The sequence below is a fragment of the Somniosus microcephalus genome, unplaced genomic scaffold, assembly GCF_052327205.1.
Source record: "Somniosus microcephalus isolate GS21.2 unplaced genomic scaffold, FLI_Smic_1.0 scaffold58, whole genome shotgun sequence".
Taxonomy (NCBI): Eukaryota; Metazoa; Chordata; class Chondrichthyes; order Squaliformes; family Somniosidae; genus Somniosus; species Somniosus microcephalus.
In genome coordinates this window covers 671,139-742,443 of record NW_028225245.1, presented here as the reverse complement: position 1 = coordinate 742,443, position 71,305 = coordinate 671,139, and the positions used below count along the sequence as shown (strand labels likewise).

The window sequence follows — 71,305 nt, the reverse complement described above, 5'->3', positions numbered from 1 at the left end:
GAAGCCTATTGCATAGGTATGAGGGGCGAGTTGGCTAAGGGAGATTGGAAAAATAGATTAAAAGGTATAGCGGTAGATAAGCAGTGGCTAGCGTTAAAAGAAATATTTCATAATTCTCAACAAAAATACATTCCATTGAGAAACAAAAACTCCACGGGAAAAGGGATCCAACCGTGGCTAACTAAAGAAGTTAAGGATAGCATTAGATTGAAAGAAGAAGTTTATAATGTTGCAAAGAATAATATTAAGCCTGAGGATTGGGAGAGTTTCAGAAACCAGTAAAGGTTGACCAAAAAATTGATTAAAAGGGAAAAAATAGAATGAGAGAAAAATAGCAAGAAATATAAAAGCAGATTGTAAGAGTTTCTACAAGTATGTAAAAAGGAAAAGAGTAGCAAAAGTAAACGTTGGTCCCGTAGAGGCTGAGGCAGGAGAAATTATTATGGGGAATAAGAAAATAGCAGAAAAGTTAAAAAAAAATGTCTTCACAGTAGAAGACACAAAAAGCACAGCAACAATGGTGGGGAACCAAGGGTGTAATGAGGGTGAGGAACTTAACGTCATTAATAGAAGTAGAGAAAAGGTACGAGGAAAACTAATGGGACTAAAAGCCGACAAATCCCCTGGAGCTGACGGCCAACATCCTAGGGTTGTAAAAGAGGTGGCTGAAGAGATAGTGGATGCATTGGTTTTGATCTTCCAAAATTCCCTAGATTGTAGAACGGTCCCAACGGATTGGAAGGTCGCAAATGTAACACCGTTATTCAAGGAAGGCGGGAGAGGAAAAGCAGGGAACTACAGGCCAGTTAGCGTGACATCAGTGTAGGGTAGGGTGTACCTGTAGGATTTAGTCAACATTATTAAGATTCGATAACCATTCTAATATAACTATAATATGTGAAATTGTATGTTAAGATCCTAAAAGCCTGTATAAAATGGAGAATGGCTGAGAGCAAAGCAGGATGGGATTATGCCAACCTGACCAAAAACCTCTGTTTAAAATTACTGAAGTAATGGAATGTTGTGCTAAGTTTATGGAGACGAGGAATTCAGCAATATTATGCTTAAAGAGATAAAAACTAGAGAGATAGATAAGAGTTGGAGACGTCCTTCATTGGTCCAGCTATCGGATGGACAGACTGTTTCGTCAACATGCTCTGTGTTCTGTGTTCTGTGAACACAACGTGTTCTGTGAAAAGTGAAGATCTGTGATAAGGGTACTTTGTTATGCATGGAGAAAAAGTCAGAAGGATCAAACAAGGTCATAAGATGGGTAACGAGGGAGCAAGACTTTTTACCAGGTGTTAGAGGGTTAATTACTGCCACGTAGGCAAAACGAGAGGGAAAAGGGTATAAAGGTACAGGTTTTGAACATCGAAAGCGCGCACCGTGTAACCAGAGATTGATAGGAGCTTCAGTCAACAGAACACAGCAAGATCCCAAGGAAGCGCGCATGGGTCAACAGAACACAGCAAGATACATCAGGAGACTTGCGCCGCGCTCACTCGGAAGGAACGCCGGGGTTTGAACGAACAGACTGTGACTATCTTCTTGTTAAGTACTACTTCTTTGTACCGGATGTTTAATGCTTAATAAACCTGTTTTACTGATACACAATATGCCTGTACCCAGAGTGGTTTGTGTAGTCACGGACTGTTTTACTGATACACAATATACCTGTACCCAGAGTGGTTTGTGTAGTCACGGACTGTTTTACTGATACACAATATACCTGGACCCAGAGTGGTTTGTGTAGTCATGGACTGTTTTACTGACACACAATGTACCTGGACCCAGAGTGGTTTGTGTAGTCACGGACTGTTTTACTGATACACATTATACCTGTACCCAGAGTGGTTTGTGTAGTCATGGACTGTTTTACTGATACACAATGTACCTGTACCCAGAGTGGTTTGTGTAGTCACGGACTGTTTTACTGATACACAATATACCTGTACCCAGAGTGGTTTGTGTAGTCACGGACTGTTTTACTGATACACAATATACCTGGACCCAGAGTGGTTTGTGTAGTCACGGACTGTTTTACTGATACACAATATACCTGTACCCAGAGTGGTTTGTGTAGTCACGGACTGTTTTACTGATACACAATATACCTGGACCCAGAGTGGTTTGTGTAGTCACGGACTGTTTTACTGATACACAATATACGTGGCCCCAGAGTGGTTTGTGTAGTCACGGACACATTATTATAAGAGCTTTTGAAAGCTACATCAGTCATCGGGAAAATGCTGGAATCCATTGTTAAGGAAGTGGTATTAAGTCACTTAGAAAATCATAACATGATTAGGCAGAGTCAACATGGTTTTATGAAAAGGAAATCGTGTTTGACAAATTTATTGGAGTGTTTTGAGGATGTAACTAGCAGGGTAGATAGAGGGGAACCAGTGGATGTAGTATATTTGGATTTCCAAAAGGCATTCGATAAGGTGCCACATAAAAGGTTATTACACAAGATTAGGGCTCATGGGGTTGGGGGTAATATAGTAGCATGGATAGAGGATTGGTTAACGGACTGAAAACAGAGAGTAGGGATAAACAGATCTTTTTCAGGTTGGCAGGCTATATCTAGTGGGGTGCCGCATGGATCTGGTGGGACCGCAGCTATTTACAATCTATCTTAATGACCTAGATGAAGCGACCGAGTGTAATGTATCCAAGTTTGCTGATGATACAAAGTTAGGTGGGACAGTAAGCTGTGAGGAGCCTTTGGACCTTCTGACAATCACCTTAATTCTGTGTCCTCTGGTTCTCGAGCCTTTCGCCAATGGGAACAGTTTCTCTCTATCTACTCTGTCCAGACCCCCTCATGATTTTGAACACCTCCATCAAATCTCCTCTCAACCTTCTCTGCTCTGGAGAACAACCCCAGCTTCTCCAGTCTCTCCACATAACTGAAGTCCCTCATCCCTGGTACCATTCTGGTCAATCTCCCCTTAACCTTCTCTGCTCTAATGAGAACAATCCCAGCTTCTCCAGTCTCTGCACATAACTGAAGTCCCTCATCCCTGGTACCATTCTGGTAAATCTTTTCTGCAGCCTCTCTAAGGCCTTCACATCCTTCCTAAAGTGTGGAGCGCAGAATTGGACACAATAAGAAAGAAACATAGACGTGTATTTATAAGAACACTAGCTGGAGTGCCCGGCGGTGCCGAGGCTTTTTTGAGGGCATGTTGTTTTTGGAAGAGAGAGAGCGAGCGACTGGGGGGAAGAGAGCGAGCGACTGGGGGGAAAGAGAGCGAGCGACTGGGGGGAAGAGAGCGAGCGACTGGGGGGAAGAGAGCGAGCGACTGGGGGGAAGAGAGCGAGCGACTGGGGGGAAGAGAGCGAGCGACTGGGGGGAAGAGAGCGAGTGACTTGGGGGAAGAGAGCGAGCGACTGGGGGGAAGAGAGCGAGCGACTGGGGGAAAGAGAGGGAGCGACTGGGGGGAAGAGAGCGAGCGACTGGGGGGAAGAGAGCGAGCGACTGGGCGGAAGAGAGAGAGCGACTGGGCGGAAGAGAGAGAGCGACTGGGCGGAAGAGAGAGAGCGACTGGGCAGAAGAGAGAGAGCGACTGGGCGGAAGAGAGAGAGCGACAGAGGGGAAGAGAGAGCGACTGGGCGAAAGAGAGAGAGCGACTGGGGGAAAGAGAGAGCGACTGGGGGGAAGAGAGAGCAACTGGGGGGAAGAGAGATAGCGACGGGGGGAAGAGAGAGAGCGACTGGGGGGGAAGAGAGAGAGCGACTGGGGGAAGAGAGAGAGCGACTGGGGGAAGAGAGAGAGCGACTGGGGGGAAGAAAGGGAGCGACTGGGGGGAAGAGAGGGAGCGACTTGGGGGAAGAGAGGGAGCGACTTGGGGGAAGAGAGCGAGCGACTGGGGGGAAGAGAGCGAGCGACTGGGGGGAAGAGAGGGAGCGACTGGGGGGAAGAGAGCGAGCGACTGGGGGAAGAGAGGGAGCGACTGGGGGGAAGAGAGCGAGCGACTGGGGGGAAGAGAGAGCGACTGGGCGGAAGAGAGAGAGCGACTGAGGGGAAGAGAGAGAGCGACTGGCGGGAAGAGAGAGCGACTGGCGGGAAGAGAGAGAGCGACTGGGGGGAAGAGAGAGAGCGATGGGGGAAGAGAGAGAGCGATGGGGGAAGAGAGAGAGCGATGGGGGGAAGAGAGATAGCGATGGGGGGAAGAGAGAGCGACTAGGGGGGAAGAGAGCGACTGGGGGAAGAAAGCGACTGGGGGGAAGAGAGAGAGCGACGGGGGGGAAGAGAGAGAGAGCGACTGGGGGGAAGAGAGAGCGACTGGGGGGAAGAGAGAGAGCGACTGGGGGGAAGAGAGAGAGCGACTGGGGGGAAGAGAGAGAGCGACTGGGGGGAAGAGAGAGAGCGACTGGGGTGAAGAGAGAGAGCGACTGGGGTGAAGAGAGAGAGCGACTGGGGGGAAGAGAGAGAGCGACGGGGGAAGAGACAGAGCGACTGGGGGGAAGAGACAGAGCGACTGGGGGGGAAGAGAGTGAGCGACTGGGGGGAAGAGAGAGCGACTGGGGGAAGAGAGAGCGACTGGGGGAAGAGAGAGAGTGACTGGGGGGAAGAGAGAGCGACGGGGGAAGAGAGAGAGCGACTGGGGGGAAGAGAGAGAGCGACTGGGGGGGAAGAGAGAGAGCGACTGGGGGGGAAGAGAGAGAGCGACTGGGGGGGAAGAGAGAGAGCAACTGGGGGGGAAGAGAGAGAGCGACTGGGGGGAAGAGAGCGACTGGGGGGAAGAGAGAGCGACGGGGGGAAGAGAGAGCGACTGGGGGGGAGAGAGCGACTGGGGGTAAGAGAGAGCGACGGGGGGAGGAGAGAGAGCGACTGGGGGAAGAGAGAGAGCGACTGGGGGAAGAGAGAGAGCGACTGGGGGGAAGAGAGAGAGCGACTGGGGGGAAGAGAGAGCGACTGGGGGGAAGAGAGCGACTGGGGGGAAGAGAGAGAGCAACTGGGGGGAAGAGAGAGTGTGACTGGGGGGAAGAGAGAGCGACTGGGGGGCAGAGAGCAACTAGGGGGAAGAGAGAGCGACTGGGGGAAGAGAGAGCGACGGGGGAAGAGAGAGCGACTGGGGGGAAGAGAGAGAGAGAGAGAGAGAGGGACAGAGAGAGAGGGAGAGACAGAGAGGGAGAGAGAGAGACAGAGACAGAGGGAAGGAGAGAGACGGAAGGAGAGAAAGGGGGTGAGGTGAAGGGGTGGGGGGAAAGGGGGTGGGGGGAGGGGTGAGAGGGAGGGGGGAGGGGAGGGGGGATGGAAGGGGGTGTGTGGGAGGGGGTGTGGGGGGGTAAGGATGGGGGAAGGAGGTGGAGGGGATGGGGGGAAGGGGAGGGAGAAAGGGAGGGGGAAGCCAGCAGACCCTCTCCACTCTGCCAGTGTTGAGAGTTGCGCTGCTGGCGGCGGTTGGAGAAGGCTAGGCCCCAGAGCCTCGGGCACCTGCACTGACATGGCCCAGCCGAGCGCAGCGCCCCGGTCAGCCCGAGCTCTGCAGCCGCCGTTTGGCCGCAGGCCACAAAGCACCCGAGCCCAGCGCTGGCGATGGCTCCGCGGAGCTCCGTGCCGCCCCACCAGCCGAGCGCAGCGCCCCGGGCAGCCCGAGCTCCGCAGCCAGCATTCGGACGCAGGCCACAAAGCACCCGAGCCCAGTGCCGGCGATGGCTCCGTGGAGCTCCGTGCCGCCCCACCAGCCTTTAGAAAGATGGCGGCGGTGGCTATGCTCGGCTCAGACCCGCCCGGCCAGCCTTTAGAAAGATGGCGGCGATCGCGGGCCACTTGTTGAGCGGGACGGGAGGTGCCTAGCTCGGGCGTGGCTGGGCAACAGAGGCCGAGGCTTTGAGGCCTGGAAAAACGGTGAAAGGTAGGAAAATTATAGAGGTTAGAGAAAAGATTTACAAATTATTTAACTTATTTGAAAAAAAATTTGTGTTTTAAAAGCAACTTCTTTTTTGCTGGAAATCTAGATTTGAAAAGAAACACGCAGAAAGTGGGAAAAAGAAATGAAGAGTTTGGAATCAGGATGGCGGCCGCTCACCTCAGCTGAGAAGGATTAGGCCCGCCCACACATGCACCGATTGGTCAACCATCAGGTCACTGAAGTGTAGGATTGGTCAATCGTCACGTCACTCGAATCTAGGATGGCCCGCCCGCACACGCAATGAACCCGCCCCCGTGATGCAGCGATTGGTCGACCGTCGCATTGGTCGACTGTATGATTGGTCAACCTTCACGTCACTCGATGATAATGAGCGGATAATGAGCGGAATTTTGAACGTTTTTTTGTATACCGTCTGAAAAGTTTTTGTCTGACCAAAAAGTAAATACGCTTATGACCATTTCGGAATACATAAGAACATAAGAAATAGGAGCAGGAGTAGGCCAATCGGCCCCTCGAGCCTGCTCCACCATTCAATAAGATCATGGCTGATCTGATCCTAACCTCAAATCTTCTATCACTTTCTAAGCACCCGAGCCCATGTGATCTCCCGGGAGAGGCGAAAAGCCAGATAAAAGACCCAATGGCCAATTTGGGAGGAAAAAATCTGGGAAATTCCTTTCCGACCCATCTAGGTGATCAAAACTCGTCCAGGAGATCACTCTGTCCCTATATTTTCTACAGTACTTACCTTCTGTAAAGGCGATCTCCACCCCAGCCAGGAACAGGAATAAAACCATCTCCTGAAATCTAACACAGAATTAGAACACAGTAGGAGCAGAACCAGGCTACACGGCCCCTGGGCCCACTCCACTACCCACAGGGCCATGACCATTCCGAACCTAGACTCGTCCAATTTCCTGCCCGCTCCCCGTAACCCTTAATTCCCTTTACTTCTAGGAAACTATCTATTTCTGTTTTAAATTTATTTAATGATGTAGCTTCCACAGCTTTCTGGGGCAGCAAATTCCACAAACCTACCACCCTCTGAGTGAAGAAGTTTCTCCTCATCTCAGTTTTGAAAGAGCAGCCCCTTATTCTAAGATTATGCCCCCTAGTTCTAGTTTCACCCATCATTGGGAACATCCTCACCGCATCCACCCGATCAAGCCCCTTCACAATTTTATATGTTTCAATAAGATCGCCTCTCATTCTTCTGAACTCCAATGAGTAGAGTCCCAATCTACTCAACCTCTCCTCATATGACCACCCCCTCATCCCCGGGATTAACCGAGTGAACCTTCTTTGCACTGACTCGAGAGCAAGTATGTCTTTTCTTAAGTATGGACACCAAAACTGTGTGCAGTATTCCAGGTGCGGTCTCACCAATACCTTGTACAACTGCAGCAATACCTCCCTGTTTTTATATTCTATCCCCCTAGCAATAAAAGCCAACATTCCATTGGCCTTCTTGATCACTTGCTGCACCTGCATACTAACTTTTTGAGTTTCGTGCACCAGGACCCCCAGATCCCTTTGTAATACAGTACTTTCCAGTTTCTTGCCATTAAGATAATAACTTGCTCTATGATTTTTCCTGCCAAAGTGCATAACCTCACACTTTCCAGTATTGTATTCCATCTGCCAAATCTCTGCCCACTTACTTAGCCTGTCTATGTCCCTTTGCAGGTTTTTTATGTCCTCCTCACTCACTACTTTCCGTCCCATCTTTGTATCATCTGCAAACTTTGATATGTTACACTCGGTCCCCTCCTCCAAATCGTTAATATAGATTGTAAAGAGTTGGGGACCCAGCACTGACCCCTGCGGAACACCACTAGTTACTGGTTGCCAGTCTGAGAACGAACCATTTATCCCAACTCTCTGCTTTCTGTTAGAGAGCCAATCCTCCACCCACGCCAGAATATTACCCCCAATCCCGTGATTTTTTATCTTGAGCAATAATCTTTTGTATGGCACCTTGTCAAATGCCTTTTGGAAGTCTAAATACACTACGTTCACTGGTTCCCCTTTATCCACCCTGTATGTTACTTCCTCAAAAAACTCAAGCAAATTTGTCAAACATGACTTCCCGTTCATGAAACCATGCTGAGTTTGTCCTATTAAATTATGTTTATCCAAATGTCCCGTTAATGTCTCCTTAATAATGGACTCTAACATTTTACCAACCACAGATGTTAGGCTAACAGGTCTATAGTTTCCAGCCTTCTGCCTACTACCCTTTTTAAATAAGGGTGTTACATTAGCAGTTTTCCAATCTGCAGGGACCTTTGCTGAGTCCAGGGAGTTTTGGAAAATTATTACCAATGCATCCACAATCCCTACCGCCACTTCCCTCAAGACCCTAGGATGCAAGCCATCAGGTCCAGGGCGTTTATCTGCCTTGAGTCCCATTATTATACCAAGTACCACTTCCTTAGTGATTTTGATCGTATTTAGCTCCTCCCCCCCTAGGGCCCCCTGTTTGTCCAGTGTTGGGATATTCTTAGTGTCCTCTACCGTAAAGACTGATACAAAATAATTGTTCAACGTTTTTGCCAGCTCCATGTTTCCCACCATTAATTTCCCGGTGTCATCCTCTAAGGGACCAACATTTACTTTAGCCACCCTTTTTCTTTTTATATAACTATAGAAACTTTTACTGTCTGTTTTTATATTTTTTGCTAATTTACTTTCATAATCTATCTTCCCTTTCTTAATCAATCTTTTAGTTATTTTTTGCTGTCTTTTAAAGACTTCCCAATCTTGTATCCTCCCACTAGATTTGGCTACCTTATATGCCCTTGTTTTTAGTCAGATACTATCCTTAATTACTTTGCTTAGCCACGGATGGCTATCTTTTCTTTTACACCCTTTTTTCCTCAGTGGAATATATATTTTTTGGAAGTTGTAAAATAACTCCTTAAATGTACACCACTTATCATGTACCGTCTTACCCTTTAATCTATTTTCCCAGTCCACTCTAATCTAAAGGGGGCAAGCACTTTGCTGGGAGTGTACTATGGCCTCCAAACAGTCAGGGAGAGATAGAGGAACAGATATGTAGGCAAATCTCAGAGAAATGTGCAAATAATAGGGTAATAATAATGGGGGATTTCAACTTCCCCAATATTAACTGGGATAGTCAGAGTGTGAAAGGCACAGAGGGTGTAGAATTCGTAAAGTGCATCCAGGAGAGCTTTTTGAGCCAGCATGTAGAAGGTCCTACAAGAGAGGGGGCGGTACTGGACCTAATTCTAGGGAATGTGGCCGGCCAAGTGGAAGAAGTGCTAGTAGGTGAGCACTTTGGTGCCAGTGACCATAATATGGTGAGATTTAAGGTGGCCATGGAAAAGGACAGGGATGGGCCGGAAATAAAGGTTCTAAATTGGGGGAAGGCCGATTTTAATAGGATAAGGCAGGATCTGGCCAAAATGGACTGGGATCAGCTACTGGAGGAAAATCTGCATCGGAGCAATGGGAGGCTTTCAGAAGGGAGATTGAGATCATACAATGGCAACATGTTCCCGTAAAGGTCAAGGGTGGTTCCAAAAACCACAGGGAACCGTGGATGTCAGGGGATATACGAGAATGGATTAGAAAAAAAAGGAGGGCTTTTGGCAGATACAAAAGGCTAAAGATGGAGGAAGCCCTAGAGGAGTACAAAAAGTGCAGGGGGATACTTAAAAAAGAAATTAGGAGATCAAGGAGGGTCCATGAAATAACACTGGCGAGCAAAATAAAGGAAAATCCTAAGATGTTTTATAAGTATATTAAGGGTAAGAGGATAACTAGGGAAAAAATAGGGCCCATTAGGGACAAAAGTGGCAATCTGTGTGTGGAGCCGGAAGATGTAGGAGGGGTTCTAAATGAATTTTTTGCATCTGTTTTCACTATGGAGAGGGACGGTGTAGACATAGAAATAGGGCGGGGGGACTGTGATATGCTCGAACACATTAACATCGAGAGGGAGGAGGTATTGGTGGTTTTAGCAGGCCTAAAAATGGATAAATCCCCAGGCCAGGACGAAATGTATCCCAGGCTGCTGTGTGAGGCAAAGGAAGAGATTGCGGGGGCTCTAACACACATATTCAGAACCTCTCTGGCCACAGGGGATGTGCCAGAGGACTGGAGAACCGCTAATGTAGTTCCATTATTCAAGAAGGGGAGTAGGGAAAAACCGGGGAACTACAGGCCAGTGAGCCTAACATCAGTGGTGGGAAAATTATTGGAAAAAATTCTGAGGGACAAAATCAGTCTCCACTTGGAGAGGCAAGGATTAATCAGGAATAGTCAACATGGCTTTGTCAAGGGAAGATCATGTCTGACTAATTTGATTGAATTTTTTGAGGGGGTGACCAGGTGTGTGGATGAGGGTAACACAGTGGATGTGGTATACATGGATTTCAGTAAGGCCTTAGATAAAGTCCCGCACAGGAGACTGGTCAAGAAGGTAAGAGCCCATGGAATCCAGGGTGCCTTGGCACGTTGGATACAAAACTGGCTTAGTGACAGAAGGCAGAGGGTGATGGTCGAAGGTTGTTTTTGTGACTGGAAGCCTGTGGCCAGTGGGGTACCACAGGGATCGGTGCTGGGTCCCTTGCTGTTTGTGGTCTATATTAATGACTTGGATATGAATGTAAAAGGTATGATCAGTAAGTTCGCGGATGATACAAAAATTGGTAGGGTGGTAAATAGCGAGGAGGGTAGTCTCAGTCTGCAGGACGATATCGATGGGTTGGTCAGATGGGCGGAACAGTGGCAAATGGAATTTAACCCGGAAAAGTGCGAGGTGATGCACTTTGGGGGGACTAACAAGGCAAGGGAATACACAATGAATGGTAAGACCCTAGGCAAGACGGAGGGTCAGAGGGATCTGGGTGTGCAAGTACACAGATCCCTGAAGGCGGCGGAACAGGTGGATAAGGTGGTAAAAAAGGCATATGGGATACTTGCCTTCATTAGCCGAGGCATAGAATATAAGAGCAAGGAGGTTATGATGGAGCTGTATAAAGCACTGGTAAGGCCACAGCTGGAATACTGTGTGCAGTTCTGGTCACCACACTACAGGAAGGATGTGATAGCTTTGGAGAGGGTGCAGAGGAGATTCACCAGGATGCTACCAGGGCTGGAACGCTTCAGCTATGAAGAGAGACTGGGCAGATTGGGTTTGTTTTCCTTGGAGCAGAGGAGGCTGAGGGGGGACATGATTGAGGTGTACAAAATTATGAGGGGCATAGATAGGATGGATACTAAGGAGCTTTTTCCCTTAGTAGAAGGGTCAATAACTAGGGGGCACAGAGTCAAGGTAAAGGGCGGGAGGTTTAGAGGGGATTTGAGAAAGAACTTTTTCACCCAGAGGGTGGTTGGAGTCTGGAACTCACTGCCCGGAAGGGTTGTGGAGGCTGGAACCCTCACAACATTCAAGACGCATTTGGCTGAGCACTTGAAATGCCATAGCATACAAGACTACGGACCAAATGCTGGAATATGGGATTAGATTAGACAGGGCGTGATGGCCGGCGCGGACACAATGGGCCGAAGGGCCTCTATCCGTGCTGTATAACTCTATGACTCTATGACTCTAATCAATTCCGCTCTCATACCTTCATAGTCTCCTTTATTCAAGCTCAGCACGCTTGTTTGAGATCCAACCTTCTCACCCTCCAATTGAATATGAAATTCAACCATGTTATGGTCACTCATTCCAAGGGGATCCTTCACTAGGACATTTTTAATTCATCCTGTCTCATTACACAGGACCAAATCTAAGGTTGCTTGCCCCCTGGTCGGTTCAGTTACATACTGCTCAAGAAACCCATCCCTAATACACTCAATGAACTCATCCTCAAGGCTGTTCTGCCCAATTTGGTTTGTCCAGTTAATATGATAATTAAAATCCCCCATAATTATAGCTGTTCCCTTATTACAAGCCTCAACTATTTCCTGATTAATACTCCATCCAACAGAGTTGCAAATGTTCGGAGGCCTATAGACTACACCCACTAGTGTTTTTTCCCCTTATTATTCCTTATCTCCACTCAAACTGTTTCACTATCCTGCTCCTTTGACCCAATATCATTTCTCTGTGTTATAGTGATTCCTTCCTTTATTAACATAGCCACCCCACCTCCCCTCCCTTCCTGCCTGTCCTTCCTGATTGTTAAATAACCTGGTATGTTTAATTCCCAGTCATGGTCACCCTGCAGCCATGTTTCTGTAATGGCCACAAGATCATACCCACATGTCGTTATTTGTGCCGTTAAACCATTCATTTTGTTACGAATGCTACGTGCATTCAGATAAAGAACTTTCAAATATGTTTTGTAACACTTAGTTCCTGTTTTTTCCCCTTTTAGTACTTTACTTTTTACTCCATACCTTCTGTCCCTTCCTGACACGTTCTGTTTTTTAATTCCCCCACTGCTACCTAAGTCTATGACCTTCTCCGTTGTCATTTCTATTATTTGCTCTCTAGAAACCTCCCCCCCACTAATTAGTTTAAAGCCCTCTCTACAGCCCTAGTTATATGATTCGCCAGGACTCTAGTCCCAGCACTGGCCAAGTGGAGTCCGTCCCAACGGAACAGCTCCCTCCTGTCCCAGTACTGGTGCCAGTGTCCCAACAAGCAAAACCCATTTCTCCCACACCAGTCTTTGAGCCACGCATTTAACTCTTTAATTTTTTTTATCCTAGCCAAATTCGCTCGTGGCCCAGGTAATAACCCAGAGATTATTACCCTTGAGGCTCTGCTTTTTAATTTGACCCCTAGCTGCTCATACTCCTTTAACAGAACCGTCTTCCTTGTCCTATCTATGTCGTTTGTACCAACATGGACCACGACAACTGGATCCTCCCCCTCCCACTCCAAATTTCTTTCCAGCCCAGAGGAGATGTCCTTAACGCTGGCACCGGGCAGGCAACACAGCCTTCGGGACTCCCGCTCTTGACTGCAGAGAACCCTATCTATCCCCCTAATGATACTATCCCCTACCACAACAACATTTCTTTTTACTCCCTCCACTTGAATGACCCCCTGTACCACGGTGCTGTGGCCAGGTTGCTCATCCTCCCTGCAGTCCCCACTCCCGCCCTCACAGGGAGTAAGAACCTCGATCCTACTTGACAATAGCAAGGGCTGCGTCTCCTTCAACACTACATCCTGGATCCCTGTACCTTCTTCACTCGTAGTCACACATCCTGTCCCTGACCACGGACTACATCTGCAGTAATTAATTTAATAGGTGTGACCACCTCCTGCAACATAGAGTCCAGGAACTTCTCCCCCTCCCTGATGTGTCGCAGTGACTGAAGCTCAGTCTCAAGCTCTTTAACATGGAGGTTGAGTTCCTCTAGCAGCAAACACTTATCGCAAAAGTAATCACCGTGAGCCTCAATAGGGTCCACCAGCTCCCACATTTCGCAACAGTGGCGCATCACCTGTTCACCCATATCTATGTAATTAATTACATTTATTATTATTAGCCATTCGGCCCTTCAAGCCTGCTCCGCCATTCAATGAGATCATGGCTGATCATCCAAATTCAGTACCCGGTCCCTGCCTTCTCCCCATAGCCCTTGATCCCTTTAACCTTAAGAAATATATCCAACTCTTTCTTGAATATACTTAATGAACTGGCCTCCACCGCCCTCTGTGGCAGAGAATTCCACAGGTTCACCACTCTCTGGGTGAAGAAATTCCTCCTCATTTCAGTGCTAAATGGCTTACCCCTTACCCTTAGACTATGACCCCTGGTTCTGGACTCCCCGGCCATCAGAAACATCCATCCTGCATCTAGTCTGTCCAGGCCTGACAGAATTTTATAGGTTTCGATGAGATCCCCTCTCAATCTTCTAAACTCCAGTGAGTATAAGCCCAATCGACATAATCTCTACTCATACGTCATTCCTGCCATCCCAGGTATCAGCCTGGCGAATCTTCGCTGCACTCCTTCCATGGCAAGAACGTAATTCCTCAGGTAAGGCGACCAAAACTGCACACAATACTCAAGGTGTGGTCTCACCAAGGCCCTGTACAACTGCAGCAAGACATCCTTGTTCTTGTACTCGAACCCTCTTGCTACGAAGGCCAACATACCATTTGCCTTCTTAACCACCTGCTGCACCTGCATGCTTACCTTCAGCGACTGGTGCACAAGAACACCCAGGTCTCTTTGCACTTCCCCTTCTCCCAATCTATTGCCATTCAAATAATAATCTGCCTTACTGTTTTTGCCACCAAAGTGGATAACCTCACATTTATCCACATTATAGTGCATTTGCCATGTTTCTGCCCAATCACCCAATCTGTCCAAATCGTACTGGAGTTTCTCGACATCCTCCTCACAGCTTACCCTCCCACCCAGCTTTGTGTCGTCTGCAAATTTGGAGATATTACATCCAATTCCCTCGTCCAGATCATTAATATATATTGTGAACAGCTGGGGTCCTAGGACCGATCCTTGCGGTACCCCACTAGTCACTGCCTGCCACTCGGAAAACGACCCGTTTATTCCAACTCTTTGATTTCTGTCCGCCAACCAGTTCTCTATCCAAGTCAATACCTTGCCCCCAATCCCATATGCCTTAATTTTGCACGCTAATCTCTTATGTGGGACCTTATCGAAAGCCTTCTGAAAGTCCAAATACACCACATCCACTGGTTCTTCCTTATCTATTTTACCAGTTACATCCTCAAAAAATTCCAGTAGATTAGTCAAGCATGATTTACCTTTTGTAAATCCATGTTGACTTTGTCCGATCCAGTCACTGCTTTCCAAGTGCTCTGCTATTACATCTTTTATAATGGACTCTAGCATTTTCCCCACTACCGATGTCAAGCTTACCGGTCTATAATTCCCCGCCTTTTCTCTACCACCTTTTTTGAATAGTGGGGTAACATTAGCTACCCGCCAATCCATGGGTACCATTCCAGAGTCTATCAAGTTCTGGAAGATGACCAGCAATGCATCTACTATTTCTAGGGCCACTTCCTTAAGTACCCTGGGATGTAGATTATCAGGCCCTGGGGATTTATTGGCCTTCAGTTCCATCAATATCCCTAACACCATTTCCCTACAAATACTGATTCCTTTCAGTTCCACCCTTTCATCAGACCCGATGTTCCCTGGCATCTCTGGGAGGTTATTTGTGTCCTCCTTTGTGAAGACAGAACCAAAATATGTATTTAGTTGGTCAGCCATTTCTTTGTTCCCCATTATAAATTCCCCCGATTCTGACTGCAAGGGACCTACGCTTGACTTCACCAATCTTTTTCTCTTCACATATCTATAAAAGCTTTTACAGTCAGTTTTTATGTTCTCTGCAAGCTTACTCTCATATTCTATTTTCCCTTTCTTAATTAATCCCTTTGTCCTCCTTTGTTGAATCCTAAACTGCTCCCAATCCTCAGGATTATTGCTTTTTCTGACCAATTTATATGCCCTCTCCTTGGACCTTATGCTATCCCTTATTTACCTTGTTAGCCACGGTTGGGTCACCTTTTTTGTTTTATTTTTATGCCAAACTGGGATGAACAAATTCTGTAGTTTGAATGTTTGCCATTGCCTATCCACCATCAACCCTTTGAGTGCCATTCCCCAATCAATCCTACCCAACTCGCTCCTCAGACCATCATAGTTTCCTTTATTTAAATTGAGGACCCTAGTCTCCGAGTCAACTACTTCATTCTCCATCTTAATGAAGAATTCGATCATATTATGATCGCTCCGACCCAAGGGGCCTCTTACAACAAGATTGCTAATTAATCCTTTCTCGTTACATAATACCCAGTCTAAGATGGCCTGATCTCTGGTTGGTTCAACATTAAAAACCAGTTTGTTGTTCTTCTGAGTTGAACTCCGTTATTGGTTAGGTATACGACAATATCTACATTGGTGACCCCGTATCCGTGAACGTTTTTTGCGGAAGAAGCGCAGCCAACAACACCTACATTGGTGACCCCGTATCCGTGAATGGTTTTCGCGGAAGAAGCACAGCCAACAACACCTACATTGGTGACCCTGAAACCTCGCCTTCACAGAAGATGAACGACGTGCACAGCTGAATTCGTCCAACACCTACATTGGTGACCCCGTCTCCGTGAACGTTTTCCACGGAAACAGCGCACAGTCTGAAACCCGTCTCTTTGAACGCTTTCACAGAAGAAGAGCATGGTGAACAACATCTGATGAACAACGACCAATGAACAACAGTCGACGACCACCAATACCTACATTGGTGACCAGACGACATGAGTATGGTAGCTCATCAATTCCTACATTGATTGGTGACTCCGTTTTTCGTGCACGTTTTTCACGAAAGCAGCACAGCCGGACCCCGAGTTTTGTGAACGATTTTCACAAAAGAAGCACGCATGGAAGCTAAAGCCGTTTCGCTCAGCTACCCTTGGAGCAACAATCGCCCTCGTGCTTTCTTCAGGTGGAAGCCCCGTTCGCCTAGAACATTGATGTGGTGCAGACCAACGAGGTCTCCATACTCGACTGCTCTACCGACTCCTGGGTCGGCCGCCTCCTTGACACCCTTCAAGGAACAGCAAGTTTAAATCCCTCACAGCGCGGGTATGGCACATTCGGGCCCACAAGATCAGAGTGCGCCCCTGCAGAGGTACCACGAGGACTCACCCCCGCAAACCACAAGGACGCACTCCTCGCGAACCATGAGGACCCATCCCTCGCGAAGCACGAGGACCCATCCCTCGTGAACCACGAGGACCCATTCCTCATGAGCCACGATGACTCATCCCCCGCCGACACCGCACCAGCCCGTCAGCCTGCTGGTTTGTGTAAACTACCGCATGCAGCTCGGCATGAAAGCGAGGCATTGCCGCACTCCCGGCAGTTTTCCCCATGAACGAAACAACAACCGACACTCCGAACAATGAGGTATGGGTCTACGGGCATCCCGTGGCCGCGACTGGCCACGCGGGACGATTGCTGTCCATCCCTGATCACTGATCAATGCAGCAACTGTTAGCTCGTTTCAGAGTTACCGTGGTAACACTACGGCATGCACCGTTCCGTGTGTTCCCGACTGCCAATGAGTTTGCTCGCCTGCTCAGCAAGTTACCCGACTGACTAGGCCCACGTTCATTTCCTCCTGGATCCCCGTTACGGCGTTCCTGCAGATTTTGTTCGACAGGGGACTTCCTAACAACACCGACAACGCCATGGTCCACGTCTGCCCAACCTGCCAGTCACTATGACGCGGCCAGCTGTTTCGCCCCGGCGCCCGCTTTGAGCCACTGGCTGCAGAGGTCGCACGTCTCTACGGTCCTTCGCATGATGGATATGTTTTATTCGCCATGATGACGCGCATAAGGATCCGTTCACAACCAGCATCTTTAGACCTCGCCCGCCAAGTTGAGACAGCACGACCGCCGAGACCACCGGACACCTTCGTCGTTACGGCAGATCATACAAGCGCCTGCCTGATCGCCAGCCGCCCAACAGCCTCCGCCTCGGCACTACAGGATTCCTTCAGACAAGCTAGTCGGACCACTTCACCATTTGACTTTGTACGTTGAAGGGAATTCTGGGGGGGCGTATGTAGTGGCACTACCGAATGTCACTTACCTGTTGATGCGCCATCAATTACTCAAAAGACTGAGGTTGAGCGAGTAACAATCAGGCTTTTATTAACTAAAGAATGAAGGTCTTGTCTCGAGTGGTCGACCCGTCCAGAATACTAAGGGACTGGGAGGTAGTCACTTATATACCTGGAATAGTGGGAGGAGTCAGCCGAGGCATGTCCAGACCTGTACCTAGTGGAATACACATACAGACACAGACAGGTATGACAGTGGTTTACCACACCTGTTGTACAGAATTCCCTTCAACGTTGTATATAGTTTGCTTGCACGGGGCGTTGCCCATTTAAGAACACAGTGATGTCACGACGCATGTCACGTGACTGCTCCCGCGACGGCCGCCGGCACAGCTCAGCCTCCCGCTCCCGCGACGGCCGCCGGCACAGCTCAGCCTCCCGCGCCCACAACTTCAGCCGCATCAGCCAGCTGCAGCGCCGGGTGCCTCCCGCTCCCGTGACTTCGGCTGCAACGGCCAGCTACAGTGCCGGGTGCCGGGTAAACGCGATGACGCGGACATACACGTGCTAACGTCATCACACAAGTCACGTGACGCCCCAAGCGTGGGAAACGCGAACAAAGCAATGACGTTACGACGCAAACGCGATGACGTCATCGCACAAACCTCCGGACTGCCTAGTCAGTCCTCGTGGCGTCCCCGCTGGGGAAAGACCTGTTCCACAGCTCTCCAACATCAATCTCCGTTGTCTGCTGTAAATAATCGAATTCAACATTAAAAACCAGTTTGTTGTTCTTCTGAGTTGAATCCGTTATTGGTTAGGTATATGACAATACCTACACTATTCTACTACTCACTCTGCTTTAAGCTTATATTGTGTTTAATAACAGACACACCCTGTTCTTTCCCCTGATCTGATTACAGATTGCAACCAGTCGATTCAGTGAATGGAATGTCTTATCAGTGTTGCCATAGCGACCTGTCTGCAATGAAACAGCTGTTTGAGTTTCTAACTCAGACTAAACTTCTCTTTCCCATAATGCATATTACATAAGACATTTGATGTCAATGAATTTTAGCCTTGTTATGTTAATATCTCTAAAACCTACAAGAAAGAAAGACTTGCATTTATATAGCACCTTTCACCACCTCAGGATGTCGCAATGTGCTTCACAGCCAATGAAGTACTTTGGAAGTGTAGTCACTGACAGTGTTGTATTGTAGGAAACAAGCGGCTCAGGTACACAAACCTTTAAAAGTGGGAGGACAAGTTAAGGCTCACGGTATTAAAGGGAGTGGGGCAGTGTGGATAGGAAGTTTTGTAAAGGACAGAGAGTAGTGGTTAATGGATGTTCAGACTGGAGGGATGTAAACAGTGGTGTCTCCCAGGGTCAGTGTTGGGACCATTGCTCTTCTGAAGATAGACAAATGATCCGGGCTTGGGTTTATGGAGCACAAGATCAAAGTATCTGACTAATTTGATTGAATTTTTTGAGGGGGTGACTAGGTGTGTGGATGAGGGTAACGCAGTGGATGTGGTATACATGGATTTCAGTAAGGCCTTCGATAAAGTCCCGCACAGGAGACTGGTCAAGAAGGTAAGAGCCCATGGAATCCAGGGTGCCTTGGCACATTGGATACAAAACTGGCTTAGTGGCAGAAGGCAGAGGGTGATGGTCGAAGGTTGTTTTTGTGACTGGAAGCCTGTGGCCAGTGGGGTACCACAGGGATCGGTGCTGGGTCCCTTGCTGTTTGTGGTCTACATTAATGACTTGGATATGAATGTAAAGGGTATGATCAGTAAGTTCGCGGATGATACAAAAATTGGTAGGGTGGTAAATAGCGAGGAGGGTAGCCTCAGTCTGCAGGACGATATAGATGGGTTGGTCAGATGGGCGGAACAGTGGCAAATGGAATTTAACCCGGAAAAGTGCGAGGTGATGCACTTTGGGGGGACTAACAAGGCAAAGGAATACACAATGAATGGAAAGACCCTAGGCAAGACGGAGGGTCAGAGGGATCTGGGTGTGCAAGTACACAGATCCCTGAAGGCGGCGGAACAGGTGGATAAGGTGGTAAAAAAGGCATATGGGATACTTGCCTTCATTAGCCGAGGCATTGAATATAAGAGCAAGGAGGTTATGATGGAGCTGTATAAAACACTGGTTAGGCCACAGCTGGAATATTGTGTGCAGTTCTGGTCGCCACACTACAGGAAGGATGTGATCGCGTTAGAGAGGGTGCAGAGGAGGTTCACCAGGATGTTACCAGGGCTGGAGCGCTTCAGCTATGAAGAGAGACTGGGCAGGTTGGGTTTGTTTTCCTTGGAGCTGAGGAGGCTGAGGGGGGACATGATTGAGGTGTACAAAATTATGAGGGGCATAGATAGGATGGATGCTGAGGAGCTTTTTCCCTTAGTAGAGGGGTCAATAACTAGGGGGCATAGATTCAAGGTAAAGGGCGGGAGGTTTAGAGGGGATTTGAGAAAGAACTTTTTCACCCAGAGGGTGGTTGGAGTCTGGAACTCACTGCCTGAAAGGGTTGTGGAGGCAGAAACCCTCACAACATTTAAGAAGCATTTGGATGTGCACTTGAAATGCCATAGCATACAAGGCTACGGGCCAAATGCTGGAATATGGGATTAGATTAGACAGGGCTTGATGGCCGGCGCGGACACGATGGGCCGAAGGGCCTCTATCCGTGCTGTATTACTCTATGACTCTCTATGAGACTACAATAGGGAGTGTAGGGAACTGTGAAGAGTGATTTCAATGTGATATATATGGGTTAGTAAATTGAACAGGTAGAGGTCAGATGAAATTTAATGTAGAGATATGTGAAGTGATACATTTTGGGAGGAAAAATGAGGGGAAATGTACATTTTAAGTTGAAACATACAAGATTTTGAGGGGTATTGACAGGGTAGATGCTGAGAGGTTGTTTCCCCTGGCTGGAGTGTCTAGAGCTAAGGGGCATAATCTCAGGATAAGGAGTCGGCCATTTAAGACTGAGATAAGGAGGAATTTCTTCACTCAGAGGGTTGTGAATCTTTGGAATTCTCTGCCCCAGAGGGCTGTGAATGCTGAGTCTTTGAGTATATTCAAGGCTGAGATCGATAGATTGTTGGACTCTAGGGGAATCAAGGGATATGGGGATTGGGTGGGAAAGTGGAGTTGAGGTCGATGATCAGTCATGATCTTATTGAATGGCGGAGCAGGCTTGAGGGGCCGTGTGACCCACTCCTGCTCCTAATTCTTATGTTCTTATGTAAAACTTTAAAAGGAGTAGAGGAACAGAGTAATTTAAGAGTTCAGGTACAGTGGTGTTCCACAGGGATCGGTGCTGGGATCACTGTTGTTCATAAACGATTTGGACTCGGGAATCAGAAGAACAATTTCAAAGTTTGTCGATAACACCAAAAAAGGTAGAGTTAATACTGAGGAAGACAAAATGCAAGAAGCCATTAATAAATTTCAGCATGGGGGTGTAATTGGCAAATGGATTTCACGAAAGATCAGTATGAGGTGGTGTGTTAATGAACTTCACTGTAGATCAGTGTGAGGTGGTGTGTTAATGAATTTCACTGTAGATCAGTGTGAGGTGGTGTGTTAATGAATTTCACTATGGATCAGTGTGAGGTGGTTGTTAATTAATGTCACTATAGATCAGTGTGAGGTGGTGTGTTAATGAATTTCACTATAGATCAGTGTGAGGTGGTGTGTTAATGAATTTCACTGTAGATCAGTGTGAGGTGGTTTGTTAATGTATTTCACTGTAGATCAGTGTGAGGTGGTGCGTTAATGAATTTCACTGTAGATCAGTGTGAGGGGGTGAGTTAATGAATTTCACTATAGATCAGTGTGAGGTGCTGTGTTAATGAATTTCACTGTAGATCAGTGTGAGGTGCTGTGTTAATGAATTTCACTATCGATCAGTGTGAGGGGGTGTAATTGGCAAATGAAGTTCACTATAGATCATTGTGAGGTGGTGTGTTAATGAATTTCACTGTAGATCAGTGTGAGGTGGTGTGTTAATGAATTTCACTGTAGATGAGTGTGAGGTGGTGTGTTAATGAATTTCACTGTAGATCAGTGTGAGGTGGTGTGTTAATGAACATAAGAACATAAGAAGTAGGAGCAGGAGTAGGCCATACGGCCCCTCGTGCCTGCTCCGCCATTCAATAGGATCATGGCTGATCCGATCTAGACTCACGTCCACTTCCCTGCCCTCTTCCCATAACCCCTAATTCCCTTTTCTGCTAGGAAACTGTCTATCTCCATTTTAAATTTATTTAATGTTGCAGCTTCCACAGCTCTCTGGGGTAGCAAATTCTATAGATTTACTACCCTCTGAGTGAAGAAGTTTCTCCTCATGTCAGTTTTGAAAGTGCAGCCCCTTATTCTAAGATTATGCCCCCTAGTTCTAGTCTCACCCATCAGTGGAAACATCCTCACTGCATCCAACCGATCAAGCCCCCTCACAATCTTATATGTTTCAATAAGATCGCCTCTCATTCTTCTGAACTCCCATGAGTAGAGTCCCAACCTACTCAACCTTTCCTCATACGTCAACCCCCTCATCTCCGGAATCAACCGAGTGAACCTTCTCTGAACCGCCTCAAGAGCAAGTATATCTTTTCTAAAATATGGAAAACAAAACTGCACGCAGTATTCTAGGTGTGGCCTCACCAATACCTTGTATAACTGCAGCAAGACTTCCTTGTTTTTATACTCCATCCCCCTTGCAATAAAAGCCAAGATTCCATTGGCCTTCCTGATCACCTGCTGCACCTGCATACTAACTTTTTGTGTTTCATGCACGAGGACGCCCAGATCCCTTTGTATTGTAGCACTTTGCAGTTTCTCTCCATTTAGATAATAACTTGCTCTTTGATTTTTTCTGCCAAAGTGCATAACCTCACACTTTCCAACATTATATTGCATCTGCCAAATCTCTGCCCACTCACTTAGCCTGTCTATGTCCTTTTGCAGGTTTTTTATGTCCTCCTCACTCACTGCTTTCCCTCCCATCTTTGTATCATCGGCAAACTTGGATATGTTGCACTCGGTCCCTTCCTCCAAATCGTTAATATAGATTGTAAAGAGTTGGGGTCCCAGCACTGACCCCTGCGGAACACCACTAGCTACTGATTGCCAGCCCGAGAATGAACCATTTATCCCAACTCTTTGTTTTCTGTTAGATAGCCAATCTTCCACCCATGCCAGTATATTACCCCCAATCCCGTGATTTTTTCTCTTGATCAGTAATCTTTTGTGTGGAACCTTGTCAAATGCCTTTTGGAAGTCCAAATACACTACATCCACTGGTTCCCCTTTATAGAAACATAGAAGCTAGGAGCAGGAGTAGGCCATTCAGCCCTTCGAGCCTGCTCCGCCATTCAACAAGATCATGGCTGATCATCCAAACCCTAGCACCCAGTCCCTACACCGACAGCCATCCCACCCAAGCCCTATCCCCGTAACCCCATAACCCCACATATTTAATCCCCCCCTAACACTAAGGGCCAATTTTTTTTTTTTTTTTATCATGGCCAATCAACCTAACCCGCACATCTTTGGACTGTGGGAGGAAACCGGAGCACCCGGAGGAAACCCAAGCAAACACGGGGAGAATGTGCAAACTCCACACAGACAGTCACCTGAGGCCGGATTTGAACCCGGGTCCCTGGCGCTGTGAGGCAACAGTGCTAACCACCCTGTATGTTACATCCTCAAAGAATTCGAGCAAATTTGTCAAACATGACCTCCCCTTCGTAAAACCATGCTGACTCTGTCCTATTAAATTATATTTATCCAAATGCTCTGTTAATGTTTCCTTAATAATGGACTCCAAAATTTTGCCAACCACAGATGTTAGGCTAACTGGTCTATAGTTTCCAGCTTTTTGTCTACTTCCCTTCTTAAATAAGGGTGTTACATTAGCAGTTTTCCAATCTGCCGGGACCTTTCCTGAGTCCAGGGAGTTCTGGAAAATAATCACCAATGCATCCACAATCCCTACCGCCACTTCTCTCAAGACCCTAGGATGTAGGCCATCAGGTCCGGGGGATTTATCCGCCTTAAGCCCCATTATTTTACTGAGTACCATCTCCTTCGTGATTTTAATCATGTTTAGCTCCTCCCCCGCCCCCATTGCCCCCTGTTTGTCCAGTGTTGGGATATTTTTAGTGTCCTCTACTGTAAAGACTGATACAAAATATTTGTTCAGCGTCTTTGCCATCTCCATGTTCCCCACCACTAGTTTCCCGGTCCCATCCTCTAAGGGACCAACGTTCACTTTAGCCACCCTTTTTCTTTTTATATAGCTGTAGAAACTCTTGCTATCTGTTATTATATTTTTTGCTAGTTTACTTTCATAATCTGTCTTCCCTTTCTTAATTAATCTTTTAGTTATTGTTTGCTGGCTTTTAAATGCTTCCCGATCTTCTATTCTCCCTCTAGATTTGGCTACTTTATATGCCCTTGTTTTCAGTTGGATACTATCCTTTATTACTTTACTAAGCCACGGATGGCTGTCTTTTCTTTTACTCCCCTTTTTTCTCAGTGGAATATATTTATCTTGAACGATGTGAAATATCTCCTTGAATGTAGACCACAGCTCTTGTACCGTCTTACACTTTAATCTGTTTTCCCAGTCAACTTTAGTCAATTCTACTCTCATACCTTCACAGTCTCCTTTATTTAAGCTCAGTACGTTGGTTTGAGATCCAACTCTCTCACCCTCAAACTGAATTTGGAATTCAACCATATTATGGTCACTCATTCCAAGGGGATCCTTTACTAGGACATTTTTTATTAATCCTGTCTCATTACACAGGACCAGATCTAAGATTGCCTGCCCCCTGGTTGGTTCAGTTACATACTGCTCAAGGAACCCATCCCTAATACACTCTATGAACTCTTCCTCAGGCTGCCATGCCCAATTTGATTAGTCCAGTCAATATGAAAGTTAAAATCCCCCATGATTATAGCTGTTCCCTTATTACAAGCCCCAACTATTTCCTGATTTATACTCCGACCAACAGAGTTGCAACTGTTAGGAGGCCTATAGACTACGCCCACTGGTGACTTTTTCCCCTTATTATTCCTTATCTCCACCCAAACTGTTTCACTATCCTGATCCTTTGACCCAATATCATTTGACTATTGCAGTGATTCCATCCTTGATTAACATAGCAACCCCACCTCCCTTTCCTTCATGTCTGTCCGTCCTAATTGTCAAATACCCTTGTATGTTTAGTTCCCAGTCATGATTATCTTGCAGCCATGTTTCCGCAATGGCCACCAGATCATACCCATGTGTACTTATTTGTACCGTCAACTCGTCAATTTTGTTACGAATGCTGCGTGCATTCAGATAAAGAACTTTCAAATATGTTTTCTGACAATTTATTCCTGCTTTTACCTCTTTTACTACTTTACCTTTTTCATTATACATTCTGACCCTTCCTGACACGCTCTGGTTTTTAATTCCCCCACTGTTACCTTGCTCTATTGCTTTCTCCGCTGTCATTTTTATTTTTCGCCCTCTTAAAACCTCCCCCCCACTAATTAGTTTAAAGCCCTCTCTACAGCTCTAGTTATTCAATTCGCCAGGACTCTAGTCCAAGCACTGGCCAAGTGAAGTCCGTCCCAATGGAACAGCTCTCTCCTGTCCCAGTACTGATGCCAGTGTCCCAGGAAGCCAAACCCATTTCTCCCACACCAGTCTTTGAGCCACGCATTTAACTCTCTAATTTTATTTACCCTAGCCAAATTTGCACGTGGCTCAGGTAGTAATCCAGCGATTATTACCCTTGTGGTTCTGCTTTTTAATTTGGCCCCTAGCTGCTCAAACTCCCTCAGCAGAACCTCCTTCCTTGTCCTATCTATGTCGTTGGTACCAACATGGACCACGAAAACTGGATCCTCGCCCTCCCACTCCAAGTTTCTCTCCAGCCCAGAGGAGATGTCCTTAACCCTGGCACCGGGCAGGCAACACAGCCTTCAGGACTCTTGCTCTCGGCTGCAAAGAACTCTATCTATCCCCCTAATGTCACCATAGGTCAATGTGAGGTGGTGTGTTAATGAATTTCACTATAGATCCGTGTGAGGTGGTGTGTTAATGAATATCACTGTAGATCAGCGTGAGGTGGTGTGTTAATGAATTTCACTATAGATCCGTGTGAGGTGGTGTGTTAATGAATATCACTGTAGATCAGCGTGAGGTGGTGTGTTAATGAATTTCACTATAGATCAATGTGAGGTGGTGTGTTAATGAATTTCACTATAGATCAGTGTGAGGTGGTGTGTTAATGAATATCACTGTAGATCAGTGTGAGGTGGTGTGTTAATGAATTTCACTGTAGATCAGTGTGAGGTGGTGTGTTAATGAATTTCGCTATAGATCAGTGTGAGGTGGTGTGTTAATGAATTTCACTATAGATCAGGGTGAGGTGGTGTGTTAATGAATTTCACTATAGATCAGTGTGAGGTGGTGTGTTAATGAATTTCACTGTAGATCAGTGTGAGGTGGTGTGTTAATAAATTTCACTGTAGATCAGTGTGAGGTTGTGTGTTAATGAATTTCACTACAGATCAGTGTGAGGTGGTGTGTTAATGAATTTCATTATAGATCAGTGTGAGGTGGTGTGTTAATGAATTTCACTATAGATCAATGTGAGGTGGTGTGTTAATGAATTTCTCTATAGATCAGTGTCAGGTGGTGTGTTAATGAATATCACTGTAGATCAGTGTGAGGTGGTGTGTTAATGAATTTCACTGTAGATCAGTGTGAGGTGGTGTGTTAATGAATTTCACTGTAGATCAGTGTGAGGTGGTGTGTCAATGAATTTCACTGTAGATCAATGTGAGGTGGTGTGTTAATGAATTTCACTATAGATCAGTATGAGGTGGTGTGTTAATGAATATCACTGTAGATCAGTGTGAGGTGGTGCGTTAATGAATGTCACTATAGATCAGTGTGAGGTGGTGTGTTAATGAATTTCACTGTAGATCAGTGTGAGGTGGTGTGTTAATAAATTTTACTGTAGATCAGTGTGAGGTGGTGTGTTAATGAATTTCACTATAGATCAGTGTGAGGGGGTGTTTTAATGAATTTCACTATAGATCAGTGTGAGGTTGTGTGTTAATGAATTTCACGACAGATCAGTGTGAGGTGGTGTGTTAATGAATTTCATTATAGATCAGTATGAGGTGGTGTGTTAATGAATTTCACTGTAGATCAGTGTGAGGTGGTGTGTTAATGAATTTCACTGTAGATCAGTGTGAGGTGGTGTGTTAATGAATTTCACTATAGATCAGTGTGAGGTGGTATGTTAATGAATTTCACTATAGATCAGTGTGAGGTGGTGTGTTAATGAATTTCACTATACATCAGTGTGAGGTGGTGTTTTAATGAATTCCACTATAGATCAGTGTGAGGTGGTGTGTTACATAGAAACATAGAAGATAGGAGCAGGAGTAGGCCATTTGGCCCTTCGAGCCTGCTCCACCATTCAATGTGATCATGGCTGATCATCCAAATTCAGTACCCTGTCCCTGCCTTTTCCCCATATCACTTGATCCCTTTAGCCTCAAGAAATATATCCAACTCTTTCTTGAATAAGTTTAATGAATTGGCCTCCACCGCTCTCGGTGGCAGAGAATTCCACAGGTTCACCACGCTCTGGGTGAAGAAATTCCTCCTCATTTCAGTCCTAAGTGGCTTACTGCTTATTCTTAGACTATGACCCCTGGTTCTGGACTCCCCGGCCATCAGAAACATCCTTCCTGCATCTAGTCTGTCCAGACCTGACAGAATTTTATAGGTTTCGATGAGATCCCCTCTCAATCTTCTAAACTCCAGTGAGTATAAGCCCAATCGACACAATCTCTCCTCATACGTCATTCCTGCCATCCCAGGTATCAGCCTGGTGAATCTTCGCTGCACTCCCTCCATGGCAAGAACGTCTTTCCTCAGGTAAGGTGACCAAAACTGCACACAATACTCAAGGTGCGGTCTCACCAAGGCCCTGTACAACTGTAGCAAGACATCCTTGTTCCTGTACTCGAACCCTCTTGCTACGAAGGCCAACATACCATTTGCCTTCTTAACCGCCTGCTGCACCTGCATGCTTACCTTCAGCGACTGGTGCACAAGGACACCCAGGTCTCTTTGCACTTCCCCTTCTCCCAATCTATTGCCATTCAAATAATAATCTGCCTTCCTGTTTTTGCCACCAAAGTGGATAACCTCACATTTATCCACATTATAGTGCATTTGCCATGTTTCTGCCCAATCACCCAACCTGTCCAAATCGTAGTGGAGTTTCCCTACATCCTCCTCGCAGCTTACCCTCCCACCCAGCTTTGTGTCGTGTGCAAATCTGGAGATATTTCACTATAGATCAGTGTGAGGTGGTGTGTTAATGAATTTCACTGTAGATCAGTGTGAGGTGGTGTGTTAATGAATTTCACTATAGATCAGTGTGAGGTGGTGTGTTTTGGTGGGAAGAATAAGGAAGCCACACACTACTCGGACAAGGGGGTGAAATTGGGTTGCTTTGTGCCTCCCGTGATATTCAGCGGGAGGTTAGCCGCGGCGGTCGCTGGTAGCGCCCCGCAGCACTGCACCGCCGGCAATAACGTCATCGCCATGCGCAGCACCCCGGCTGCAACCTTGGGTATGCGACCCCTGACTTATCGCCGGACGATATGTCCGACAGGGTCAGGGGTCATTCCTGCAGCCGTGACGACGCCACTTAAAGGGCAGGTGTCGGGCGGCACCTTTTTATTTTGGCCGACTGCCAGCACCTGCCCCCTTCCCCTTTCTTCTTCGGGGTGTCAGCCGCGATCGCTCAGCCCGGCGCTCCTCTTCATCCGACACCCCACTCCCTGGTGTTCCAGCAGGGCCCCGGTGTGTGCAGTGCTAGGCCCCTCCCCTTTAATCAGGGATGGAGGTCTGCTATGACCCGGTGCTATGTGCCGACGGGCGTGGTGCTGTTACACGAAGCGCCGTAAAATTCACTGGTAGCGCCTCAAGGAGGGGAGCGCTTCCAGTCGCACCCCGCCTCCTGCCTGGGGTGCTTCCACTGAATTTAATGTGCAGGGGCGCTAACATTTTCGGGGCGCTAAAATTAGCCCCAACGACGTTAGCGACCCAAAGGGGGCATCACCGAATTTTCCCCCTAAGAGTCTAAAAGGGCTGGAGGAGCAGAGGGATCCAGGGATACAGATACACAAATCACTAAAAGTAGCGACACTGGTTAATAAGGCCATTAAGCTAAAAGCACTGGGCTACATTCGTAAAGGAGCCTCCTGTTCCGTGCCTAGGAGCTCTGAACCATGGCAAAGAGTGGCTGGGACACATTTCTCACACGCCTCGAGATTAACCCTCATGGGGACTTTGCTGTCAGTGAAGAGAGATGAGAAAGACCAAAGTGCCGTTTGCCCCTCTCAGTGTGGCCCTGAAGGACTGTGTCCAGGCTGGAGTTCTGTTCCCACCGTACGATCCTCCCCCAGTTTGTCCTTTCTGAGCTCCAGCCAGGTGATGCTAAACACTCAGGTGGGAAAGACAAAAATCTACAGCAATGTGTTTAAAGCAAAGCTGATTTATTTGACACCTATCCAGAATATTAAACTCCAGCCCAGTTACAGGAGTTATTAACATCAGCAGAAACAAACCCCAACTGTCAGAATGAACATGGTTCAGTCCTGGATGTGATTAACAGCAGCAAAAACAATAGAATCCAACCGCTGCAGTCACACGTGAACTCGCTGGTGTCTCAGCAGGTGGGACGAGCGAGTGAATCCCTTCCCACACACGGAGCAGGTGAACGGCTTCTCCACAGTGTGAACACTTTGATGGTATGTCAGTTCCCCGGAACTTTTATAGCATTTCCCACAGTCCAAGCATTTAAATGGTCTCTCATCAGAGTGAATTCGCTGGTGTCTTAGCAGGTGGGATGAGCGAGTGTATCCCTTCCCACACACGGAGCAGGTGAACGGCCTCTCCCCAGTGTGAACTCGCTGGTGTCTCAGCAGGTCGGATGATTGAGTGAATCCCTTCCCACACACGGAGCAGGTGAACATCCTCTCCCCAGTGTGAGTGCGCTGGTGTACAGTGAGCTCAGATGATCGCCTGAACCCAGTCCCGCAGTGAGAGCACCTGAACGGCCTCTCCACAGTGTGAACATTTTGATGGTATGTCAGATCCCAGGAAGTTTTATAGCACTTCCCACAGTCCGAGCATTTAAATGGTCTCTCATCAGTGTGAACTCGCTGGTGATTCAGCAGGCTGGATGACTCGGTGAATCCCTTCCCACACACAGGGCAGGCGAACGGCCTCTCCCCAGTGTGAACTCGCTGGTGTGTCAGCAGTTTGGATGACAGAGTGAATCCCTTCCCACACACAGGGCAGGTGAACGGCCTCTCCCCAGTGTGAACTCGCTGGTGTGTCAGCAGGTGAGATGAATTAGTGAATCCCTTTCCACACTCATAGCAGGTGAACGGCCTCGCCCCAGTGTGAACACGCTGGTGTCTCAGTAGGTGAGATGAATTAGTGAATCCCTTCCCACACTCAGAGCAGGTGAACGGCCTCTCCCCGGTGTGAACACGCTGGTGTGTCTGAAGGTCAGATGACTCAGTGAATCCCTTCCCACACTCAAAGCAGGTGAACGGCCTCTCCCCAGTGTGAATACGCTTGTGTCTCGATAGGCCAGAAGATCGGCTGAAGCCTCGTCCACACACAGAACACGTGTACAGTTTCTCCCCGCTGTGAACGGTGCTTTTTGCTTCCATGTTCAGAGGCCGGTGATATTCAGATCCGATGAGTCGAGTGACTGTCAGATCTTGATGTGATGTTTGGTCTGAGCTTACCATCTGTAAATCTTCCCCTTCCAGTGCCCTGTAAAATTAATTTAAAACAGGGAGCATGAGAGACAACCCACAAGAAAGCAAAGGCAGGTTGTGAAATTGAGCTCAATGAATCTGGTCAATTGTGGGGCCGGCACTAGAAAAAGTGACCATGAAAGCTGCCGGATTGTCATAAAAACCCAACTGGTTCACTAATGTCCTTCAGGGAAGGGAATCCACCACCTGGTCTGGGCCTACACAAGACTCTGGCCTCTATGGGAGGAGAGAGAGAGAGAGAGAGAGGTGGGAGTGGGAGGGGGCGAAGGAAAGGAACTTTATACATCTGCAACTCGACCAGAACTTTGATAGAACCTCCAAAACCCGCAACCTCCACCTAGAAAGACAAGGGCAGCTGTTGCATGGGAGCACCATCACATCCAAGTTCCCCTCCAAGTCACACATCATCCTGACTCAGATATATTCATCGTTGCTGGATCATAATCCTGGAACTCCTTACCGAACAACTTTGTGGGAATACCTTCACCACACGGACTGCAGTAGTTCAAGAAGGCGACTCATCACCCCCTTCTCAATGGGCAACTGGGGATTGGCAATATTTGCTGCTCTTGCGAGCTACGCCCACATCCCAAGAATGAATTAAAACAAATCTGTCGATGTAAACTGGATTAAAAGCCTCTACAGAAATACTTGTTCCTAAAACAATACTCTTTTACATTGTACGGACAGTGTCTGTGTAACAACCTGATCTCCCCTAGAATCCACCTCCCTTGACAGTCTCACATTGGAAATTGTTGGGTCCTCCTGGGCTCAGAAGTACTGGGGGTTAAACCCAGCAGCTTCTCCTCCATCTCAAACTGAAGCATAGAAACATACAAACATAGAAGATAGGAGCAGGAGTAGGCCATTCGGCCCCTCTAGCCTGCTCCGCCATGCAATGCGATCATGGCTGATCATCAAAATTCAGTACCCAGTCCCTGTTTTCTCCCCATACCCCTTGATCCCTTTAGCCTTAAGAAATATATCCAACTCCTTCTTGACTATATTTAATGTATTGGCCTCTACTGCCTTCTGTGGTAGAGAATTCCACAGGTTCATCACTCTCTGGGTGAAGAAATTCCTCCTCATTTCTGTCCTAAATGGCCTACCCCTTATCCTTAGACTGTGACCCCTGGTTCTGGACTCCCCGACCATCGGGAACATCCTTCCTGCATCTAGTCTGTCCAGTCCTGTCAGAATTTTATAAGTTTCAATGAGATCCCCTCTCATTCTTCTAAACTCCAGCGAGTACAAGCCCAATCGTCCCAATCTCTCCTCATACGTCATTCCTCCCATCCCAGGTATCAGCCTGGTGAATCTTCGCTGAACTCCTTCCACGGCAAGAACATCCTTCCTCAGATAAGGCGACCAAAACTGCACACAATACTCAAGATGTGGTCTTACCAAGGCCCTGTACAACTGCAGCAAGACATCCTTGTTCCTGTACTCGAACCCTCTCACTATGAAGGCCAACATACCATTTGCCTTCTTAACCACCTACTGCACCTGCATGCTTACCTTCAGCGACAGGTGCACAAGGACACCCAGGTCTCGTTGCACTTCCCCTTCTCCCAATCTATTGCCATTCAGATAAGAACCTGCCTTCCTGTTTTGGCCACCAATGTGGATAACCTCACATTTATCCACGTTATATTGCATCTGCTATGCTTCTGCCCAATCACCCAACCTGTCCAAATCATCCTGTAGTTTCTCGGCATCCTCCTCACAGCACACACGCCCACCCAGCTTTGTGTCATCTGCAAATTTGGAGATATTACATCTAGTTCACTTATCTAGATCATAAATATATATTGTGAATAGCTGGGGTCCAAGGACCAATCCCTGCGGTATCCCACTAGTAACTGCCTGCCACTCGGAAAAAGACCCATTTATTCCAACTCTTTGCTTTCTGTCTGCCAACCAGTTCTCTATCCAAGTCAATACCTTGCCCCCAATCCCATGTGCCTTAACTTTACATGCTAATCTCTTATGCGGGACCTTATCGAAAGCCTTCTGAAAGTCCAAATACACAACATCCACTGGTTCTCCCTTATCTATTTTACTAGTTACATCCTCAACAATGAAGCAACAAAAAGACCTACATATGCAGCCAGGGACCTACCTTCCGTCAGCCTGCAATAAAAGTCTTCCCGACAGCCGCTGACTAATGGCGGCCGCAGCACCCACAATTCCCCGCGCCCCAGAAACCGCTCTATCCAATGCGCTGATTTCCCCGCTGAGAGTGCGCATGCTCCCCGGGGCCGCGGGCCATTCTGGGAGCCTGGCTCCTGTCCTTTTCCCAATTCGGACTCAGTGGAACCGGCTGAAGAAACCGGGAAGCGGCGGCTCGGATGGGGGAGGCACTGCACCCTGGGTTTCCTGGTGCCGGGGCTCTGTCCGCACGTCTGCCGGGCCCGGCCGCTCTGATTCTGATTTAGTTTTTTGATGAGGTAACAGAGAGGGTTGATGAGGGCAATGCGGTTAACGTGGTGTACATGGTTTTCCAAAAGGCGTTCGACAAGTGCCACATAATAGGCTTGCCAGCAAAGTTGAAGCCCATGGAATAAAAGGGACAGTGGCAACATGGATACAAAATTGGCAAAGTGACAGAAAACAGAGAGTAGTGGTGAATGGTTGTTTTTCGGACTGGAGGAAGGTATACAGTGGTGTTCCCCAGGGGTCGGCACTAGGACCACTGCTTTACTTGATATATATTAATGACTTAGACTTGGGTGTACAGGGCACAATTTCAAAATTTGCAGATGACAGAAAACGTGGAAGTATAGTGAACAGTGAGGAGGAGAGTGATAGATTTCAAGAAGACATAGACAGGCTGGTGGAATGGGCGGACACGTGGGAGATGAAATTTAACGCAGAAAAGTGCAAAGTGATACATTTTGGTAGGAAGATCGAGGAGAGGCAATATAAACTAAAGGGTACAATTCTAAAGTGTGTGCATGAACAGAGAGACCTGGGGGTATATGTGCACAAATCATTGAAAGTGGCAGGGCAGGTTGAGAAAGCGGTTAAAAAAGCTTTTGGGATCCTGGGCTTTATAAATAGAGGCATAGAGTCCAAAAGCAAGGAAGTTATGATGAACCTTTATAAAACACTTGTTCGGCCTCAACTGGTGAATTGTGTCCAATTCTGGGCTCCGCACTTTAGGAAGGATGTGAAGGCCTCAGAGAGGGTGCAGAAAAGATTTACAACAATGGTTCCAGGGATAAGGGATGAGGGATTTCAGTTATGTGGATAGACTCGAGAAGCTGGGGTGGTTCTCCTTACAGCAGAGAAGGTAGAGAGGAGATTTGATAGAGGTGTTCAAAATCATGATGGGTCTGGACAGAGTGGAAACTGTTCCCATTGGCGGAAGGGTCGAGAACCAGAGGACACAGATTTAAGGTGATTGGCAGAAGAACCAAAGGCGACATGAGGAAAAACTTTTTTACGCAGCGAGTGGTTAGGATCTGGAATGCACTGCCTGAAAGGGTGGTGGAGGCAGATTCAATCACCGCTTTCAAAAGGGAATTGGATAAGTATCTGAAGTAAAGAAATGTGCAGGGTTACAGGGAAAGGGCGGGGAGTGGGACTCGCTGAAGTGGTCTTGCAGAGAGCCGGCACGGGCTCGACGGGCTGAATGGCCTCCTTCTGTGCTGTAACCATTTTATGATTCTATAAAATATTAGAAAGTTTGTTCCACAGAAGCACGAGGTTTATCTGCTTTTATTGATGAATTTAAAAAGTCTCTATTAAAACCTGAGCCAGTGTGTTGTGAGCCAAAGAGCCTTGTGTCCAATGAGGGGAATAAAGGCCCACAGCCTCCCCTGGCCCCGGGTCCTGAACAAGGGACTGGAGAAACTCGCTGCCCTGCGGATCAGGCAATCAGCCGGCACTAGGCCCGCCCCTCGGGCTCCCTGACTGGTTGGAGGACCCGCCGCCAGCTCGCTCCTCCAGCCCCACCCCGCTCGCTCCCTATTGGTCGGAAGCTCCCGTCAATCAGGCCCTGGGCTGGGTCACGTGTCCCCGAGGTCACGTGCGCCGTCCAACTGACGCCGCTTGGTCCGGGGCCTCGCCGACTCTCAGGTTTTACTATTTCTCTTTGTTCTCTCCCGATCCACCCCTCCCCCCCCCACCCCGCACGAATCTCCACCCAATCGGACCGGAGAAAACTCACTTTGCGTCACCAATCGCAACTCTGGACCCAACACCAAGGACTTTCCCCGGAATGTCCCGCGCCGACTCCGTCCGGCAGGATCCGAGTGCGCAGGCGCAGCTCTGAATGGGGGAGGGGGCTGGTCTCCTCTGGGCATGCGCGGTTGTTGCCCTTGGTGACCGGGAGGGGTCACTGTGCCGCACTCGGCCCAAACCGCCGCTCCCTGTGCGCATGCGCGGACTCTCGGCTGTCAATCAACCATCAGCCAGAAGAGGTCGCTGGTGAGACCAGTGAAGAAAGAAACACTTGCGTTTCTATAGCGCCTTTCAACACCACCGGACGTCCCAAAGTGCTTTACAGCCAATGAAGTACTTTTGAAGTGTAGTCACTGTTGTAATGTAGGAAATGCAGCAGTCAAATAGCGCACAGCAAGCTCCCACAAACAGCAATGTGATAATGACCAGATAATCTATCTTTTTGTTAACTCTGTTTCTCTCTCTACGGATGTTGCCTGGCCTGCTGAGTGTTTCCAGCATTTCCTGTTGTTATTTCAGATTTCCAGCATCCGCAGTATTTTGCTATTATCCTTTTGTTCCATTGATTGAGGGATAAACATTGGCTAGGACACCGGGGATATTTCCCCTGCTCTTTCCCACATTGCAACAGTGATTACACCTCAAACGTACTTCATTGGCTGTAAAGCACTTCAAGACGTCTGCTGGTCATGAAAGCACGATATAAATGCAAATCTTTCTTTCTCAAAATAGTGCCATGGGATCTTTTACATCCACCTGAGAGAGCAGACAGGGGCTCAGTTTAATGTCTCATCCGAAAGACGTCACCTCTGACAGTGCCTCAGTACTGCACTGGAGTGTCAGCCTGGATTTTTGCGCTCAATTCTCTGGAGTGGGACTTGAACCCACAACCTTACGCCTCAGAGGCAAGAGTGCTACCATAGAGTCATAGATTTATACAGCACAGAAAGGGGCCCTTCGGCCCATCGTGCCCGTGCCTGCCATCAAGCCCTGTCTAATCTAATCCCATTTTCCAGCACTTGGTCCGTAGCCTTGTATGCTATGGCGTTTCAAGTGCTCATCTAAATGCTTCTTGAATGTTGTGAGGGTTCCTGCCTCTACCACCCTTTCAGGCAGTGAGTTCCAGATTCCAACCACCCTCTGGGTTAAAAAGTTTTTCCTCAAATCCCCTCTAAACCTCCTGCCCCTTACCTTGAATCTATGCCCCCTTGTTATTGACCCCTCTGCTAAAAGGGGAAAAGTTCCTTTCTATCTACCCTATCTATGCCCCTCATAATTTTGTACACCTCAATCAGGTCCCCCCTCAGCCTTCCCTGCTCTAAGGAAAACAACCCCAGCCTGTCCAGTCTCTCTTCATAGCTGAAGCGCTCCAGCCCAGGTAACACCCTGGTGAATCTCTTCTGCACCCTCTCCAATGCAATCACATCCTTCCTATAGTGTGGCGACCAGAACTGCAAACAGTATTCCAGCTGTGGCCTAACTAGCATTTTGTACAGCTCCATCATAACCTCCCTGCTCTTATATTCTATGCCTCGGCTAATGAAGGCAAGTATCCCATATGCCTTCTTAACCACCCTATCTAGCTGTCCTGCTGCTCTCAGGGATCTGTGTACATGCACGCCAAGGTCCCGCTGATCCTCTGTCCTTCCTCGGGTCCTACCATTCATTGTGTATTCCCTTGTTAGTCCTCCCAAAATGCATCACCTCACACTTTTCAGGGTTAAATTCCATTTGCCACTGTGCTGCCCATCTAACCAACCCGTCTATATTTTCCTGTAGCCTGAGGCTTCCCTCCTCGCTATTTACCACTCCACCAATTTTCATGTCATCTGCGAACTTACTGATCATACCTCCTACATTCATATCTAAATCCTTAATGTACACTACAAACAGCAAGGGACCCAGCACCGATCCCTACGTTACACCAGTGGACACAGGCTTCCAGTCACAAAAACAACCTTCGACCATCACCCTCTGCCTCCTGCCACTAAGCCAATTTTGGATCCAATGTGCCAAATTGCCCTGGATCCCATGGGCTCTTACCTTCTTGACCAGTCTCCCATGTGGGACTTTGTCAAAAGCCTGACTGAAGTCCATGTAGACTACATCAACTGGACTGCCCTCATCCACACACCTAGTCACCCCCATTGAAAAATTCAGTCAAATTGGTTAGACATTATCTCCCCCTGACAAAGCCATGCTGACTATCCTTGATTAATCCTTGCCTCTCCAAGTGGAGACTAATTCTGTCCCTCAGAATTTTTTCCAATAATTTCCCTACCACTGATGTTCGGCTCACTGGCCTGTAATTCCCTGGTTTATCCCTACTACTACCCTTCTTGAATAATGGTACTACGTTAGCTGTTCTCCAGTCCTCTGGCACCTCCCCTGTGGTCAGAGAGGTTCTGAAAATTTGTGTCAGAGCCCCTGCAATCTCCTCCCTTGCCTCACACAGCAGGCTGGGATACATCTCGTCTGGGCCTGGGGGTTTATCCACTTTTAAGCCTGCTAAAACCACTAGTACCTCCTCCCTCTCAATACTAATTTGTTCAAGTATATCACAATCCCCCTTGCCTGATTTCTATGCCTGCATCGTCCTTCTCCATAGTGAACACAGATGCAAAATATTAATTTAAAACCTCACCTTCATCTTCTGGCTCTACACACAGATTGCCACTTTGGTCCCTAATGGGCTCTACTCTTTCCCTGGTTATCCTCTTGCCCTCAATATACTAATAAAACACCTTGGGATTTTCCTTTATTTTGCCTGCCAGTGTTTTTTCATGACCCCTCTTCGTTCTCCTAATTTCTTTTTTAAGTACCCCCCTGCACTTTCTATACTCCTTTAGGGCTTCCAGTGTTTTTAGTCCTTTGTACCTGCCAAAAGCCTCCCTTTTTTTCCTAATCCATTCTTGTATGTCCCTTGACATCCAGGGTTCCCTGGGCTTGTTGGTCCCACCCTTGACCTTTACAGGAACATGTTGGCGTTGTACTCTCTCTATTTCCTTTCTGAAAGACTCCCACTGCTCTGATGTGGATTTTCCTACAAGTAGTTGATCCCAGTCCACTTTGGCCAGATCCTGCCTTATCATATTAAAAATTGGCCTTCCCCCAATTTAGATCCTTTATTTCCGGTCCATCTTTGTCCTTTTCCATAACTACTTTAAATCTCACCGAATTATGGTCACTGTCACCAAAATGCTCTCCTACGAACCCTTCTACCACGTGCCCTGCTACATTCCCTCGAATTAGGTCCAGTACCGCCCCTCTCTTGTAGGACTTTCTACATGTTGGCTGAAAAAGCTCTCCTGGATGCACTTTAAGAATTCCACACCCTCTAAGCCTTTCACACTGACTATCCCAGTTAATATTGGGGAAGTTGAAATCCCCAACAATTACTACCCTATTATTTCTACACCTCTGAGATTTGCCGACATATCTGTTCCTCTATCTCCCCCTTACTGTATGGGGGCCTATAGTACACGCCCAGCAAAGTGCTTGCCCCCTTTTTGTTTTTAAGTTCTACCCATATGGCCTCATTAGAGGAACCTGCTAAGGTATCATCCCTCCTTATAGCAGAAATTGACTCCTTGATTAATATTACTAACCTGATTTTTGGTCAACTCTTGGCGTATTCACGTTTAATAAGTCTCCGGCAGAAGGAGTCGCTTCACTTGTACTGGTTCCTGGGGCCTGATCACCTTCCCCAGGAGCAGGGCCTTGACCCTGACTTTATTCACTTGTACTGGTTCCTGGGGCCTGATCACCTTCCCCAGGAGCAGGGCCTTGATTCTGGGGGTGTTTTATTGCACCGCATGGTGTACTTGAGAAGAGCCCCATCAGGGCGAGTGCGGGAGGGTCAGGGGGCGAGTGCGGGAGGGTCAGGGGGCGAGTGCGGGAGGGTCAGGGGGCGAGTGCGGGAGCGTCCATCTCCAGGACCAGTGTGTATCTGAGTCAATGGGACTCTCTCTGACCTTTCTCCCCGGTCCATCTCCAGGACCAGTGTGTATCTGAGTCATTGGGACTCTCTCTGACCTTTCTCCCCAGTCCATCTCCAGGACCAGTGTGTATCTGAGTCAATGGGACTCTCGCTGACCTTCTGCCCAGTCCATCTCCAGGACCAGTGTGTATCTGAGTCAATGGGACTCTCTCTGACCTTTCTCCCAATTCCATCTCCAGGACCAGTGTGTATCTGAGTCAATGGGAATCTCTGACCTTTCTCCCCAGTCCATCTCCAGGACCAGTGTGTATCTGAGTCAATGGGACTCTCTCAGACCTTTCTCCCCAGTCCATCTCCAGGACCAGAGTGTATCTGAGTCAATAGGTCCCTCTCTGACCTTTCTCCCCAGTCCATCTCCAGGACCAGTGTGTATCTGAGTCAATGGGACTTTCTCTTACCTTGTTCCACAGTCGATCTCTGGAAGCTCTTTGAATCGGAAGGGTTCTCTCCGGTTGGTGCTCTCACAATCCTGTGCTGGTTCACCTGCTGTCGTTCCTCAGTCTACAATCCCTGTTTACTTCGAGCTGAGCACCTTCCTCAATCACACCATCTCTCACCGGGACATCTAATTGTGGCAAAGCAGAAAATAAGAACAATATTGAAAGCGTGAAATAATATAATGTAGACTTGCAATCTGCTTACTAATAATTCAATTTCAAGGCCGAGTATTTGTTTGATTTTGTGCCTTTCCTCAGATCCCCAGTTGCGGGGCTGTGTGTTCAGTTTGGAGATTTTGCTCAGATCCCCAGTTGCCGGGCTGTGTGTTTAGTTTGGAGATTTTCCTCAGATCCCCAGTTGCGGGGCTGTGTGTTTAGTTTGGAGATTTTCCTCAGATCCCCAGTTGCGGGGCTGTGTGTTTAGTTTGGAGATTTTCCTCAGATCCCCAGTTGCGGGGTTGTGTGTTTAGTTTGGAGATTTTCCTCAGATCCCCAGTTGCGGGGCTGTGTGTTTAGTTTGGAGATTTTCCTCAGATCCCCAGTTGCGGGGCTGTGTGTTTAGTTTGGAGATTTTCCTCAGATCCCCAGTTGCGGGGCTGTGTGTTTAGTTTGGAGATTTTCCTCAGATCCCCAGTTGCGGGGCTGTGTGTTTAGTTTGGAGATTTTCCTCAGACCCCCAGTTGCGGGGCTGTGTGTTTAGTTTGGAGATTTTGCTCAGATCCCCAGTTGCCGGGCTGTGTGTTCAGTTTGGAGATTTTGCTCAGATCCCCAGTTGCGGGGCTGTGTGTTTAGTTTGGAGATTTTCCTCAGATCCCCAGTTGCAGGGCTGTGTGTTTAGTTTGGAGATTTTTCTCAGATCCCCAGTTGCGGGGTTGTGTGTTTAGTTTGGAGATTTTCCTCAGATCCCCAGTTGCGGGGCTGTGTGTTTAGTTTGGAGATTTTCCTCAGACCCCCAGTTGCGGGGCTGTGTGTTTAGTTTGGAGATTTTGCTCAGATCCCCAGTTGCCGGGCTGTGTGTTCAGTTTGGAGATTTTGCTCAGATCCCCAGTTGCCGGGCTGTGTGTTTAGTTTGGAGATTTTCCTCAGATCCCCAGTTGCCGGGCTGTGGGTTCAGTTTGGAGATTTTGCTCAGATCCCCAGTTGCCGGGCTGTGTGTTCAGTTTGGAGATTTTGCTCAGATCCCCAGTTGCGGGGCTGTGTGTTTAGTTTGGAGATTTTCCTCAGATCCCCAGTTGCGGGGCTGTGTGTTTAGTTTGGAGATTTTCCTCAGATCCCCAGTTGCGGGGTTGTGTGTTTAGTTTGGAGATTTTACTCACTGTGAATTTCCGGCTTCCTGAGACTCCCCCATTCTCACTGCTCTGGACGGAAATGCGCCATTTTCTGTGCGGAGTTACTAACCGGAGCGGTGACCCTGTGAGCCTCCCTCGCTGTGATCTAAACTCGGGGCTGAGCAGCCGCTGTCGGGCCGAGTTCCCTCAGTCACAGAGCGGGCCCTGTAATCCGGGCAACCAGCCTGTTTCTGAACGGCCGGCGCCGCCCGGCCCAGCACACAGCAAACCCAGGATCAGCAGGGGAGCGGCACTGCGCCTGCTCGGGAGAGAGAGAGAGAAAGGGAGCGGCACTGCGCATGCGCGGGAGAGAGAGAGAGAGAGCGAGCGAGAGAGAGAGAGAGAGAACGGGAGCGGCACTGCGCCTGCGCCGAAGGGAGAGAGAACGGGAGCGGCACTGCGCCTGCGCCGGAGGGAGCGAGAAAGGTAGCGGCACTGCGCCTGCGCCTGCGGGCAAGGGAGCGGCACTGCGCCTGCGCGAGAGAAAGAGGCAAGGGAGCGGCACTGCGCCTGCGTGGGAGGGCAAGGAGCGGCACTGCGCCTGCGTGGGAGCGCAAGGAGCGGCACTGCGCCTGCGTGAGGGCAAGGAGCGGCACTGCGCCTGCGTGAGAGGGCAAGGAGCGGCACTGCGCCTGCGTGAGTGGGCAAGGAGCGGCACTGCGCCTGCGTGAGAGGGCAAGGAGCGGCACTGCGCCTGCGCCGGAGTGAGAGCAAGGGAGCGTCACTGCGACTGTGCGGGAGAGAGAGAATTGATCCAACTCCACATACCGGGATGGATCCGAGAGAGAGAACGAGGTGCCTGAAGTCTGATACTCACCTTTAAAACCAGCTCTTAATGCAGGGACAGGTGGGAACTTCAGTTACTATTTGAAGTATTTAAAAATTAACCAGAGCTGCAATTCTGGTTAGATCCTGTCTCCCAAATAAAAAGGGAATGTTTGTATGGGTCAGGGTGTATATCGTTCTCCCTATGGAATTATTGTCCCAATAAGGAATGGTAGCCGCTCACTCACTTTATACTCGGTTCTTAACATCCGTTCATATTCGGCTCTCCTAACAACGTGTTCATTGAGTGCTGCGCTCACGTTAGGGTTCCGTGTGTTTTGTTTTTCTCTGAAGCCAGTCCTCATCTATATTGAATCACTGATCTGAATATTCGCTCACAGCAAGCCCGCTGCAGTGTTTCTGGATCTGGATTTCTACATGTTGGACAGACAGTTTACCGAAAATGGCTAAATAGTAAGCAGCCCTTTCACAGATACAGTGGGTGGCTCTGAAAAGAGCCTTTGGGTTATTAGATTGAATCTTGTCCACTTTACTTGCTCTTGGAGCTGGCAGTGCTGGTTTTCTTGGGAAGCAGCACCGCCTGGATATTAGGCAGTACCCCGCCCTGAGCAATGGTCACCTTTCCCAGCAGCTTGTTGAGCTCCTTGTCGTTGCGGATGGCCAGCTGCAGGTGTCTGGGGATGATGCGGGTCTTCTTGTTGTCGTGGGCCGCGTTGCCGGCCAGCTCCAGGATTTCAGCGGTCAGATACTCGAGCACAGCAGCCATGTAGACCAGAGCTCCGGCACCCACACGTTCAGCGTAGTTGCCCTTTCGCAGGAGCCTGTGAACACGGCCCACAGGGAACTGCAGTCCGGCCCGGGATGAGCGGGATTTGGCCTTGGCCCGAGCTTTACCGCTGGTTTTTCCTCTTCCAGACATTTCCAAAATCCACTCGTTGAAAGAAATAATGATAAACTCCGCCCACATCTGCCGCCCTTCTACCTTCTGGAGGAATGCAGACAGCAAACTTGTGATTGGTCGCTCTGTGGTGAATTCCATTGGTGTTTTCCGGTGACCAATCACAGTCTGTTTTTCCGCCAATGGCAAGTGTGTGGAAATAACTGTCCTCAACAGTCAGACCGCCAACGATTTTTAATTTCAAAAACCCCACCAATATTTTCCTAACCCAGCGAATTAAGTTAATAAATTAACTATTAGCCAAAGATTTCCGGACAATTTTTTATTCCTTTTGTCTTCTTCCATCTCTCCCATGCAAATTCCAGGCTGTTACAATCAGGATTAATTCCGGGTTCAATAGCGAACTTTAACGGGTGGGATTAAATCCCCATTGATTCTGTAACGGGACACATTCCAGCTCAATCTCTGTAAAAGTGAGGATTCAGATTATCGAGTGATCCTTTGCGCAGGCGCTGCTGCGGGAGTGAAACCAGATCTGGGAGTCCTGCTGTGAGAAGAGAAGAGGGACAGAGTGTTCAAACTGACCGCGTTCTGGTCTCTAAGAAACCCCATTCTGGGTTGTTACACTGCAGGAAGTCTCGGGTTAATAAAAGGATTGACTCCCAACTGGCATTGAAAAAAATGAAAATGTTTTTGCAGAGATTGAGGTGACTGAAATCAGAGTCTCATCTCGAAAACAAGCTTTTAATTTGTCGGAAGGCGCTGCAAGTGAATGGGTCTGAGATCAAAGGGAAAGAGCGATCAGGGACCGTGTTTGTACTTTACTGGACGGGAAATACAACGGCGACGCTAAGGTCGATCCAGGCAGTGAAAGTGCTTATCTGAGAATTCAAAACTAAATCTACGGCTGGAACTTCAAACGTTCTCAAACACACTTGTTACGGAAATAATTACAGTAAATTGTGTCTAAAGAGAGATGAGTTTGTGTAGCTCTTTCAGAGAGATTGTGGGTAGCTCTTAAAAGAGCCGTTGTGTTTTGGGTTTGTTCTTTCAGGACAGCGTGGAGTTTTACTTGGAGCTGGTGTATTTGGTCACCGCCTTTGTCCCTTCCGACACGGTGTGCTTGGCCAGCTCCCCGGGCAGCAGCAGGCGCACGGCGGTCTGGATCTCCCGGGAGCTGATGGTGTGCCGCTTGTTGTAATGGGCCAGGCGGGAAACCTCACCCGCGATGCGCTCAAAAATCTCATTCACAAATGAGTTCATGATGCCCATGGCCTTGGAGGAGATGCCGGTGTCGGGGTGAACCTGCTTCATCACTTTGTAGATGTAGATGGAGTAACTCTCCTTCCTCGACTTTCTGCGCTTCTTGCCGCCCTTCGCTGCCGGTTTACTGACGGTTTTCTTGGCGCCCTTCTTGGCAACTGGTTTCTTTTCATCAGCCATTCTCAAACTCGATTTCAGACACAAAACGACGCAAACCCGCGCCGGGCTCGGAATATATAGGCAGCCCCACAGTCCTATGCTAATGAGGGATGGGTGAAGGCAATGGTTGTGATTGGCTGCTGAAGAGTGATGTCAAATTCCATTGTTCTGCATCTCTATGATTGGCTTCTTTATGTATCCAATCAGATTGAGATTTTGTCACCAGCACGCCCCCTGTAGTCAGAAAGGTAATTGCAAGAGCATATATCCATGCACCAATTCCCAGACCATTATCTGGGGTCCCAAGCACTTCTTCCGGACGAGACAGCAATTTAGATGTACTTCCTCCAACCAGTGCACTATATTCATGTCTTGCAGTGTGGTCTCCACCACTTTAGTTCAGTATCTGCCCGTCTCTAGTACTGTGAGTGTGTGTATTGGAATAGTTCTGTATTATTCAGTCTCTGGTGATTTATGTAAGTGTTGGAATCATTACCAATCTCAGTCTCTGTTACAGTATGTGCGTGTGGGATCCATTCATTTCCTGTCCGTCACTGATACCATGTGTTAGGGTGGGACTCCATCTGTATCCGTCAGACTCTGGTACCGTGTGTCAGTGTTGGAATTCATTCAGAATCTGTCATTCTCTGGTAGTGTATGTGTGTGTGACATTAATTTTGTATCTGTCTGTCACTGGGATGTGCGAGTTTGAGATTCATTCTGTATCTGTCATTCACTGGGATGGTGTGCATGTCTAAGATTAATTCTGGATCTGTCAGTCTCTGGTACTGAGTGTAGTGTGGGATTCATTCCGTATCTGTCATTCACTGGGATGTTGTGCAAGTCTAAGATGTCAGTCCCTGGTACTGAGTGTGAGTTTCATTCTGTATTTGTCAGTCTCTGGGACTGCATGTTAGTGTCATATTAGTGCTGAATCTGTCAGTCTCTCGTACTGTCTTTCACCGAAGAATTCCGCATGTATCTGCTACTTACTCGGTTTATGAAAGTGGGATTCTTACTGCATCTATCAGACTCTGGCACTTGATGTTAGTTTGAAATTAATTCCATTTCTGCTAGTATCTGCTACTGTATCAGAGTGTGGGACTGAATCTATTTGTAAATCAATTATCCACCTCCAGCTATCTGCAACCGCCAATTTCAAACCGTTTATTGACAGTAGAACCGAAACACAGCGCGCCGCACAAACCCTTACAGACTCGGGCTTCATATTCAAGGGTTCCCTGAAACCAGAATATTTTAAGTAAGATCCTGTTACAATTAACAATCGGTAATATTCCCGCCTATATACAGTCCCTTCGATCACAAGTCGACCCGTCTCCTTCCATGTCAATCTCTGACCTTATTCCATCTCCCCACACTTCCCCTCACAGACGGGTTCAGCAGTTTACAAACACCTTATTCCAGTTGATTTGGAGAATCTCATGTGTTGGGGTTCGAGTTGTGATGTGGGGTATCTCCGCCAGTGTCAGCGTCTCACAGAGACTTTCACCCTGAACCTGTGAACTGAAAATGACCATGAACTGAGACTGGAGTCGAACACCCCCCCAGTTAGAGTGAGGCCCGGACATCCCATTCTCTCTCTGTTTTATTGCAGACACTGGGGGAGGGGTGGGTGCAGCGAAAATCAGCGAGTCACCAGGGAGCCGGGGTTCATTTGAAATGATTTCAATCTGGAATCTGAGCCCGGCCCCGGGACAAGGATCATATGATTCCGCAATCACCTCTTTTTGGAAAGACATGGGTGGCTCTGAGAAGAGCCTTTGGGTTCAGATGTTTACAAGTTGTTGTTAGATCCATGTGTTAATGGAGACACGGAATGCAGGAGTTGATTTAAAAAGTGTTTACTGAACAAAGTCTGGAGGTGAACTAACTACACAAGACGCTATACAGGCTTATATACCCGAGTGGTTACTACTGGTACTACAGTATACAGGGGCTTCAAAAACATAGTTCCTCTTAAAGGTACATACACTACAGTTGTCCTTTTTATTTTCTTTTGCTCGCTGCTTTCTGAGACTTTGCTGATTTGGGCTTGGCCTTGGGTTTTTCCACCTTCTTGGCCGCCTTCACCTTTCTGCCTGTGGCCTTCTTGGGGCTCTTGGGCTTCTTCACCACCACCTTCTTCCCAGCCGCCGCTTTCGCTGTCTTTTTAGACGTTGCTGCCTTCTTGGTGATTGTTTTCTTGGCTGCTGGTTTCTTGGCTGGAGATTTCTTGGCTGCTGGTTTCTTGGCTGGAGATTTCTTGGCTGCTGGTTTCTTGGCTGGAGATTTCTTGGCTGCTGGTTTCTTGGCTGGAGATTTCTTGGCTGCCGGTTTCTTTACTGCAGATTTCTTGGCTGCTGGTTTCTTCACCTTCTTTCCCTCTTTCCGCTGGGATTCCTTCTTAGCAAGCCTGAAGGAACCCGTGGCGCCCGTGCCCTTGTTCTGCTCAAGGGAGCCGTTTCCCACTTTCATCTTGATACTTAACCTGATCTGGGACCGGAGCTTCAGCACGTCGACGCCGTTGGCAGCCAGAGCCTTCTTTATCGCAACCAGGGACATCCCCTTGCGATCGCTGCCACTCGCCACAACCTTGAGTTTCTGTTCGCCCAACGTGGGACCGGCTGGCTTGGAGTGGGGAGCCGCCTTCTTCTTCTTGCTGGGAGCCTTGGTTTGAGCGGCGGCAGCAGGAGGAGCCATTTTGGCGGCTGCAGTCTCGGTCATGTCGGCGACTCTGTAGAAAATCTCTCTGACAGTCAGAGCTGGGTCAGAAATGAAACGAGAGGCGGCGGCACAGAGCAACTTAAAGGCAGCGAGCGGACGGGGTGGAGACACCCTGCTGTCAGCTCCCGGCCCCTCCAGCCTCTCTCTGTTTCTCTCTCCTCATTAACTCTCCGATTACAATTAAACTCGGGCACTCCACATTCCCAGATTGGTCTCTTTCTGTCTCGAAGACCGGGATGTTTGCTGTCGAGAAAGTTTCATCAGAATTCAAGACAGCAATTTCGATTTAAAACCGTTTCTTTGCTGCACTGATCGCGCTCTCTCACCCGATCGCGGACATGTTCACTGTTTTTCGACTGAAATTTGAAATCAACTAAAACTTCACATTTAATTCCCACATCAGGGGGGAGCAGGGCGATCCTATGACAGGGAAATCTTTGAATTTTACACAAGAGGGTCTCTGAAATCCGGCGATGAGAGCGGGCACACAAACACAGTGACATTAGTCTAACCCGCCCGCCCCTTTAACATACTCTCGCTGACACAATGTTCACTCTGCTCATTCACAGCACAATCTGTTCCCAGATTTACAGTTCACAGGACAGGTTTTCCTCTCCGCTCGGCCTGTGCTGCCGATTCTCGGGGTTAGTTGGAGTTTCCCAGCTCAGTCAGTGTTAAACACTCTTGAGGCCGGCGCTCCTCACAGTGTCTGTTCCCCAGATTCAGGGGCAGGAGCCAATCACAGCTCTGGCTGTGTTCACCCATATCTGGTTTGAAGGTATTATATTGTTCGCAGGCAGGAATAAGTTTGATTTATATGAAAATAGAAATGATGATCTCACCGCCTCTCTCTGTCTCTCTCTCCCCAAAACTGAGGAACAGAACAGAGCAACTGGTGTCCTGTGCATTCCATTCTCAACACCCAGAGACAGCAACCAGAGAGAGAGAGACTATCAGTCTGAATGGTCGTACTCTGAGCCAAGCGGTCCACGCAGTCTGTTACCGAGATTTAGAGGCAGGAACATGTCACAGTTTGGCTGTGTGGATCCTAGCCTGCTTTTAGATGATAGTATTATTCACAGAAATAGTGAAACATTCTGTTCACCACACATGCCTTGAACTTGGTTTCAATAGACCAAAAACTGAGAGGTTCAGCATCGATCCAGATATAACAGGCAGGGCTGGGGGATAGAGGGACTGGGGATTGATCCTGTACACAAGGCACAGAGAAAGACACAGGGGGTGACAGTCACACAGGCCCGGGAACTTGTCTGGTATCTGTCGCCTACTCACCCACCGGAGACAGGCAGAGGCTGATTAAACTCCCCACTCAGCAGCAGTTCAGTGTCAGAGATTGACAGAACCTGTTCCTCTCCATCCTTCCATACAGTATGGGGAAACAAATCGCTCTGAGGGACAGGATTCGCATCACTCTCACACTCACCGGCAGCAACTGACGTGTGTCCAGGGTTGCTTTCCCCTCTCCTAATATCTCCTTATCTGTCTCGGTGACAATGTTTCTTTGATAACGCTCCTTTCAAGCTCATTGGGACGATTTATTCATTTAAATGTGCTATATAAGTTCAAAGTGTTTTTTTTGCTGTTGCTTCTTTTAATTTGCGTCAGGAGAGAGGTCTGAGCATGCGTGATAAACACTTGCCTGCTCCTCCCCCTCTCTCCACACTGTTTAAAGCGACAGGAAGGATCCTGCAAGCTCCCCTCCCCAAGCTCTGCCAGCGGGGGCCGTTTCCTCTGTGCTCGGCTGAAGATTGCTGACCACATCAGGGAGTGGAGATAGCACGGGCCCGAGTAAGGGAACAAACAGCAGCCTCCTCACAGCAGCACATCGCACTAGGACTGTGTCCGCAGATGGGCTTTGTGTCGGGTAAGTTCAGCGGCAGTCGGGGCTGTTTGTACGAGACAGATTGAAGCAGGAAATATTTCCGGAACATGGAGTGAGTGGGGGAAGGGAGAGGCCATTCTCGGGCTGTGTGTGTACAGTGTAAGGTAACATAGGAAGTAAATCACCTCGCTGCAGTCATCAGCGAACATCCCCATTTCTGACCTCTTGTTGGAGGGAAGGTCGTTGATGAAGCAGCTGAAGATGGTTGGGCCTAGGACACTGCCCTGAGGAACTCCTGCAGCGATGTCTTGGGGCTGAGATGATTGACCTTCAATCACCACAGCCAATCTTCCTTTGTGCTAGGTATGACTCCAGCCAGTGGAGGTTCCTCCCCGCCCCCCCCCCACCGATTCCCATTGACTTCAGTTTTACTAGGGCTCCTTGATGCCACAGTTGGTCAAATGCAGCCTTGATGCCGAGGGCAGTCACTCTCACCTCCCCTTCACCTGACGAAGGAGCAGCGCTCCGAAAGCTTGTGATTTCAAATAAAACTGTTGGACTATAACCTGGTGTTGTGTGACTTCTTACATTTGCCCCTCACCTCTGGTATTCAGCTCCTTTGTCCATGTTTGGACCAAGGCTGTAATGAGGTTGGGAGCCGAACTGTCTTGGCGGAACCCAAACTGGGCATCATTGAGCAGGTTATTGGTGAGTAAGTGCTGCTTGATAGCACTGTCGATGAGACCTTCTATCACTTTGCTGATCATTGAGGGTAGACTGATGGGGCGGTAATTGGCCAGGTTAGATTTGTCCTGCTTTTTGTGGACAGGACATACCTGGGCAGTTTTCCACATTGTCGGATAGATGCCAGCGTTGTAGCTGTACTGGAACAGCTTGGCTAGAGGCGCGGCTAGTTGTCAGGTGTTTGCTGTATCCAGTATGCTCAACCCTTTCTTGAAATCAGGTGGAGTGAATGGAATGGGCTGGTGACACAGGCTGGAGGGGCTGAATGGCCTCCTCCTGATAATATGTTCCGATGTAGTCCTCCCACCACTGGGAGCGATAGTGATGCGTTCGTGCGACATCGCTCTCCCGCGCAGGTGCAATACCACTCCCTTTCTCTCTCCCGCGCAGGCGCTGTGACGCAGACTTGCACTCCTGCACAGGCGCAGTGCCGCTCCTTGCACTCCGGCGCAGGCGCAGTGCCGCTCCCTTACTCTTTCCCGTGCAGGCGCAGTGCCGCTCCCTTTCTCTCTTCCACGCAGGCGCAGTGCCGCTCCTTGCACTCCGGCGCAGGCACAGTTCCGCTCTCTTACGCACTCCCGCGCAGGCGCAGTGCCGCTCCCTTTCTCTCTTCCACGCAGGCGCAGTGCCGCTCCTTGCACTCCAGCGCAGGCACAGTTCCGCTCTCTTACGCACTCCCGCGCAGGCGCAGTGCCGCGCCCTTCCGCGCAGGCGCAGTGCCGCTCCCTTTTTCTTTCTCTCTCTCTCTCTCTCGCAGGCGCAGTGGCGCTCCCTTGCTTTCTCTATCTCTCTCTCTCCCGCGCAGGCGCAGTGGCGCTCCCCTGCCCTCCCGTGCAGGCGCAGTGCCGCTCCCTTTCTCGCCCTCCGGCACAGGCGCAGTGCCGTCCCTTTCTCTCTCTCTCTCTCTCCCGCGCAGGCGCAGTGCTGCTCCCCTGCTGATCATGGGTTTGATGTGTGCTGGGCCGGTCAGAAACAGGCTTGTTGCCCGGGTTACAGGGCCTGTTCTGTGACTGAGGGAACTCGGCTCCATTCAGCACCCGGCCCGACAACGGCTGCTCAGCCCCGAGTTTAGATCACAGCGAGGGAGGGTCACAGGGTCACCACTCCGGGCAGTAACTCCGCACAGAAAATGGCGCATTTCCGCCCAGAGCAGTGAGAATGGGGGAGTCTCAGGAGGCCGGAAATTTAGTGAGGAAAATCTCCAAACTAAGCACACAGCCCCGCAACTGGGGATCTGAGGAAAATCTCCAAACTAAACACACAGCCCCGCAACTGGGGATCTGAGGAAAATCTCCAAACTAAACACACAGCCCCGCAACTGGGGATCTGAGGAAAATCTCCAAACTAAACACACAGCCCCGCAACTGGGGATCTAAGGAAAATCTCCAAACTAAACACACAGCCCCGCAACTGGGGATCTGAGGAAAATCTCCAAACTACACACACAGCCCCGCAACTAGGGATCTAAGGAAAATCTCCAAACTAAACACACAGCCCCGCAACTGGGGATCTGAGGAAAATCTCCAAACTAAACACACAGCCCCGCAACTGGGGATCTGAGGAAAATCTCCAAACTAAGCACACAGCCCCGCAACTGGGGATCTGAGGAAAATCTCCAAACTAAACACACAGCCCCGCAACTGGGGATCTGAGGAAAATCCCCAAACTAAACACACAGCCCCGCAACTGGGGATCTGAGGAAAATCTCCAAACTACACACACAGCCCCGCAACTGGGGATCTGAGGAAAATCCCCAAACTAAACACACAGCCCCGCAACTGGGGATCTGAGGAAAATCTCCAAACTAAACACACAGCCCCGCAACTGGGGATCTGAGGAAAGGCACAAAATCAAACAAATACTCGGCCTTGAAATTGAATTATTAGTAAGCAGATTAAAAGTCTACATTATATTATTTCACGTTTTCAATATTGTTCTTATTTTCTGCTTTGCCACAATTAGATGTCCCGGTGAGAGATGGTGTGATTGAGGAAGGTGCTCAGCTCGAAGTAAACAGGGATTGTAGACTGAGGAACAACAGCAGATGAACCAGCACAGGATTGTGAGAGCACCAACCGGAGAGAACCCTTCCGATTCAAAGAGCTTCCAGAGATCGACTGTGGAACAAGGTCAAAGAGAGTCCCATTGACTCAGATACACACTGGTCCTGGAGATGGACTGGGGAGAATGGTCAGAGAGAGTCCCAATGACTCAGATACACACTGGTCCTGGAGATGGACTGGGGAGAAAGGTCAGAGATTCCCATTGACTCAGATACACACTGGTCCTGGAGATGGACTTGGGAGAAAGGTCAGAGAGAGTCCCATTGACTCAGCTACACACTGGTCCTGGAGATGGACTGGGGAGAAAGGTCAGAGAGAGTCCCATTGACTCAGATACACTCTGGTCCTGGAGATGGACTGGGGAGAAAGGTCAGAGTCCCATTGACTCCGATACACACTGGTCCTGGAGATGCACTGGGGGGAAAGGTCAGAGAGAGTCCCATTGACTCAGATACAAACTGGTCCTGGAGATGGACTGGGGAAATAGGTCAGAGAGAGTCCCGTTGACTCAGATACACACTGGTCCTGGAGATGGACTGTGGAGAAAGGTCAGAGAGAGTCCCATTGACTCAGATACACACTGGTCCTGGAGATGGACGCTCCCGCACTCGCACCCTGACCCTCCCGCACTCGCCCCCTGACCCTCCCGTACGCGCCCCCTGACCCTCCCGCACGCGCCCCCTGACCCTCCCGCACGCGCCCCCTGACCCTCCCGCACGCGCCCCCTGACCCCCCCGCACGCGCCCCCTGACCCCCCCGCACGCGCCCCCTGACCCCCCCGCACTCGCCCTGATGGGGCTCTTCTCAAGTACACCATGCGGTGCAATAAAACACCCCCAGAATCAAGGCCGTGCTCCTGGGGAAGGTGAACAGGCCACAGGAACCAGTACAAGTGAATAAAGTCAGGGTCAAGGCCCTGCTCCTGGGGAAGGTGATCAGGCCCCAGGAACCAGTACAAGTGAAGCGACTCCTTCTCCCGGAGACTTATTAAACGTGAATACGCCAAGAGTTGACCAAAAATCAGGTTAGTAATATTAATCAAGGAGTCAATTTCTGCTATAAGGAGGGATGATACCTTAGCAGGTTCCTCTAATGAGGCCATATGGGTAGAACTTAAAAACAAAAAGGGGGCAAGCACTTTGCTGGGAGTGTACTATAGGCCCCCATACAGTAAGGGGGAGATAGAGGAACAGATATGTCGGCAAATCTCAGAGGTGTAGAAATAATAGGGTAGTAATTGTTGGGGATTTCAACTTCCCCAATATTAACTGGGATAGTCAGAGTGTGAAAGGCTTAGAGGGTGTGGAATTCTTAAAGTGCATCCAGGAGAGCTTTTTCAGCCAACATGTAGAAAGTCCTACAAGAGAGGGGCGGTACTGGACCTAATTCGAGGGAATGTAGCAGGGCACGTGGTAGAAGGGTTAGTAGGTGAGCATTTTGGTGACAGTGACCATAATTCGGTGAGATTTAAAGTAGTTATGGAAAAGGACAAAGATGGACTGGAAATAAAGGATCTAAATTGGGGGAAGGCCGATTTTTAATATGATAAGGCAGGATCTGGCCAAAGTGGACTGGGATCAACTACTTGTAGGACAATCCACATCAGAGCAGTGGGAGTCTTTCAGAAAGGAAATAGAGAGAGTACAACGCCAACATGTTCCTGTAAAGGTCAAGGGTGGGACCAACAAGCCCAGGGAACCCTGGATGTCAAGGGACATACAAGAATGGATTAGGAAAAAAAGGGGGGCTTTTGGCAGATACAAAGGACTAAAAACACTGGAAGCCCTAGAGGAGTATAGAAAGTGCAGGGGGGTACTTAAAAAAGAAATTAGGAGAACGAAGAGGGGTCATGAAAAAACACTGGCAGGCAAAATAAAGGAAAATCCCAAGGTGTTTTATTAGTATATTAAGGGCAAGAGGATAACCAGGGAAAGAGTAGAGCCCATTAGGGACCAAAGTGGCAATCTGTGTGTAGAGCCAGAAGATGAAGGTGAGGTTTTAAATTAATATTTTGCATCTGTGTTCACTATGGAGAAGGACGATGCAGGCATAGAAATCAGGCAGGGGGGATTGTGATATACTTGAACAAATTAGTATTGAGAGGGAGGAGGTACTAGTGGTTTTAGCGGGCTTAAAAGTGGATAAACCCCCAGGCCCAGACGAGATGTATCCCAGGCTGCTGTGTGAGGCAAGGGAGGAGATTGCAGGGGCTCTGACACAAATTTTCAGAACCTCTCTGGCCACAGTGGAGGTGCCGGAGGACTGGAGGACAGCTAACGTAGTACCATTATTCAACAAGGGTAGTAGGGATAAACCAGGGAATTACAGGCCAGTGAGCCTAACATCAGTGGTAGGGAAATTATTGGAAAAAATTCTGAGGGACAGAATTAGTCTCCACTTAGCGAGGCAAGGATTAATCAAGGATAGTCAGCATGGCTTTGTCAGGGGGAGATCATGTCTAACCAATTTGATTGAATTTTGAGAGGGGGTGACTAGGTGTGTGGATGAGGGTAGTGCAGTTGATGTAGTCTACATGGACTTTAGTAAGGCTTTTGACAAAGTCCCACATGGGAGATTGGTCAAGAAGGTAAGAACCCATGGGATCCAGGGCAATTTGGCACATTGGATCCAAAATTGGCTTAGTGGCAGGAGGTAGAGGGTGATGGTTGAAGGTTGTTTTTGTGACTGGAAGCCTGTGTCCAGTGGTGTACCGCAGGGATCGGTGCTGGGTCCTTTGCTGTTTGTCGTGTACATTAATGATTTAGATATGAATGTAGGCGGTATGATCAGTAAGTTCGCAGATGACACAAAAATTGGTGGAGTGGTAAATAGCAAGGAGAGAAGCCTCAGGCTACAGGACGATATAGACGGGTTGGTCAGATGGGCAGAACAGTGGCAAATGGAATTTAACCCTGAAAAGTGTGAGGTGATGCATTTTGGGAGGACTAACAAGGCAAGGGAATACACAATGAATGGTAGGACCCTAGGAAGGACAGAGGATCAGAGGGACCTTGGTGTGCATGTACATAGATCCCTGAAGGCAGCAGGACAGGTGGATAAGGTGGTTAAAAAGGCATATGGGATACTTGGTTTCAATAGCCGAGGCATAGAATATAAGAGCAGGGAGGTTATGATGGAGCTGTACAAAATGCTAGTTAGGCCACAGCTGGAGTACTGTGTGCAGTTCTGGTAGCCACAATATAGGAAGGATGCGATTGCATTGGAGAGGGTGCAGAGGAGATTCACCAGGATGTTACCTGGGCTGGAGCGCTTCAGATATGAAGAGAGACTGGACAGGCTGGGGTTGTTTTCGTTGGAGCAGAGAAGGCTGAGGGGGGACCTGATTGAGGTGTACAAAATTATGAGGGTTATAGATAGGGGAGATAGAAAGGAACTTTTTCCCTTAGTAGAGGGGTCAATAACCAGGGGGCATAGTTTCAAAGTAAGGGGCAGGAGGTTTAGAGGGGATTTGAGGAAAAACTTTTTCACCCAGAGGGTGGTTGGAATCTGGAACTCACTGCCTGAAAGGGTGGTAGAGGCAGGAACCCTAACAACATTCAAGAAGCATTTAGATGAGCACTTGAAACACCATAGCATACAAGGCTACGGACCCAGTGCTGGAAAATGGGATTAGAATAGACTGGGCTTGATGGCCGGCGCGGACACGATGGGCCGAAGGGCCTCTTTCTGTGCTGTATAACTTTATGACTAACTCTGAGCCGAAGTTCCTCGAGTTGCAGACACTTCTGGTCACCACACTTTAGGAAGGATGTGAAGGCCCTTGAGTGGGTGCAGAGGAGATTTACCAGAATGGTTCCGGGGATGGGGGATCTTAGCTACAAGGACAGGTTGGAGAAGCTGGATTTGTTTTCATTAGAGCAAAGGAGGTTGAGGGGTGATTTGACAGAGGTGTACAGGATTATGACGGGTTTGGATAGGCTAGACGGTGAAAGGCTGTGCCCACTAGTTGATGGTACAAGGACGAGGGGACACAGATTTAAGGTTTTGGGTAAGAGATACAGGGCGGGATGTGAGGAAAAACTTTTTTACGCAGCGCGTGATGAGGACCTGGAACTCGCTGCCGACGGAAGTGGTGGAAGCGGAGACACTCAATGTTTTCAAGGGGAGACTGGATAGACACTTGAGGGAAATAAACTTGCAGGGCTACGGGGATAGAGCGGGGGAGTGGGACTGACTGGATTGCTCTACAGAGAGCTGGCACGGACTCGATGGGCCGAATGGCCTCCTTCTGTGCCTCTATGACTCTGTGTGGTTGCTGTGGATCACACTGGGGTCCACCAGCTCCCACATGCTACAGCTGCAACACATCACCTGCCCGGCCATCTCTATTGTATTTTATTTAACTAATTAGGTTTTCAAGTTTTGAAATACCCAATTGTCTATTAATAGTTTTTAATCTAGGTAATAACCTTGTTTAATTTATTACATTTAGCTATATGCTTTAGGTCTTTACTGTAACTTCGCCCACAGTCCTAATTAAACCCCAGTTGTTTATATTTTTTCACGTATCAAGCAGCCCCTCTTACCCCCACCTCATCGAATTCGCTCACTCACCCAATTCCCGAGTTAAGTACTCTGTAGAAGCCGTACTCCATAGAACTGGACTCCATGCTACTTACCTCCCAAACATTTCTCCTTCCGCACTCAAAAGGCCGATGAATTTCAGGTCCTGATGAATGGAGTGACTCTCTGAGATCTCGATGTGAAGTTTGGTTTGAGTTTCCCCGTCTGTCAATCCTGCCCTTCTCACAGCGGGTGAAAGGAGTTTCCAAAAGCCATCACTGAGAGTCCAGGACAGAAATTGACAACATTCTCCCCCAGCAACAATTCTCTTGTCCTCACCCAATCACGTTCCCTTAGCAACAAGGTATTGAAACTTCTTTTATACATTCTCGCAAAATATTACACACAGGTGTCTTCAACCAATCTCGCTCCCCCAGCAACAACTCCCCGGTCCTCACAGGATACTAGTTTGGCAACATAAAATGATATGGAACCTTCCAGAACTTTGGGCACTTTTTAACGGTTAATTACAAAATGGGCAGTTTTGCAGCTACCAATTACTGTAACTCATCAATACACACAATTCTGATTCATCGACTTTGCATCATAGAATAGTAGAATTACATTAATACATCCAAAGGGCTTCCAGCAAATAGTTTGCAGAAGGCTGCACCACTGAATAAATGTGAAATATTTAGTGTTTCCCACATTCAATAACTGTTAATTTTATTTTGCCTCATTTGAACACATTAATCTGACTGGCTGAAGGGCACTGATGTAATTTGATTGGAGGCCTTCTATCAATTATCTTGCCTACCCTCAATCTGGCAAGAAACTACTTAAAAATGTCGACTATTCCTCAATTCAATTAATGTCAAGCACAATGGTTTTAATGGGAACAGACACAAACAGTTAATTCCTGCCCCTTGCCCACCACAACAGCACTTAGACATACTATGGGGAATCCTCATGGGACAAAGATGGAAGCTTTGTGAATTTAACACAAAATGGGGGCAGCGAATGTTGTAAAGCCTAAGGGGGAATTACGGTTTGTGTCCCGAGCTGAGCCGCCCCCTCTTAAGCTGAGTTTGTTTTGTCTTGTTTCTTATTTACAAGTTCACTTCTTACAAAACATTCTTTAATTCTTTATGTTGCTGCTTTAAGCTATATAATTTTCACCCTAACAGATATGTACTTGAAGTGCCGTAACCTACAAGGCTGCGGACCAAGTGCTGGAAAGTGGGATTAGGGAGGATAGCTCTTTGTCGGCCGGCACGGACAAGATGGGCCGAATGGCCTCCTTCTGTGCTGTAAATTTCTATGATTCTATGATTCATTGATCATCCCATTCCCAAGCTGACTCTGTGTTAACACCTCAGACGAGCCGTCCCACGTAGGGTGACTCCCTCAACCTGTTCTCCCAGTTACAGAACCAGTTTGTCTCTCTCAGGAATGCCCAAGCCTCTGTTGTCTGGGCACCAACTCACTCGTGACCTCACATGTTGCCAACAAGTCTGCTGCCTGAGCAGTTTGCAGTGTTATTAGGTCTGTAGGTCTCTTAGCAACCACCTCCCTTATCGAGGCAAAGGGCTCATCTCCTGACTTTGGGTGTTATCATTCCAAACTTCAGCATTCTCTGTCTTTTAGCTTCAATCTGTCTGTGTCCACCCAGTGACAACACTGAGCTCCTCCCTCCAACCACTGACACTCACCCTCACCCTCTTGCTGAGAAAGAAAGACTTGCATTTATATAGCACCTTTCACAACCTCAGGATGTCCCAGAGTGCTTTACAGCCAATGAAGAACTTTTGAAGTGTAGTCACTGTTGTAATGTAGGAAACACGGCAGCCAATTGGTGCACAGCAAGCTCCCACAAACAGCAATGTGACAATGACCAGATAATCTATTTCAGTGATGTTGATTGAGGGATAAATATCGGCCCCAGGACACCGGGGAGAACTCCCCTGCTCTTCTTCAATGTAGTGCCATGGGATCTTTTACATCCACCTGAAAGAGCAGACGGGGGCCTCGGTTTAACATCTCATCCGAAAGACGGCACCTCTGACAGTGCAGCACTCCCTCAGTACTGGAGTGTCAGCCTAGATTTTTATGCTCAAGTCTCTGGACTGGGACTTGAACCCACGACCTTCTGACTCAGAGGTGAGAGTGCTGCCCACTGAGCTAAAGTGCCTGGAGCTAAGCCAGCTGGGATACTTGACATAGGATTACATCGGATATACGGCACAGAAACAGGCCATTCGGCCCAACCAGTCCATGCCGGTGTTTATGCTCCACTCGAGCCTCCTCCCGTCTTTCCTCATCTAAATCTATCAGCATAACCCTCGATTCCCTTCTCCCTCATATGCTTGTCTAGCCTCCCCTTAAATGCATCGATACTATTCGCTTCAACCACTCCCTGTGGCAGCGAGTTCCACATTCTCACCACTCTCTGGGTAAAGAAGGTTCTTCTGAATTCCCTATTGGATTTCTTGGTGACTATCTTATATTGAGGCCTCTAGTTATGCTCTTCCCCACAAGTGGAAACATTCTCTCTGTATCCACTCTATCAACATTTTTCATAATTTTAAAGACCTCTATTAGGTCACCCCTCAACCTTCTGTTTTCAAGAGTAAAGAGACCCAGCCTGTTCATCCTTTCCTGATATGTATACCCTCGCATTTCTGGTATCATCCTTGTAAATCTTCTCTGCACCCTCTCCAGTGCCTCTATATCCTTTTTATAATATGGCGACCAGAACTGTACGCAGTACTCCAAGTGTGGTCTAACCAAGGTTCGATACAGGTTTAGCATAACTTCACTACTTTTCAATTCTATCCCTCGAGAAATAAACCCTAGTGCTTGGTTTGCTTTTTTTATGGCCTTGCTAACCTGTGTCGCAACTTTTAGTAATTTGTGTATTTGTACTCCGAGATCCCTTTGTTCCTCTACCCCACCTAGACTCACACCCTCCAAGTGATAAGTGACCTCCCCATTCTTCCTACCAAAATGTAATACCTCACATTTATCTGTTTAGCCTTGGTCACTCTGCAAAAACTCTGAAATGTTTAATAATGAAATCAGGGAGTCAAAAAGCTCAGGTGAGGCAGTTTAAAAAGACAGTCCCTGACCAGAGATTGCTGGATGCTGACACTCGGTGCTCACGAGGACAGAATGTCCCATTCCCCAGGCACAGACATCCAGCACCTCGATCACAGCAACAATTCACAAAACAATGGCAATATAACTTGGAGCAGAGACGGTTAAGTGGAGCTGTGATCGAGGTGCTCAAAATTATAAGGGGTTTTGATCAAGCAAACAAGGAGAAGCTGTTGTCACTGGCAGGAGGGTCGGTAATGAGAGGACACAGATTTCAGTTCATTAGCAAAAGAATCTAGAGAGGAAATGAGGAGACTTTTTTTACACAGCGAATTGTGATGATCTGGAATGCACTGCCTGAATGGGAGGTGGAAGCAGATTCAATAGTAACTTTCAAAAGGGAATTGGATATATACTAAAAGCAGAAATTTGCAGGGCTGTGGGGAAAGAGCAGGGCAGTGGGACTAATTGCATCGCTCTTTCAAAGAGCCGGCACCAGAACGATGGGCCGAAAGGCATCCTACTGTGCTCTATGATTCTATAACATCAGCTTCTCTCTGCTCACTAGTACTGAGAACAGGGAATAATCTTTAAATCCAGCCCAGTTATTGGGGTTTTAACATTAACAAGTCCCAGTTGCCTGAATTAACATGGTTCAGTCCTGGATGTGATTAAAGGCATCGGAAACAGTGGAATCGACCCCCCCGCAGCCACAATGTGGACATGCTGGTGTGTCAGCGGGTGGGATACACCAGGGAATCCCTTTCCACACACTGAGGTTGACTCTAATGATCGGGAGTCCCAGGGTTTCAGATACCAGATAATCAAGCTCACAAGAACACAAATTGTCTCTCCAGGCTTTATTAAGAGCGCTGCATAACACAGATCGGGTGATAATTCTCTCAATCTGGAGAATAGAAGTACAGTGGATTCACGTGCGATCTTCTCGAGTCTGTTCCAACTGACTGGCTTAAGTGGCCTGTTCTTATACACAAGCTTGGTTACCGCTCAGGAAATGGGATTGTTTGGACCCGTCTGTTGACCGCCTCCTGAACTCCTGATAATTCATGGAATTTAGTCCATCTGTGACCAGACTATAACCACAAGCCCGTCTGGTTATCACACCTATACGATCCGTGAGGTTATTATCAGATTCACACCCAGACGTTGTGCCTTCACTTGTCTGGCACTTCATCCCATAACACGGGTACAGGGGCTCAGTAATGTTTCATTCATCAGAAAAAGTACAACAACATACTGGTCAGCTTAACAGAATCTCATCATATTTATGGGGCTATAAATATAAAAGTCACTAACAAATCCAGGAGGGAATTCAGGAGAAACTTCTTTACCCAGAGAATGGTGTGAATGGGGAACTCGCTACCACAGGGAGTAGTTGAGGTGAACAGCATAGATGGATTAATGAGGAAGCCACATGAGGGAGAAAGGAATGGGAGGATGTGTTGATTGGGTTAATTGAAGTAGGGTGGGTGTGGGGCATAAACACCGGCATGGACCAGTTGGGCCGAATGGCCTGTTTCTGTGCTGTACATTCTATGGAACACCATGAACAGTCAAAGGGAATCATCAGCACAACAGTCTTAAAGATTAAACAGCAGTACAAGAATTTCTAAAACATTCATCCATTCCATGTTCATGTCGCCCCAGCTACAGAACAGTGTGAACTCGTTGGTGTTTCAGCAGGTTGGATGATTGAGTGAATCCCTTCCCACACATGGAGCAGGTGAACGGCCTCTCCCCAGTGTGAACTCGCTGGTGTGTCAGCAGGTGGGATGACTGAGTGAATCCCTTCCCACACACAGAGCAGGTGAAAGGCCTTTCATTAGTGTGAACTTGCTGGTGTCTCAGCAGGTTGGATGACCAAGTGAATCCCTTCCCACACACGGAGCAGGTGAACGGCCTCTCCCCGGTGTGAACTTGTTGATGTTCCAGCAGTCTCGAGGACCGAGTGAATCCCTGCCCACACACTGAGCAGGTGAACAGCCGCTCCCCAGTGTGAACAAGCTGGTGTGCCGTCAAATGTCCAGAGCGTTTAAAGCTCTTCCCACAGTCAGAACATTTAAATAGTCTCTCATCAGTGTGAGCTCGCTGGTGTTCTTTCAGATCCCCAGAGCTTTCAAAGCTCTTCCCACAGTCAGAACACTTAAATGGTCTCTCATCAGTGTGAACTTGCTGGTGTCTCAACAGATGGGATGACCGAGTGAATCCCTTCCCACACACGGAGCAGGTGAATGGCCACTCCCCAGTGTGAACTCGCTGGTGTTCTTTCAGATCTCCAGAGCTTTTAAAGCTCTTCCCACAGTCAGAACACTTAAATGGTCTCTCATTAGTGTGAACTCGCTGGTGTGCCAGCAGATTGGAGGACCGACTGAATCAGGTCCTGATGAATCGAGTGACTCTGTCTGTTCTTGACGTGATGTTCGGTCTGAGCTTCCTGTCTGTAAATGCTCCACTTCTAAAACCCTGTAAAAGGAGTGTAGAAAGGGGCAAGAGGGAGAATGTTACCTCATGTCCCCCTTTCCCAGCCCAGGGGCAGTGAAGCTGATTTTCAGGCCCCAGCTGCTGCACAGGTTACATACGAACATACGAATTAGGAGCAGGAGTGGGCCACTCGGCCCCTCGAGCCTGCTCCACCATTCAATAAGATCATGGCTGATCTGATTACTCCACATTCCCACCTACCCCCGATAACCTTTCACCTCCTTGCTTATCAAGAATCTATCTACCTCTGCCTTAAAAATATTCAAAGACTCTGCTTCCACCGCTCTCTGAGGAAGAGAGTTCCAAAGACTCACGACCCTCTGAGAAAAAATGTCCTCATCTCTGTCTTAAATGGGCGACCCCTTATTTTTAACCAGTGACCCCTAGTTCTAGATTCTCCCACAAGAGGAAACATCCTCTCCACATCCACCCTGTCCAGACCCCTCAGGATCTTATATGTTTCAATCAAGTCACCTCTTACTCTTCTAAACTCCAGCGGATACAAGCCTAGCCTGTCCAACCTTTCCTCATAAGACAACCCGCCCATTCCAGGTATTAGTCTAGTAAACCTTCTCTGAACTGCTTCCAACACATTTACATCCTTCCTTAAATAAGGAGACCAATACTGTACACAGTGCTCCAGATGTGGTCTCACCAATGCCCTGTATAACTGAAGCATCACCTCCCTACTTTTGTATTCAGTTCCCCTCGCAATAAACAATAACATTCTATTAGCTTTCCTGATTACTTGTTGTACCTGAATACTAACCTTTTGTGATTCATGCATTAGGACACCCAGATCCCTCTGCATCTCAGAGCTCTGCAATCTCTCACCATTTAGATAATATGTTTCTTTTTCATTCTTCTATGCCAAAATGGACAACTTCACATTTTCCCACATTATGCTCCATTTGCCAGATCTTTGCCCACTCACTTAACTTATCTATATCCCTTTGTAGCCTCCTCATGTCCTCTTCACAATTTACTTTCCTACCTATCTTTGTGTCATCAGCAAATTTAGCAACCATGCCTTCGGTCCCTTCATCCAAGTCATTTATATAAATTGTAAAAAGTTGAGGTCCCAGCACTGATCCCTGTGGCACACCACGCGTTACATCTTGTCAACCAGAAAATGACCCATTTATGCCTACTCTCTGTTTCCTATTAGCTAGCCAATCTTCTATCCATACCAATATGTTACCCCCTACACCATGAGCTTTTATTTTCCGCAATAGCCTTTGATGTGGCACCTTATCAAATGCCTTCTGGAAATCTAAGTACAGTACATCCACCAGTTCCCCTTTATCCACAGCACATGTTACTTCCTCAAAGAACTCCAATAAATTGGTTAAACATGATTTCCCTTTCACAAAACCATGTTGACTCTGCCTGATTACCTTGAACTTTTCCAAGTGCCCTGCTATAACGTCTTCAATAATAGCTTCTATCATCTTCCCTATGACAGATGTTAAGCTAACTGGCCTGTAGTTTCCTGCTTTCTGTCTCCCTCCCTTTTTGAATGAAGGAGTTACATTTGCTATTTTCCAATCTAATGGAACCTTCCCCGAATCTCGGGAATTTTGGAAAATTAAAACCAACGCATCAACGATCTCACTAGCCACTTCTTTTTAGATCCTAGGATGAAGTCCATCAGGACCCGGGGACTTGTCAGCCCGCAGCTCCAACAATTTGCTCAGTACCACTTCCCTGGTGATTGTAATTTTCTTCAGTTCCTCCCTCCCTTCCATTTCCTGATTTACAGCTATTTCTGGGATGTTACTTGAATCCTCTATAGTGAAGACCGATGCAAAATACCTGTTCAATTCAACTGCCATCTCCTTATTTTCCATTATTAATTCCCCAGACTCACTTTCTATAGGACCAATGCTCACTTTGTTAACTCTTTTCTTTTTTAAATATCTATAGAAAATCTTACTATCTGTGTTTATATTTCTAGCTAGCTTTCTCTGGTACTCTCATTTTTCTCTCCTTATTAATCTTTTAGTCATTCTTTGCTGTTTTTTATATTCTGTCCAATCTTCTGACCTGCCAGCCATCTTTGGACAGTTATATTCTTTTTCTTTATGTCTGATACTATCTTTAACTTTTTTAGTTAACCATGGATGGTGGGTCCTCCCCTTGGAATTTTTCTTTCTCGTTGGAATGTATCTATTCTGTGTATTCTGAAATATCCCCTTAAATGTCTGCCACTGCAACTCTATTGACCTCTCCCTTAACCTAATTTGCCTGTTCACTTTAGCTCGCTCTGCTTTCATGCCCTCATAATTGCCCTTATTTAAGTTTAAAATACGAGTCTTGGACCCACTCGTCTCTCCCTCAAACTGAATGTAAAATTCAATCATATTATGATCGCTGCTACCTAGGGGCGCCTTCACTATGAAGTCATTAATTAATCCTATCTCATTGCACAATACCAGGTCTAGTATAGCCTGTTCTCTGGTTGGTTCCAGAACGTGCTGTTATAAGAAACTATCCCAAAAAGATTCTATGAACTCCTCATCTAGGCTACTTTGGCCCATCTGATTTTTCCAGTCTATATGTAGATTAAAATCCCCCATGATTATAGCCATACCTTTCTGACAAGCTCCCATTATTTCTTCCTTTATACTCCATCCTACCGTGTGGTTACTGTCAGGGGGCCTGTACACCACTCCCACAAGTGACTTCTTGCCTTTATCATTTCTCATCTTAACATGCAGGTGCAGCAAGCAATTAGGAAAGCAAATGGTACGTTAGTCTTTATTACAAGAGGATTGGAGTATAAGAGTAAAGTCTTACCGCAACTATATAGGGCCTTGGTGAGACCACACCTGGAGTATTGTGTACAGTTTTGGTCTCCTTACCTAAGGAAGGATATACTTGCCTTAGAGGGAGTGCAACGAAGGTTCACCAGACTGATTCCTGGGATGGGGGGATTGTCCTATGAGGAGAGATTGAGTAGACTGGGCCTATATTCCCAGGAATTTTGAAGAATGAGAGGTGATCTCATTGAAACATCTACAATTCTTACAGGGCTTGACAGGGTAGATGCTGGGAGACTGTTTCCCCTGGCTGGGGAGTCTAGAACCAGGGGTCACAGTCTCAGAATAAGGGGTCGGCCATTTAGGACTGAGATGAGGAGAAATTTCTTCACTCAGAGGGTGGTGAATCTTTGGAATTCTCTGCCCCAGAGGGCTGTGGAGGCTCAGTCATTGAGTATAATCAAGACTGAGAGATAGATTTTGGGACTCATGGGGAATCAAGGGATATGGGGATCGGGCGGGTAGGTGGAGATGAGGTAGAAGATCAGCAATGATCTTATTGAATGGCGGAGCAGGCTCGAAGGGCCGAATGGCCAACTCCTGCTCCTATTTCTTATGTTCTTAAGAAAGCTGTTTGCTATAGCCTGCTGCACCACGACAAATACACAGAGGATTTCAGTTACGTGGAGAGACTGGAGAAGCTGGGATTGTTCTCCTTGGAGCAGAGAAGGTGCAGCGGAGATTTAATAGAGGTGTTCAAAACATGAAGGGTTTTGATAGAGTAAATAGGAGCATGGGAACAGGAGGAGGCCATTCAGCCCCTCCAGCCTGTTCCGCCATTCAATGAGATCATGGCTGATCTGTGTCTTAACTCCACCCACCTGCCTTGGCTCCATATCCCTTTGCTCCCTTGTCTAACAAAAATCTATCGCTCTGGGATTTAAAATGATTAATTGAGCTGGCATCGACTGCTTTCTGTGGGAGAGGGTTCCACACTTCTACCACCCTTTGTGTGAAGAAGTGTTTCCCAACTTCTCTCCTGAATGGCCTGGCTCTGATTTTAAGGTGATGTCCCCTTGTCCTCGACTCCCCCACCGGCAGAAAAAGTTTCTCTCTATCTACTCTACCAATTCCTTTCAAAATCCTAAAATCCTCAATCACTCCTTAACCATCTAGATTCCAGGGAACACAAGCCTAGTTTATGTAATCTCCTCATAATCTAACCCTTGGAGCCCGGGTAACATTCTGGTCAATCTGTGCTGCACTCCTTCCAAGGCCAGTATATCCTTTCTGAGGTGCGGTGCCCAGAACTGTACACAGTGCTCCAGGGAGTTCCTGTGCGTAGGTCCCTGAAGGTGGCGGGACATATTGAGAGAGTGGTTAACAAAGCATATGGGATCTTGGGCTTCATAAATAGAGGTATTGAGTACAAAAGTAGAGAAGTTATGCTGAACATTTATAAAGCACTGGTTAGGCCACAACTGGAGTATTGCATCCAGTTCTGGTCACCACACTTTAGGAAGGATGTGAAGGCCCTTGAGAGGGTGCAGAGGAGATTTACCAGAATGGTTCCGGGGATGGGGGATCTTAGCTACAAGGACAGGTTGGAGAAGCTGGATTTGTTTTCATTAGAGCAAAGGAAGTTTAGGGGTGATTTGACAGAGGTGTACAAGATTATGACGAGTTTGGATAGGCTAGACGGGGAAAGGCTGTGCCCACGAGTTGATGGTACAAGGACTAGGGGACACAGATTTAGGGTTTTGGGCAAGAGATACAGGGGGAACGTGAGGAAAACTTTTTTACGCAGCGAGTGGTGAGGACCTGGAACTCACTGCCGACGGAAGTGGTGGAAGCGGAGACACTCAATGTTTTCAAGGGGAGACTGGATAGGCACTTGAGGGAAATAAACTTGCAGGGCTACGGGGATAGAGCGGGGGAATGGGACTGACTGGATTGTATACAGAGAGCCGGCACGGTCTCGATGGGCCGAATGGCCTCCTTCTGTGTCGTTCTCACTCTCTGGAGTCTAACCCGGGCTTTGTATAGCTGTAGCTTATAAGGAGAAACTGTTTCCAGTGGCAGGAGGGTCGGTAACCAGAGGACACAGATATAAGGTCATTGACAAAAGAACCAGAGGCGAGGCGAGGAGAATTTTATTGACGCAGTGAGTTGTTGTGATCTGGAATGCGCTGCCTGAAAGGGCGGTGGAAGCAGAGTCAATAATAACGTTCACTGGGGAATTGGATAAATACTTGAAGGGGAAACATTTGCAGGGCTATGGGGAAAGAGCAGGGGAGTGGGACTAAATGGAGAGCTCTTTCAAAGAGCCGGCACAGGCACGATGGGCTGAATGGCCTCCTTCTGTGCTGTCTTGATTCTAGGAGCCACTCCTAGAGTGGAGTGGTGCCCGCAGGAATCGCTTGGCAGGAAATTGGGAGGAGGTGGTTCACACGCAGACAGCACCTGATTTCGAGACGCTGTCCTTTTAAAATTGGTGCTCCACAGGCAAGGAGGGACTCGGTCCCTTTAATGAAAATCACATTGAAAAGGAGAGTCCCTGTCCCTTTAAGAGCCCTCCGCCCACCACTCCCACCTTTTTCTTAAAGTCTTTGAAATTAATAATAAAAGTTCATGCAGAAAAAATGTGTGTTTGTCTGACTGTATTTTAGTGAGTATCTGTGTCTGTCTGACTGTATGTGTGTGTGTCTGTGTAGAATAGCATCATAGAATGATACAGCACAGAAGGAGGCCATTCGGCCCATCGTGCCTGTGCCGGCTCTTTGAAAGAGCGATCCAATTAATCCCACTCCCCCTGCTCTTTCCCCAAAGCCCTGTAAATGTTTTCCCTTCAAGTATTTATCTCAATCTCTTTTGAATTATAATATTGAATCTGCTTCCACCGCCCTTTCAGGCAGCGCATTCCAGATCACAACAACTTGGTGTAAAAATCTGTTTCCTCATCTCACCTCTGGTTCTTTTGCCAATCGCCTTAAATCTGGTTTCTGTCCCTTCAGCCATTGGAAACGGTTTCTCCTTATTTACTCTCTCAAAATCCATTCTCCTGATTTTGAACAACTCTATCAAATCTCCTCTTAATCTTCTTTGCTTAAGGAGAACAACCCCAGCTTCTCCCGTCTCTCCACGTAACTCAAGTCCCTCATCCCTGGTCCCATTCTCGTAAATTTCTTCTGCACCCTCTCTAAGGCCTTGACATCCTTCCTAAAGTGTGGTGCCCAGCGGAAGCCTAGCCAGTGTTTTATAAAGGCTTAGCATAACCTGCTTGCTTTTGTACTCTATTCCTCTATTAATAAAGTCAAGGATCCTGTATGCTTTTTTAACAGCCTTCTCAACTTGTCCTGCCACCTTCTAAGATTTGTGTACATACCCCCCGAGGCCTCTCTGTTCCTGCACCCTCTTTAAAACTGGACCATTTAGTTTATATTGCCTCTCCTCATTCTTCCTACCAAAATGAATCACTTCACACTTCTCTACATTAAATTTAATCTGCCACGTTTCTGCCCATTTCACCAGTCTGGCTACATCCTCCTGAAGTCTGTTACTATCCTCATTCTTTGCTACATTTCCGAGTATCGTGTCATCTGTAAATTTTGAAATTTTGCCCTGGATCCCCAAGTCCAGGTCATTGATATATATCAAAAAAAGCAGTGGTCCGAATCAATGTTCACGTTAAGTTGCGTGGCCACGCAGCAGTCTGGAGGTTCCGCGCAGCCGGCTCACCGCCCTATAAATGGAATAAACGCGCATGCGCGGAAATTTGAATGGGCCATGCAGCCTGTTAAAGGGGCCACGCACCTCAAAAAAAAGAGGGAACATTGGTCCTAATACCGACCCCTGGGGAACATCACTGTTTACCTCCCTCCAGTCTGAAAAGGAGCCGTTCACCACTACTCTCTGCTTTCTGTCCCTTGGCAGAAAATTGGGAGGGGGCGACAGCAAACAGCACCTGATTTCTCACCAAGCACTCACTGGAGCAGGGGATTAGCCCCACTTTAAATGTCAGTCTCTTACATATACATTAATAAAAAGGGAGACGCTGTCCCTTTAAAATCGGTCATCCACGGGGAGGCAGTCCCTTTAATGAAAATCTCCTAGAAAAAGAGAGCGCCTGTCCCTTTAAGAGAACCCCCACCACTCCCATATTTCTCTTAAAGTGCTTGAAATTAATAATTAAAAACGCAGAAAATTAATATTTAAATAATTAATTCAGGGAGAAAAAATATTTTTACTCACATTCGCTCCACAGGGTTTCTTGTTTCTGTTTCATCAATTTAAAAATGAACTGCTTTTTTTATGATTAGCCATGATCGCATTGACAGGATTAATTAAAAATGTCCTAGTAAAGGATCCCCTTGGAATGAGTGACCATAACATGGTTGAATTCCATATTCAATTAGAGGGTGAGAAGGTTGGATCTCAAACAAGCGTGCTAAGCTTGAATAAAGGAGACTATGAAGGTATGAGAGCGGAATTGAGTAGTGTGGATTGGGAAAATAGATTAAAGGGTAAGACGATACATGATCAGTGGTGTACATTTAAGGAGTTATTTTACAACTTCCAAAAAATATATATTCCACTGAGAAGAAAAGGGTGTAAAAGAAAAGACAGCCATCCGTGGCTAAGTAAAGAAATTAAGGATAGTATTCGACTAAAAACAAGGACATATAAGGTAGCCAAATCTAGTGGGAGGATAGAGGATTGGGAAAACTTTAAAAGACAGCAAAAAATAACAAAAAGATTGATTAAGAAAGGGAAGATAGATTATGAAAGTAAATTAGCAAAAAATATAAAAACAGATACAGTAGTAAGAGTTTTTATAGTTATATAAAAAGAAAAAGGGAGGCTAAAGTAAATGTTGGTCCCTTAGAGGATGAGACCGGGAAATTACTGGTGGGAAATATGGAGATGGCAAAAACATTGAATGAATATTTTATATCAGTCTTTACAGTAGAAGACACTAAGAATATCCCAACACTGGACAAACAGGGGGCTAAAGGGGGGCGGGGGGAGAAGCTAAACATGATCAAAATCACTAAGGAAGTGGTTTTATGAAGGGGAAGTCATGTTTGACAAATTTGCTGGAGTTCTTTGAAGAAGTAACATACAGGGTGGATAAAGGGAGACCAGTGGACGTAGTGTATTTAGACTTCCAAAAGGCATTTTACAAGGTGCCACACAAAAGATTATTGCTTAAGATAAAAAATCACGGGATTGGGGGTAATATTCTGGCATGGATAGAGGATTGGCTATCTAACAGAAGGCAGAGAGTTGGGATAAATGGTTCATTCTCAGACTGGCAATCAGTAACTAGTGGTGTTCCGCAGGGGTCAGTGCTGGGTCCCCAACTCTTTACAATCTATATTAACGATTTGGAGGAGGGGACCGAGTGTAACATATCAAAGTTTGCAGATGATACTAAGATGGGAGGGAAAGTAGTGAGTGAGGAGGACATAAAAAACCTGCAAGGGGACATAGACAGGCTAAGTAAGTGGGCAGAGATTTGGCAAATGGAATACAATACTGGAAAGTGTGAGGTTATGCACTTTGGCAGGAAAAATCGTAGAGCAAGTTATTATCTTAATGGCAAGAAACTGGAAAGTACTGAAGTACAAAGGGATCTGGGGGTCCTGGTGCACGAAACTCAAAAGGTTAGTATGCAGGTGCAGCAAGTGATTAAGAAGGCCAATGGAATGTTGGCTTTCATTGCTAGGGGGATAGAATATAAAAATAGGGAGGTATTGATTCAGTTGTACAAGGTATTGGTGAGACCGCACCTGGAATACTGCATACAGTTTTGGTGTCCATACTTAAGAAAAGACAGACTTGCTCTCGAGTCAGTAGAAAGAAGGTTCACTCGGTTAATCCCGGGGATGAGGGGATGGACATATGAGGAGAGGTTGAGTAGATTGGGACTCTACTCATTGGAGTTCAGAAGAATGAGAGGCGATCTTATTGAAACATATAAGATTGTGAAGGGGTTGGATCGGGTGGATGCGGGGAGGATGTTCCCGATGATGGGTGAAACTAGAACTAGGGGGCATAGTCTTAGAATAAGGGGCTGCTCTTTCAAAACTGAGATGAGGAGGAACTACTTCACTCAGAGGGTGGTAGGTCCATGGAATATGCTGCCCCAAAAAGCTGAAGAAGCTACATCATTACATAAATTTAAAACAGAAATAGACAGTTTCCTAGAAGTAAAGGGAATTAAGGGTTACGGGGAGCGGGCAGGAATTTGGACACGAGTCTAGGTCCGGATCGGTCATGGCCCTGTGGATAGCGGAGCGGGCCCAGGGGCCGTGTAACCTGATCCTGCTCCTATTTCGTGTGTCTAATTCTGTTAGATTCAGGAGATGGTTCTGCGATAGTGGATTGGCGGTTAGGATCAGATCAGCCATGATCTTATTGAATGGCGGAGCAGGCTCGAAGGGCCGAATAGCCTGATCCTGCTCCTATTTCGTGTGTCTAATTCTGTTAGATTCAGGAGATGGTTCTGTGATAGTGGATTGGCGGTTAGGATCAGATCAGCCATGATCGCATTGAAGGGCGGAGCAGGCTCGAAGGGCCGAATGGCCTACTCCTGCTCCTCTCTTCAAGGTTTCTATGATTAAAACAAGTATCTTCTGTAAAATAAATTTAGTTTGAGCTGTAAAATGGGAAAGGAACATTAAAAATAAACTTTCCCAGGATCACAGATTCTGACCAGGCCGCTTTACAAAATGGCGGCAGGCCGATCCCAGGTCCTGCCTCCTCCTTCGCCGCGATTGGTTGGAGGACCAAAGCCCCTCGGTCGGCCCTCCAGGCTCCGCCTCCCCTCGCTCATTGGTGGAGAGCTCAGTGTCAGTCAGTGCACGCCGGCGACGTCGTGACGTTGCAGGGTGGGCGGTTGGAGCAGGCGGGAAATTAAATTCATTTAAATTAAATCTCCCGTCAGCCTCCTCTGTCCCACTCAGCCGGCGCAAGTCCCGCCCTCGGGCTCCCCGATTGGTTAGAGGACCCGCCGCCGGCTCGCTCCACCAGCCCCGCCCCGCTCGCTCCCTATTGGTCGGAAGCTCCCATCAATCAGGCCCTGGGCCCGGGTCCTATCTTCTATGTACTTTCAGTGATGACTTTTATAAACTGGTTTTACAGGAAATTAGAAGAGGAGGGGAGAGATTTGAAGACACTCGGTCCCTTTGTGACGCTAAAGTTGCAGCTGACCCCGCGCATGCGCCCCATGTCCCCGCCCTCTCCTGCTCCACAGGCGCCCGGCCCGCACCGCGCATGCTCAGCACACACCCTGGGGTCCTGTCAATCATCCTCCCCCACTGAACAGGCCCCGCCCCTCTCTCTGCTCCGCATGCGCCGCCAGGCCCCGCTCCCGAGGATGAGCCGCTACCGCGCCTGCGCAGGGCCTCGGATTCTGGGTCGGCCCGGGCAACCGCGAGAGTCCGGATCACTGGCGGAAAGTGAGTTTTATGAAAGTTTTTTTTTATATAGCGGAGAGAAGCGCGGGCGGGGAGATAAATAAAAAGAAAATACAAACCGCACCGTCCCAACGCGGAGCGGATTAAGCGGCCGCAGCCCCTTGTCTTCTGCAGGGAGCCGGATGACGTCACAATCGGGCCCCAGCC

At 47.7% G+C, this 71,305-nt stretch overlaps 4 protein-coding genes across 4 annotated transcripts; all 4 read right to left on the bottom strand.

Moving 5' to 3' along the window:
* Positions 1-29,042: 29,042 nt before the first annotated feature.
* Positions 29,043-62,972, bottom strand: LOC147083625 (uncharacterized). The gene is made up of 3 exons (XM_085980163.1): positions 62,962-62,972; positions 60,167-60,802; positions 29,043-30,130 (listed from the first exon to the last, which is right to left on the bottom strand). Exons 1-3 carry the CDS (start codon positions 62,970-62,972, stop codon positions 29,212-29,214), a joined length of 1,566 nt encoding a protein of 521 aa, XP_085836289.1. The 3' UTR covers positions 29,043-29,211.
* LOC147083628 (histone H2A type 2-C-like) lies at positions 38,949-42,144 on the bottom strand. The gene is made up of 2 exons (XM_085980161.1): positions 41,327-42,144; positions 38,949-39,113 (listed from the first exon to the last, which is right to left on the bottom strand). The coding sequence occupies exon 1, from the start codon at positions 42,136-42,138 to the stop codon at positions 41,629-41,631; it is 510 nt and encodes a 169-aa protein (XP_085836287.1). The 5' UTR covers positions 42,139-42,144; the 3' UTR covers positions 38,949-39,113; positions 41,327-41,628.
* On the bottom strand, positions 43,020-43,543 carry LOC147083627 (histone H2B-like). The gene has a single exon (XM_085980168.1). The coding sequence runs from the start codon at positions 43,438-43,440 to the stop codon at positions 43,066-43,068; it is 375 nt and encodes a 124-aa protein (XP_085836294.1). The 5' UTR covers positions 43,441-43,543; the 3' UTR covers positions 43,020-43,065.
* On the bottom strand, positions 45,266-46,252 carry LOC147083626 (histone H1-like). The gene has a single exon (XM_085980167.1). The coding sequence runs from the start codon at positions 46,141-46,143 to the stop codon at positions 45,427-45,429; it is 717 nt and encodes a 238-aa protein (XP_085836293.1). The 5' UTR covers positions 46,144-46,252; the 3' UTR covers positions 45,266-45,426.
* Positions 62,973-71,305: the final 8,333 nt, after the last annotated feature.

Coding starts and splice junctions, on each gene's coding strand:
- LOC147083628 (XM_085980161.1), bottom strand. CDS start 42,138: ATGGAATTCACCACAGAGCGACCAATCACAAGTTTGCTGTCTGCATTC.
- LOC147083627 (XM_085980168.1), bottom strand. CDS start 43,440: ATGGCTGATGAAAAGAAACCAGTTGCCAAGAAGGGCGCCAAGAAAACC.
- LOC147083626 (XM_085980167.1), bottom strand. CDS start 46,143: ATGACCGAGACTGCAGCCGCCAAAATGGCTCCTCCTGCTGCCGCCGCT.
- LOC147083625 (XM_085980163.1), bottom strand. Junction 30,131..60,166: donor CGAGTTCACACTGGGGAGAG/GCCGTTCACCTG, acceptor CACTGGGGAGAG/GCCGTTCACCTGCTTTGAGT.